Genomic DNA, 71,136 nt, shown 5'->3' on the forward strand with positions numbered 1-71,136 from the left:
TTAGATAGACTAAATTTGTAAATTATGTGATACATCATTAATAAGATATAAACACGTTAATAAATACTTAAGTAATAATCCAATCGTCAACAACCACATCACATGATTTAACAAATTTGGTCTAAAAATTTGATCTCCATAGCATTATCTTAACCAATGAGACGACTTGGGCAACTAATAATAACTAGTTGTCACAAACATAGTTAGAAGCATCTTTAACCAAAAAGTGCTTTAGGCCTCGTTTGGAAGTGTTTAGGTCATCTCCAACCGAAAGGTCTAGAAGGCCAGAAGGCCGAAAATAGTCCGAAAACCGTCTCCAATCGAGGGCTAGGCCAGAGGGCTTGTGGAATCTGAGAGGACTCCACGAAATCTGAAAGGGTTGGAGGGCTGGCTACATTCAGCCAGCCAGCCAACCCCGGGTTGGCCAGAAAAATTATTATTCTTGTCGGTTATAACCGAAGGAATCCTTAAGCTAAAATTCAAATGCAACGGCTAGCTGATGTCAGCTAACCGTTGCATTTGAATTTTTTTTACAGTTTTATTATTATTTTTTATTTACAAATTTTTTCCTATAACTTCTATTTTTCATATTTTTTTTAAATTCTATTTTTTTCTATAACTTTTATTTTACAAAATTTGTTTCATATATTTTTTTTAAATTCCATTTTTTCCTATAACTTCTATTTCACAAAATTTGTTTCATTTTATTTTAAATTCTATTTTTTTTCCTATAACTTATATTTCACAAAATTTGTTTCGTATTTTTTTTAAAATTATATATTTCTTCCTATAACTTTCTAAGCCATTATACAACATTAAATTAAACTAAGTAACATGAAACAACATTAAACAATATGAAACAACATTAAATAACATTAACCAACATACAAATTATACAACATAAAAAAAAACATTTAACAACATGAAACTTAAACAATATTTTTAAAAACTTTTAACAACATAAAACTTAAACACCTACTCCATGCTTCTTTTGGCCCAAAGATGTGCAACAAGATCCTGTTGTAGGTACTTGTTTGTGGTACAAGAACATATCATTCTATAGTGCCTCATGTACTCATTTATAGATATACTACTAGTTCATTAAAATATTAGTATCTTGGGGGGCTGGAGGGCTAGAGGGCTAAAACGAGCCCTCTAACCAGCCCTTGGTTGGAGATGGCCTTATAAAATGACTAAAAACGGTTTTCATGAAATTGATTTTCGATTTCATAAAAAGCACCAGATATGTACTTCTTGTAGAAAACGTTTAAAATACATTTTCATGATTCACTTGAATTTTTATTAAAAATTGTTTAAAAAACATCTTCACTAAAAATGCTTCTAATCATTTTCAAAACACTTTCAAAACGATTCTTCAATGTCACCGTCTCATGTAACCATGACTTCACTACCTAATTAGAAATACAACAACCCAACAATTGGGCATTTTATTTGGGCCAACAATTGGACCCACAGGTTAGAGACAAAAAGGGTGAGGAGAAAAATACGAAAACATAAAAAGAAACTAATTATTTCCCATGACAATTTAAATATAAATGAAATAAACGGATTAAATTAACAAATGGAGCACAACAGGAAAAAAAAAAAAAAAAACCAACAAACAAAATAAGCCTTCATTTAATGAAAATCGTTACATTTAAATCGAATATATATAAACTGATTTGGTTGCTCAAAAACAACCATGATCTCAAACAATAACGTTAATCGAGAGCAAATCCAAGCTAAAAAAAATGTAAGAAGAGCACCTCAAGATCTCGACATTATATCCTCCTCTCGTGCATCGAAAGCAAAATTTAATTCCCACAATTTCGTACAGGAATAATTTGTAATAATGTACATAAAACCTCCTACGAGGGATGGGAACGGGGAAGGTACCGAGCCCCTCGATAAAACCCCGCTCCGAAGAAAAATCGTTCCCAACAGCCACATAACATGCCACCCCAAACTGAGCAAATGAAAAAGAGAAAAATACTGCACTGACATCACGGTCCGTTTGAATCTCTGTCTTTACCATCTATGCAAACTACTCAACCTCATAAACCGGGAGGAAATTTGTTGATTTGACCTTCCTCCAAGACATCTTTGTTGTTCATCTTGTAAGCTATCCGTATGCGCATGACAAGCGATTTCTGAAAAGGATGTGAATTTTCTTAACTATCCACAATATCCACCAAAAGTTGAAGGGGAAAGGGAAACGACAAAGGCGAAGATGTGGATCAAGCTTAAAAGAAATAAAACATTAGCTCTATCCATGCTCCAGCTCCTACGGATGACTGGCTCTATCGGGTATATGCATCTCATAATGCAAGACGAGGAAAAGAAGGGGAATGGACGGAACAAAGTAAAAACAATAATTACTTAACAAGGAAATTTTGTTATCACTGGTAACTCTCAAAGGACGGGAATAATTAAAACGAAATGATATGCTTTCGCTTTTTGACATGCAGCAGTCAAGTTCAGAACATAAACTAAGCATTTATACAGCCGAGATTCATACCTTTCCATGTTGGCTGTTGGTAACTCTCAAAGTTTGTGTGATGGACCCTTTATCACTTGCGGGCAGAGTATTGCCACTTGCTGGTTCCAAGTGCAATTGAAGAAACTGCAGATTGGAAGCACATAGAAAAAATCAGAACAGCAAGTTGAAATTAACAACAAAGAAACTGAATCCACAAGAACATCCAAGTTTTCAACTAAAAATCGTGGGCAAATTTTCAGTGGTCACCATACCATTAGAGGAATACAATAACAAAGCACTATGTAATTTTGTGAGTACGATGTGGGAATCTATACAGGACCACTCGGGCTTCACTCATGACTGAATCTACTAGCGCAAGCAAGTTTTCTCTTTTTTCATTAACCGGATACCAAGGAAAGGTTCAAGTTGTTGAGTTCTGTGAATTCTAGAAGAGACATTCAACTTTGCACCTAAACTACCAGAGAGTGGGGAACCCCATTGGAAAACAGACAAAAAAGAAAGAACAATAAACACTGTACATATAAGTAACCAAAATCACCTTTGGAACAGCTGCCTGAAAAATAAAATCTGTATAGACATTAGTGGACAAATTCGTGAATGTAGCCTCGATCACTGTTGTTTGTGGATTTCCAGGCTGCTTTGAGAAGTTGAAAACCATCTTCAAGTTGCTGCTCTCAAATGCCACTACAGATGGATAAGCTGTGCCATTGTTTTCTGTTTATTTGAAAAAAGAAAAAGAAAAAGATATGACGAAATAAACCCAATGATATCTGCAAAATAATTTCTCAAGGTTTATCAAACTTTACCATGTTTCGGGGTGCTGGCAGCAAAGCCGTCCAACAAATCAATCACAGGGGCAGCTCCCACAGCAGAAGTGGCTTGTGTTGAATTTGAAGATGGAAATGTCAGTCCTAATGGCGAAACAGGTGTTTTGTTTCCTTCACTGGAAGATAACATATCTGGTAGAGATGAGCTGCTTGGCGTAGGCGAACCAATAGACAAGAGATCCAGTAGAACATCGGTGCCATTATTTGGAGAATGATTTACACCTAAGAGAATAAATTTACACGGATTGAGATTTGAGAATAGAGACATAATGCAAACACTTAATTCTTCTTTCGCTTTTGTCTATAGGTATATGTATAATGCAACACCAAAACAATTTGAGACCCCTATATAAATTCTTCCTGATATCACCACAACAAGAAACAGATTCAATTTACGACGAAGAATATTACAGTTAATTATGGGTTGCTGGGAAGCATTATCCTTCATAAGTTTAATTTTCTCTTGCACCATTCATAGAACTAAACCAAAATTTCAGAGACAAGAACGGACCAGAGAGAGGTTTGGTAGAATTAAGTTTCAATGCACTACAATGCCCAAAAATAAAGTAACTAGTTAGGGGATATTATGTCTGATTTAAATAAAGTCTTTACTTATGCTTCAACTGTGTTACATCCTTTTATGTTTTTACCACTTGCTAACATTTTGGCTAAACATAATATAAGATAAACCACGTGTAATGACGATGAATCAGGATAGTGGTTCAGTTAAGTACTTCTGGCCATAAAGTTACATAATAAAGTGACATAATCTTTCCCAGACTAACCAGATTGTTTCGAAGCTGGTGCCAAATCAACACCAAGAAGATCATGAAGCAAATCACCACCAGAGGAGCTAGGGGCTGGCACATCATCCGAACCTAGATCAAGTAGATCCACAAGAGGAGCTGCAGAAGGTTTGGCAACTCCATTTGGTAGATTGATTGAAGCATCAGAAGGAGAAGAAACAGTAGATTGCATTGAACCAGCCTTCTTTCCAATGAAAGTTGCCTCATCCAAAACTGGCATCCGTTCAACCAGTGTAGATCTGCACAAACACGTTGTCAGCTTTCATGTTTAATGAAAATGCTACTGGTGCATGGTGAGAAAATAGTTTTAACATGGATTACTCTGTTCAAACGATAGTTTTAACTTCTTAAACCAGGATACCTAATGTTCTGATGCTTCGCAATAATAGAGTTCAATTCAAGGGATCTTTGCTGCAATTCGAGGACAAGGCTTCCTTTGTATTGAACAACTATATCCTTGATCCTCCTACATAAGTCATTCAGATAACAATCATGCTTTGTGTCATAAGAGAAAACTAAGATTAATACATTTAACGCCATGTCACATTATTTGGGAAAAATTCATAAACAATTGAACAGAATTTTTTTACAAGAAAAAAAAAACATACTCTGAACAAGATGGGAAACGTGAAGATAGCTTCAACAGAGCAATTAAACCCATTGCTTTGGTAGTCAGATCCGAGGTATGGTGCTTAATTGCAACCTCTATAACATCCACAGCGTCAGACTCTGTTACCTGTTAACAAATAAATAAATTTGTCAGGAAACTGTGGAAGAAAACATAAAAGGATGCAAACTAACAAGACACAATTCCCTACCAACTTTTGCTACCAGCTAAAAATTTGAGATTTCAATCAAATATGAAGTGTTTAACTATGCCATCATTTCAAATCAGAAAATGGCTAATGTAGATAGTTTAATCTTCTAGTCTTGAAAAGATCAACAAACACTTTGTAGAAAAGGCATTCATATAATCACAGATCTTGAATCACTGTTTCAACATATTACAACAGTGCAGTCTTTTATTAATTGTATGCTAATGCAAGAAAGATGACCTCAGAAAAGTTTTCAATAAATAAAAGACGGCCTGGCTACTAAGAGCTCATATATTGAGCATACGAGGGCATGCACAGATTCTTTATGCTTTTCATGTTAAAATATATAACAATTGCTAAATGCAGATGCTGCATGAACTTTATACAAATAAAAGATGACCGCAGAAAGGTGAGATGAATGAAACACATGGAGAGGGCGCACTCACTGTCATTGGGTCCTCTATATCGAGCATGCCAACATTGTTAACCAACATGTCACCATATTCTCCAATGCACCAAATTGCTACTCGAACAAGACTTTCCTGTGTAAAATATTATACTTAAAACACCAATGACATGCATCTGGATACTCGAGATAATAGGGATTTTAAAGGGTGGTGTTATCCACACCTCTTTTTACCTCCCACACACCCATGTTAATTTCTATCCTTTGATCCTCTTTAATTCATTTGATCTGACGGCCAAAAGTTGAGAGGTGTGTGTGGAAGGTAAAAAGGGACGTGTGGATAGCACCACCCAATTGAGAATTAATCCTATCAAAGTAAGACAATGATCACCTGTTCAGCTGATAATTGGAATGCTCGGTATAACGCCCTAACTGTATATCCATGGAGATCAGAAGCATTGCTAACCACAACAATAAGCGCGTGCCATACTTCATCTTTTACAAAATTTCCAGCCTACTAAGCACAACATAAAGATCAGTACTTCTTTGAAACAAATTCCCAGTTCAGGATTTTAAAGAAATAAAAGTAGAAATAACCATCAAGTAAATGGAGAAATTCAACGAGTAAACATTAGGTATAACATGCCAAAAACATGTGCAAGATCGAAGACCATCACAAATGCAACTTAATTAACACTGACAACACTTCATTTGGATTTATACCTCAGAGAGAACCTTTAGCATCTGGTCAATGTACCAAATCTTCTCGGGGGAAAACCTAAATCGTGAGAGGTGAATGTACATTAAACAATAATTGCTAAAACAAAAATCCAATGAAATGCTGAACCTTGTCGTTGTAAAATAATCTAACAATATGGGGCAGCATCACAACCCCACCCTTCCCCCCAATAGTCGATGAACTCTTTCGCTAAATTTAAAAAGAAAAAACCCATTCCAAACTTAAACTGCATAAGTTTTTCTTTTATATGAATAAAGTGCATATCTTACTTTGTAACAATGGAGCAAATTTTTGCAGTAAGATCTCCCTTGAATTCTTGATCACTTACTTCCAAATAGTCAATTAGCTCTTTTGTTAGAGGCTTCACATTGCTCGCATTCACAAGCACATAAACAAGCTCAAGGGCCCTTTTCCGAATTGAGGCATCTGAATCCTGAGAGAACATTCAAGTCACAAGATTTTAGTTGTACATTAGCACATGTAATCCTAAAGAAGAGTTCAATAACAAGGCATTTGAGTCAACATTTAATGGAAAAAGAGGCCTTCTTAATTCTCGCAAAACATAAGCAAACAGTATACCTTTACACATTCCAAGATAGTTGCCCGATGCCTCTGCACAGCTTGAGCATCAACTGTAATAGCCTTCATCAGCATATTTAATGCAACATATCTGAAAGGAATAAAAGACCAAAAAATTACAACGAAATAACAAAACAGGAAAACAGCTGAGCAAGAACATAATAAAGTCAAATGATCAGAAAGCTTAAATAATGGTTTGTCCAATTTTATTCCAAACAGTTAGCAATTCAGAGTTAAGTGGACAAACCAAGTTGAGAACCACAATGCACTAAGATGTAATGTCTAAACAACTGCCAAAGTTCGGAAAATTCAACACAAGATATTGACGCTGAATCGCTTACTGTTTGGAATAAAATTTGCATGAGTTAAAGTATCATAAAAGGACCTGATATTGTTGTCACGATTTGATAAGAATCTTCCCAAGATATTGATGGCAAGCACACGTAAGCCACCACTATCTTCAATGCTCATGATAGTTTCAACACATTCATATAGGATTGCATTTCCTGCATTTTTGTTTGACTCAGTTTTTGTCGCCACCTAGGAAAAAATAACAATCAACTTTAGAAAGAAAATAAAAAAAGTAATTCGAATTACGAAACACAAAGGTAATGAAGCTAATAGTTTTGGGAATATTCTCACTGGAGTTTTTTCTTTCGTAGGTAATGTTGAAGTTGAAATAATTTTACAACATTAATAACAAAAGATTAATGGTTGCCGAAACATGGACTAGATATGTGATCGTTTTTCCACAGTTCTCACAGCCCGAACTCAATATTGAAAAAGTAGCTTATGACATGCAAGTTGTGACTTATTTTTTATCTTTCTTTCCTTTCATCCTTTGTTATCATGTACACAAGTGAGGTTGAAAATTTTCTTTTGTAGGTATTGTTGAAGTTGAAATATTTTTACAGCAGTAATAAATAAAGATTAATAGTTTACAATGGCTAATAGCAAAGATAACATGAAATAAACTTGGTCGCAACTTACCTGGGCAAGTATGTCATTCATGCATTCACTAGCATCTGCATCTCCTTGGCCCAACACACGTAAAAGCTTTAGCAATCTAATGTGTAGGAAAGGATCCGTGATCCCAGCAATGTCATACTCAGGGGCATATGGACTATTCACTACATCCTTTAGTGTTTTGACCAATCCCTCGGTACATTTCTGCATTCACAATTAGGAAAAGTTAATAGAAAACAACACAATTCACATTTTCAGTTATTTTTCAAAAGTTCCTTAAAACAACACATTCAAATTAAAATAATACACAACTCCCTATAGGAGCATCCATAACATATAACTGCTACGTGCTAGAGTTCATATGTTCTAGATTAACCAAAGTTAACCACTCAAAATTTCAATCTGCTACAAAAATCATGAAAGTAGAATCAGTACTGTGGCGCAATAAGAACTGGTGAATGGTAAAGCTAAATTATCTTGCTCAAGGAATCAACATGATAAAGATCTTTCTAGTTGTATGCATAGTCTCCCATATGAACACTGTACAATTTACAAGAAGGCATAAAAAACAGACTATTAATTAACATTGCAATAGTAATCCCAATTACAACAATCATATTGCATAAGAACTCCAATTCTGCAAGGAATTTTACATCCTTTTAAGTTGTACAGAAGATCAATTATAGGCCAAAGTCAAATTACCTTTCTGAAATATTCAAGGGCTTCTTCACTGACTTTACAAAGATCTGTACAAAGTTGAACCCCTGTTATTAAAACGCCATGATGCTTTTCTTTAAGTAAGGTGGCAGCAGGATTAATGAAATTTTCCGCCAGCTCAGGGACTTTCCTTATAATCCTTATAGAGCACAATGCTGCCTACATTTGACGGGAGTGTAGTCAGCTCAAACTATAAAAAAAAAAAAAATTAAAAAAATAATTGATACAAGAAACATAAGGAAAGAAACAAAAGATAAAAGCGAAATTATCACACAATTTGAGGGAAAAAAACACGCGTAAATTTTCCCAAACAAGATCCAAATGTCAAATTTCAACACTTTGACTAGTTTTTGTCCTTCAAAAAGAACGAGTAGCCACCAGAAAAAGATGATATGTACAACAAATTTAGAGTTGGCTAATTTGGGATCAAACTTCTGCTGCATAAGAAATTCTAGCTTGCATATATTTATTTAGTACAGCTTCAGACAGTTGCATTTTAGGTGCATAAGAGATGGACTAAAAATTTGTAAAAGCAAATTCCAAAAGCAGACCATCACAACAAAAAAGCTGGCTTGCACAGAAACTCAATGACCAGATAGTTTAAGTGTTTGCAGACCATAAGAACTAATATTAGACATTAACTAAATATGTAGCAGATATCCATAACAGGACATTTAGTTTCCTTCCTGAACAAAACAATATGTAAGAAATTCAGCCATGTGCATAATAAACGGTGCAGAATCTTGGCATCGTTCAAGGAAAGAACCTTGAAGATTAAATCATATGATATAGTTCTTGCATCTAGTAATGAAATAATTTGATAAGGCGACCATGACATGGTTTCCGGTTTACTGCCCATGACCTAAACAATTTTTATACAAGAAATTTTATGAAAAAGGGAACTCAAAGATTGTCATTATCAACACTTTCCAGAATGGTAAAACTAATTTCAAGGGTTAGAATAGTTATGGCCATTCCTTCTCCCTTCCATATTTCCAATCTTGTGAAGTTAACATATGATGCCATACACGAGTTTCAAAAACAACAAAATCTTGGCCTGAATCCATGAAAGTATATTAGTACCTTTTTCCGGATATTTGGATCTCGAAATTGCAGCAACCTTTCCACTTCTGGTGCAAGATCACGAGCCATTTCGGCTGAACAAATATTTCCCAGAGCACAAAGAGCAAGTCCCACAATATATTGGTTTGTGTGATTGAGATCTCTGCATATAAGTTAAGGTTGCTACTAGGAAATACAAATTTACTCTATCTTGTGTGCTTGTGAGAGTACTGTATCTTTGACGACTTATTCATTGATATTAAAGCGGGGGGAAAAGCAGGTCAGAGGGGGAAATGCTTTTTCTAATGAAATAGTCATTTAAGAGTTGGATACTGTTTCAATGAGTTTGTGACCAACATCAGAACTTCTTGTCTTTCATCAAGAAGCAGCATGAGGCCAAGATACCCTATTCTCTTCTCAGGAAAACCAGCAGATGCAATCAACTTCAGGCACTCCATTTGACCAAAATGTGTGGGATAACCCAACATGTGGATAAACATGAGCTTAGCAAGGTTACGATGCCTGTAGTCATGATCATTTTCGTTTATAGCTGCACGGATAGCAGCACATTCTTTTCTTACAACAGCACGTTCCTCTGCCGCAGTTTTGCAAGCACGTATAGCCCGAATCATGTCCCTGCATTTGGACAGTAAGTGCCACATAACATATTACACGTGTTATTAGGTTAACATTTATGCATGTCAATCATCTTGCATTAAGGAAAATATCCTAACAAGGTGATAACTATTTAGTATTTACTGTTTTGGGTACATCATTCATAAACAATATGAAGTTCCTTTAACAAACTTCATGAAAATAGATTAAAAAGTAGAAAAAGAAATTCTACGATTTGGAAACTATATAGGTTGTGAGATCCAGAAAGCAATTCCTTCTACAAGACTTGGATATTTGAAATCACTTCGGGTCTGTTTGGTATCCTATTTGAAATTTTTTATCATTTCTTACGAATATTTCTTGAAAACAATTTTCTTAAGACTCAAAAACTTGATTGGTTTGCGATTTAAAATTTTTAATTCTTACGACTTAAAGTAAACAAAGAGATCTAAAAAGAGGGGTCGCAGGAGAGGTAGAAAGAGGAGAGAGGAGGAAAGAAAGTAAGAGATGATTGAAGAAAAGAGAAAGAAGAGAGAGGATCGGACGAGATAGAGAGGAAGATGAGTGAGAGAAAGAACCGAAAGAATGAAGTGGATTGGAGGAGAGACGAGAAAGGTAAAAAAAAAAAAAAAAAAGAGGAGAGAGAAAGAAGAAAAGAGAGAGAGATTTGGAGTGAGAAGGGGGGGAGGGAGAGAAAAGAAATGAGTGAGTTTAAGTTTAAAAACTCTAAAAACTCACTTTTTATGTTTTTAGAGAATAAACTATATTTTTTAGTTAGTCTTAAGTTCAATTTTTGAAAATAGTTCTACCAAACAAGTTTTTAAGGCCCAAAACTTGAAAATTGTTTTTGAGTTGAAAAAGTTGGATTCAAGCAAAGTACCAAACAGGCCCTTCATTTTCCAGCCAATCCCAGTTTCTAAGAGGAATGAGAGGTAACTTAAACACTTCAACATTGTGCCTTCATGGACCTAAAGGCCATTAATTTCAGCTGACTATTAGTTTTCATTTCTTTCAAGCTTTCTACTGAACTATTCTGAATGAAAATAATATCATAATAGCTAGTTCTTAGTAAAGAGAGATAAGGTGGAATCTGAGATATGTTAGAACTCTGACATCGCAATTTCACTTAGTGTTCAATTTTTTTCTGGAATCTATCAAAGATCACGTTGAAATTTCAACAGCTAATATGTGCCACCTTGCGTAGCTAATACTATTGACATTGCTTTAGGATCGCAAACCTAATTCAGAACAGTAATTAGTTCCCTAGTGGCAGCTGATCACCCTTCAAGCACTTGAACCATCAGAGTGCCATGGAATCCTTCTATCAAGCTACACCATGATTCATGAGTCTCTGATGATGTTAAGAGGTACCACATTGCTAATAATGTATTACTTCCAACATAAAAATAGGGTTCACACTTCTAAGTGGTATTAATGAAAAAATGGTAAAATTCTAGCACTTGATGAGCTCTGAAATTTACAAGATTTTCTCAAAATACAAAAACCATGATGTCCCATGCATCGTTTTACTCATGAGTCATATCTATGTACTAAGGCAGAAAGCCAAAATAGACCACTCCACAAGAAGATCCTACCCCCTTTGACAAGGCCGAACGCCCTTTAATATACTACATCCCAATGGAACTGCAGAGTAGAACTATGCTTCCCTAACATAGAGTTTACACTAATCGAACTTGGACAATCACCTTGTCGACATTTTTGCTCCTTCTAATAAGAATCTTCACAAGTACAAACCCGGCGCTTCTACACCTTCTGAGAAATTCCTAAGAACTAAAGATCAGGTATTCTCCTTCCACAGAGGCAAACACCAGCCTATGATGCCGCAAAAGATTACACACCCAAAGAACAATGCAATTAGCTACGTAGTGCACAATTCCACACATTCCAACATTTACTTGGGTAATTTAAACTAACCACCCCTGATGGAGAAATGAACCCCAACACGCATTTCGCAATAGAAGCAGCTCCCAGCTAGTTGGACCAACCCTACTAAAATTGATAGATCATAGAACCGAATCGTAAGCCAGTAATTTCGGCTCCAATGGACTCCTAACTACACAATTACCCAGCGGCGATGCCGAATCCTCCCGAATCTCGAAAAATAGCATCGAAAACGAACCGAATTTCACAGAATTAAAGAATGAATACATTCGTATTTGAAATTCAAGAAGTGATCTGACAATTGGGAAATAAGTAAGGGTTTGGTGGATTGTTACCTCAGGCGTGTTCCGGACGAGAAGGGATTCATGATTGGGTCCGTGGTTGAAGCTCCGGGAAAGCTCTATCGGATCCGCAAATGGCAGGCAAACCTAGCAGCAGCAGGCGATCAACCAACTGATTCGGACGGCAAATTGGACAGTCCGAATTCGGAATACGGGATCCGAATAAGTTATCTGAGAGATCTGGGGACGAAGTGTAGAGAGAGAGAGAGAGGAAGAGAGATTCGGATCTGAGAGAGAGAGAGAGAGTATTTTGTGACGAGTTTTTCTCTCTTGTTTCAGGGTCTCTTCCTTCCACTTACCATGAAAATGCTCCCTTTTTTTTTTCCTTTTTTTTAACCATGAAAATGCTCCTTTTTTTTTCTTTGTAAAACAGAAAATAAAAAAATTAATAAAAATGTGCACCAAAAAAGAAAAAGAAAAAGAACTTATATTATAAACTGCGCACGTCAATTGTCTGCGAGTAGCGATAGGGTTACGCGCTGTTGTGAGTTGGATGGGTCACCCTCGCCCTTGGCATTCAGTAGATGGACATTTCTCGGTTGCTAATACAATAACAATAATCCCCATTCATTAAGTGAGATCTGCTATATGAATCATATTACGCTCAGTTTTACGTAAAGTCTCTCATTAACTTTAAGCACTTTATATATTTTCTTATACTCTCTTGTCTTCTTAACTTCGTATATGTAAATTTATCTTATACTGTTAGTCTCAAACCCTGATAAAGAGAAGGAAAGAGTGCATTAGGTAGTCAGCAGTTGAGTTCTTCACGTCGACTACTTATAATATGAATCTTAAACAAAAAAGAAGCCAATATTGTAACAATTTGTAAATTTAAAAGGATAGATTTAAAATTTTGAAAACATGGATGAAATTGTTATCAGACACAAAATCACGATGGTGCAAAATGTAATTTACCCCTTTCATTTATATATGCATATATTATAGTTCTTTCTTTTCAATGGATTTGATTGGCGCGATAACTATGGAACTTGGGGTGACGTGGCGCGAATCCGGGCCTAATCATCCGACGGTCTGGATGAGCGGTTGCCCTCTATATGTCCCATTCTACTTCACGGTGAAGTCTTCACCCACCTAGTTCGGCAAAGTTTCCGCTGCCACTTCTGTCACGATCAATGGCGTTACACTGCCAGTCCTCGGCCGCCGCTCTCTTCGTCTTCCTCCTCAGCCTCGCCTCACCTCAAGGTAAAACAGTAATTTCTCAACTAAAAGCTCCGAAATTAAACGAAAGTATTTTTATTTGCGTTTCACTCCCTCAATTTCCATGTGTTTCCGTTTCAGTCTCCGCCGACGTGGTGCTTGAAGACGGGTACACCGTCACGACGGCGATCGACGGCCACAAACTCGGCGTCAACCCGCACTCTGTGCTTGCTCGCCCTGGATCGTCCGATCTTCTCGTCCTCGACTCTTCCGGTAGTGCCGTCTACACCGTACCATTTCCCACGCCCGGATCCCAAGGTAAGTTCGAAACAGTAAAAGTAAAACTGTCGGCTTCCAATTTCCATGTGTTTACGTTTAACGACGAGTCGTAAAGTTTCAGAGAGTGTGATTAAACGGTTATCCGGCAACGGCGACGGATATTCGGATGGGGAGTCGGGTTCGGCCCGGTTCAAGAAGCCCCGGAGCTTCGCCGTGAGTCCGAAAGGAATCGTCTTCGTCGCCGATAAGGGCAATGGCGTCATCCGAAAGATAAGCGCTTCAGGTGACCTGAGAATCTCTCTTTTTTCTAGGGTTTAACTAGCGTGGCATAATCGTGAATACTCACTCAATTCTTTGTTTTTTGCTGCTGCGTGTGTAGGTGTGAGCACGATTGCCGGAGGGTACTCGCAGAAGCCTGGGCGCGAGGACGGCCCTGCTCAAAACGCAACGTTTTCGCCGGATATTGAGCTGGCTTTTGCTGCTGATCAGTGCATGCTGCTGGTCTCTGATCGCGGGAATCAGTTGGTCCGGTTGATTCGTCTCAAGCCGGAGGATTGCTACGGGACTTCTTCGTCCAGTGAGTTTTTTCTTGCTGTTGCAGTAGTTCATTTGGGGATTTGGTTTTATTTTAACAATACAATCATTATGTTATGCAATTTGCAGAGCTTGGTGCCGTTTCGGTCTGGATTTTGGGTATCGGATTGTCGTGTGTTTTTGGAATTGTTGTTGGGATTGTGATTCGGCCTTATATTTTACGCAATGTAAGTGTTTGATTGCTTGTTTGTGGTGATTTGAATTTCAAGATCGTAACTTTTATCGCAATGTGTCTAATGTTGTTAACTGGAACTTGTTAGACAGGACAAGCGGCTCGGCTCCCGCGCGACATCGAAGCGCTGCCGAATCTATCTGGGGAAGCAAGTGTCACAGACACTTTGCTTCGCCTGGAAGCGCTGCCGAATCAATCTGGGGAAGCAATTAGTACAGACACTTTGCTTCGCCGTCAGAAGCGCAACTGCTAGCTCAGCCCCTGTTTCGTCGCTGTTGAGGCGGCTGTATCTGTTGGGCACGTCCCATCTTTCTCTTATGTTTAGGATTAACTACGTAGAGGAGTCCTGGGTTTCACCTAAGGAGTGTGTGTCTTTGCTTGATTCCGATGTTGATAACGGTAGTAGTATTTGTTTTGAGATAACAGAGTCGTCGTCCTCCAAGTATGTGGATCAGCTTAAGGAATTGGTGGGTTTCGATGGAAGCCTGGAGCTGCGTAGCATGAAGGAAGGAGACGGTAATGATGGGAGGAGTGGTGTGTTATCTGGCTCTCATGGAAGAATAGAGGGTATGATGGACAGTAATATTGTGGGATTTGTGGAGGGAGCTAAAGAAACTCTTCTGGTGGATGGGGCTTTGGGCGGTAATTCGGGTTTAGTTAAAAGGAGACGAAGTGAAAAAACTTGAAGAAAGACATGTTTCATGTATATTTAGAGGCTTGTGTATGTTTTGAATCTGTTTTTGTCAGTTATAAGTCTGGCTTATGGCATGTTAGTCATTATGTGCGACCAACCATTTAGGTCCTTTGCTTCTATTTTGAGAAACTCTGTTTGATCTCCATAAATTCTAGGATGCTCTGGAGTATAGGATATTTTCGGTGTTTCTTGGTCCATGGAAAGCCGAGTGTTCTAATTAGAAACACGTTAAAAAATTTATTAAAATCCAAGTGTTTCATAAACATGAAAAGCACCTGGATCTGCTTCCTCCTAAAAAGCATTTCTACGGACTTAAAAGCACTTTCAAGTTTTCTGGCAAACTAGTCGGAAACAATTTTGTTGTTTATCGCATTTATGACCCTTTCAGAAATCACCTCAAACAAGCACTTAGTAAAGCATAAAAGAATATCACATTTATCAGCATAATCAAGTTTGCTAAAGCAATGTGCTACGCTTCTACACCCAAATTTGGATTTCCCTCCCACTCGAACAAAAAATATTAAAAAAGAAAGACAACATTCCTTGAATAAGAAGAGGAATTATATTAGAGGGCAAATATTCGTGAACAGAAGGTCCTCAATATTTGACCAGAGTGAGATACCTCACATTGCAAAAAAACTGAAAACCTTCCACATAAAACTTACAAGGAATATGGTACTGCCTATAACCTAAATTTTAAGGATTTATATTAAGAATATAACAAGGTCAAAACTATGCTTCTCTCTTATGTATATGATCAATAATAGCCATGGGTATAGCCGTTCGGATTGATTCGGGAGCGGAAACTGTGGTGATTGAACATGGGAGCTCCGTAGTCAATAGGCTTTATGACCACAGCTTCACCCTTCCCATCCTGCTCCTGAACTGCACCAAACACAACCTCAGTGGTATTCTCACTACTCTGCTCGTAGAAAGTATTTGGGGTTGATGATTGGTACCGATGATAGTGCTGTTGCGGTTGTTTTTGCTGCTGCTGCTGCTGCTGCTGTTGTTGCTGAAGATTATCCCACCCATTATAGAAAACTCGACTTTGCCGCAACTGATGGATTGTTTCTGCATCCTTGGCCATGAATGGGTAGGTTTTGCGAGGGGTGGAAGTTCGGGTTTCAATGGAAGGTGGCTCATCCTCATCTGGTATCACATAGCTATCTTGCACAGGCCAGGAATTTGGGTGCTTCTGTTGCTGACTTTGGTATTGGTAGTTCAGATGCTTTTTCCTGAAACCTGGAAATATAGCCCCCAGAATTTCCATACCACATGCCCCGGCATTGACCAAAAGATTCCCAAGAGATCCTAAGAAGCCTTCTTCTTGCTTCTCCTGCTCATCTTCAGGAATCAAAGGTGGCCTGACTGATGTCAGAGGCTTCTGGTATGAACTTGGAGGAATGCTTGTCTTCATTGGTTCTTGATCCTTCAAAAATGCAATATAAAAGGTATGAGAGAATGTTTCATGCTATCATACAAGATACTACAAATCTTGATCTTTGATGTTAAATGGCCGAAACCATGCGTGGAAGTTGCAATGTCAGGAAGGTAGCGCACAAAGAGTTTTCTCTCAAGTATCAATACTACTTCACAATTTTAAATCCCTAGTCCGCATACATTCCTACGAGAATGACGGGCGCAAACTACACAGAGCCAACATCTACCCCAGAAGTAGATGTCACTAAAGTAAATAGATGGAAAGACTGAGTACTCACATTTTGGGAAGAGACAATTGTACCAACTCTACGTTGTAGCAATGCTAACATATAACCAAAGAAGCCAGCCCCAATAAGCATTGCAATCCCTGCAATGATGCAAATCAGTACCCATGTATTTCTACATATTTATTATTTGCAACGTTCAAGAGAAAAGATTAGGGTAAAATAAGTTACCAAGGGGGAAACCACTTCCATATTGATAAGCACAGTCATCAAAATGTAGTTGGATCTCCCTGATTGCTCGATTTCCTCTGTCTATGACGAGCAAGGAGCAGCTGCTTCCAATGTAAACCACATCAAAGTCGTCAGAAAACTTTGCATCTTCACTTGGTCCATCCACATGGCTTCCCCCACGGCCCGATTTCCCTCCTGCTATTGTTGTAACCCCTAACAGCGGAAATTTCAATGGCATCAAAATTAAACATCTTCCTCCTAACTTTATTGGAAAACAAATCTTATAATGTTGATGGTGGTGGGTACTAAAATAACAAACTACTGTAACGATTCTTGCGAGAACAAGCATATATGTGTATATTTATACATACAAATATAACTGGGATATACTACACTAGTATCTGTCAGAAGGAAACAATGAAGAAAGAGGAAGCAAATCTGCTTTATAATGATATGCTGAACATAAATAAATAAACCAATTCTTAAACAAATCTAATATAGAAATTACCGGCATTGCTTATCTTCCTGATTGCCATATTCATTGTGTCTGCAACATAAATGTTTCCACTGTCATCAACTGTAAGCCCCCTTGGGTGGTTCATTCTTGCCTCTCTGGTCCTTCCATCTACATGTCCCGGGTTTCCATCAGAGGATCCTGCAACCAGCTTTGGTCTGCTGTCTGCATTGTTCCGATGAAATAGAGTAAACATATTAGAGATATGCAAGCTCTAAACAGTTCAATGTATCAAAACAGGAATACAGGAGCCGATTTTCATGAGGAGAAGCTTGCTTTCAAATGTTTAAATTTAATAATGTTTGTAGCATGGAGTAGACTGAAGACATCAACACAATATAGCATGCTTCCAATAAAGATCAAGGCAATCTCCAGTTTAGGGAATACGATATCAATATAAAAGCAGGACGTTCTGTACTTTTTGGATCCAGAACACATTTTAGTAATATTGCACCCGGGAAGTAAAACCATGAATCAAAGTAAACAGCAAACATAATAAAAGAAAATTGCATTCGAACAATGCGCAAATACTTGTCAATCCAGACCACTGGCTTCAAAGATCCACTCAAGTATACAAAATTCGTAAAATGTGAGTCCCTCAGTAACTCGGCCTGACAGCAGATTGTGCGAAAATACTTCATAGATTGCAAGTTCAATTAAAACAACAAAGCAATTTTTCAAGGCATTGCACAGGACAAAACCAACTTACACAGAGACAGAGAGGAAGAGATCCTATAAAGGTTGCTATTAGCAGAATCCAAAATCAGAAGCTCCCCACTTGGCAAAACCTCCACAGTGTAAGGCTCAATACCAAGCTTGCTTCCATCAAACACCGTCTCCACGTTAAACCCACTCTCAAACTTCATCACCGGACGGCCCGAAACCGCTGCACATGGAAAATTTTCATAAATCCCCAACATTTCAGATTGCAACACAATAAACCCTCTAAAGCTAAAAAAAAAACAATAAAATGTGGGTAGCTTCAGAGATCTAGACCTGTTTTGGTAGTTGCTTTGAGTGACCACACCCGTTTCATGAAAGCAGACGCAGCATTTGAGAAAAACCCACCAACAATCTCTGAAATCATACAAACAAACAAAAAAGAAGCCATTTTTTAATAAAAACAAACCAAAATTCCACAACCAAAAGCAGATCGTACAGAAGCTGAGCAGAGTCACATACATATATATATTTTTTAATAAAAACAAACCAAAATTTCACAACCAAAAGCAGATCGTACAGAAGCTGAGCAGAATCACATATATCTTTATATATATATACGCACACACGTACTATTATTGGTACTGTAACAATCTAATTGTCCACTCGAGTATTTTCTTTTTAAATATAGAAAGTCTGGAGAGCACAATATATAAACAATCATACATAAACTCAGAAGTCGCTTACTAGCTGGGGCAGTAGGGGCAGCGGACGATACGTCGCCAAACAGAACCAAAACGATGAGAGTCGCCGCCAAGAAACTCCGACCCATCACTCCTGTTCTTCCAGTGGAGCCCACAACACCAAAAAGCTGAAACATTCAAGCTGCCAGCATTGTGAGAAACCCTAAATCCTATCCGCGGTTTTTGCAAAATGTGGGCGGTAAGAGGCGAGGGATGCTTTTTCCTCAGATGGTTTCTGGGTTTGGAGCAAAACCCAGTGTGCTCCTCGCGAGTGCAAAATCGCCCGTGTGTGAAAGGATGAAAGAGACGAGGATGAAAAAGGAGAGAGGAAAAAGGCAAAGGGGTAGAGAAACAAAGAAGGAAAGAATTGAAAAAGCAGAGATGCAGTGAGGGTCACTGAATCCGAATCGCTCAATGCCTCAGTGGGGAGAGGGGGGTGGGGACTAAAGAGCGAACGGTCTGAGAGTGTGAAAGAATGTGAGAGTGATTGTGTCATGGAAATATTATTTTACTATTTTTTCATTGAAATACTTTAATTTATTCGACCCTAAGATATAACATGTTACGTTGTCCAGCTGGAGAGATTTAATCGTGATAACTCATCTAAAACGGAAGTGTCAAAAAGTATCTTAAACATGTCATGTGTCGTTACTTTCTCGTATTGTAAGCTTATTTAACTGAAGAATTATAAAGGGAGAGAGAGGGTGATGGTGCGGCGGCAAGGGAGGAGAGAGAAGGTGAATTATCTCACCCGTTGTACCTTTATTTATAATAATCCGAAAGAAAGATTATTGTCTTTCAAGTAATATATCTAAAACAGGAAACTATCTAAAAAATGTTACAGAATTCCAATAAAATTTACACAATAATATTCTTAACTAAATTAACACTGTAACATAAATAGTTTTTTTTTCTTTTTTTCTTTTTATAAATACAACTAATCATGCAACATTTCTTCTCCACCTAAAATCCTCTCCACGTCCCTTTCTTACAAAATAATTTTTTAGTAATCAGATCCGACATGTTATTATCGTTGTTTGTAGTTTACTTGTTATTATTAATGTTTGTTTAGTGTTGTAATTATAATTTAAACATTATTGCTACAAAAAGATGTGACTGCAATTAATATATTGACGGGCTGATGTCACCAACTCTTCTAAGGAAACATAGGCCCATTTCGGGCCCAACAATGTTAGATTGGCAAATGGAAATCTTCACCTACCCAGCCTTGTGCTTGAATCCAACAGTCCTACAACTTTAGGGAGGTCGAGGCAGTGGCGAAGCTACATAGGGGCGAGGAGTGGCGTCCGCCCCTCCCCTCGCCGGAAATCAAGCCTAGGAGCGGTGGTTCCGCCCCTCCGGTCCCGTCGGAAGTGATGAAGTTCTGTGTTTTCTGGGTTCATTGTTGCTGTGCACAGTGGCGGATTTATATAGGGACCTGGGAGGTCCCAGGACCCGTCGATGACCTTGACTCTTTGCTTGAAACTTTCCGGGAACCCCTTGTACTGGAAGAAGAAGGCATGTGCAAGCTGCAACGTCAGCGTCTTCACGAAGAAGACGACTGCACGAAGAAGAAAGGGATGTTCTTTTTTTAACCCTGGCCCAAAACGCTCGTTTTGGCAATTTGTTTTAATTTTTTTTAAAAAATAAAGATTAAAACAATTGCCAAAATGTTGTCGTTAGTCCTTTTTCTGTTTTAACTCCCCAGGCCCCCCAGCACGTCCCCCATAGTCCCATCCTACTTTCAACATCCCGATGCCCCCATTTTTACATGTTCACCTATTCTCCATTTCCCCAAAATTCTCAAAATTCAAGTTTGTTTATTGGTATTCTAATCTAATCTCAATTAAATTATAATATGTATTGATGGAGATTTATATGATTATTAGTATTGATTGGTTTATTAGTTATATAGTATATTCAACTCTAAAACTAAGAATTTAAGATTTTTTTTTCTTTGCATTATACAGTTAATTAATATAAAGATATTATAATGAGCCTCTTATGCGAAATTTTTATGGTATGAAACATTGTCGGTAACTATTGTAATGTATATTGATAAAACCATGAAAGATATTACTATAAAAGGATTTGATCGTTGTCATTTTTTTGAATCTTGCACTCTTTAAGTTCGCCCCTCCCCCTAACAAATCCTGGCTTCGCCACTGGGTCGAGGACTAGGCAGCCCACCAAACGTAGGGTTAAAAATTTGAAGATGGGTAGTTTAAGTGGTTAATAACATTTATTTATGTATTCGAAGTTTGATGTTTCTATGAGAAAAGAAATAATTGTGATGGACTGTCGACCATACTTTGTATTCCGACTCCTAAAAAGTAAAAAGTGAAGGTTGGGTTGGATCTTTCTTAAACGTTGGATGTTACTATTCACATCTCCTATTTTACTTTTTATATACATCCTTATTAATTTTTTGTCTGTCGGGTCAAATAAATTAAACTAATGAAAAGTGATTAAACAATGAAAATGTGTATGAAGATAGCACCGCCCAAAATGTTTCTCTGACCACCTAACTTTCCCGTCATTAATTTTGAAGATTGGACCGGTGATTTGGAAGGCAGATACCTTCATGATACAGGCTGGGTTGTCCTCTTCCTGTCTTTAGAGTTTGTCGCTATTTGAGAACCTAACTTTTCAATTTCGTGTCACAAATATCATCCTCATATTTCACTGTCGACCGCGTCCAATGCGTATTCTATCATATACACGTATGGCAGTTGGTGGCTCCAATTAACCCTCTCTCGTACATTCAATCGGGTCAACAAATTCATAAATTCTTAAGCGTACATTCAACCGGTCCTATACGTACCGTTTGGTACGTGGGACGGGTTGGAACGGAATGGGACGAGGCATTCCGTCCTATGTTTGATGCGCTTAAAACGGATGGAACGCGCTGTTCCACGGAACGAGTTTTGGATGAATTTTCGTTTCACCTCACCCCCTAGAACGACTTGTTCCACATAAGTGGAACACAAAATTATAACATCTCCGTCTCCTTCCTCCTTGTTTCCATCCGAGGCCATCTTTGCTCCCTCTCCGTTCCGTCCCGTCCCATTCTATTCTGTCCCGTCTGCATACCAAACGATACTTACAATGTACAGACTCCATTCGAAAGGGGAGACATTTTGAAATAACTGAAACTGAATTTAACAATTAGCATTGAGGATTATCATTAGGATGGATCGAACCAGAAATTACTATTGCGACCAAAACATTGTATCTATACAAGTTAAATGGTGCCCACAAATGATGAAAAACAGTAAACATCTGGTTACTCTGTTTAACCGGGCACCGATAAATACCATAGTATGTCACCACTCACCATGTACAAAACAAGATTGGTAAAGTCCGTGATCCCGACATATACTCAAAAGTTACCGTCTTCGCATCCGCATCGAACCAATTCCGAGGTTAAAGAGAATCCCAAACTTCCTCCTGAACTTCAAGTATGCAGTGAGTGTTCAAATCAATAGACACTTTCGAAAGAGACCTGGATATGGGGGAGATGTTTCGGCTTTGGGGTCGAAGCAGTTGCAAGGCCTTGAAGTAGCTTCACGACATCACTGACATCATCGAGATAGTACTTGGCCTTGCTTGGCTTTGTTCCGACAGTGCAGGCAAATATCTCGGGTGGTGAAGGCAAAGATGGACTAGAGACCGTGCTTAGTATGCTCTCGAACATGTCCTCGTCAGATCTGTCATCCCCAACGCACATCACAAAATCGGGGGCCTTCCCATCGTTGACCATTCTCGAGAGAATTTTTTCAGCAACCAATCCTTTGCTTACTCCCTGGCATGTAACAAGGCATTGGTGAAACAAATTACACCGGGATTGTGTTTGCGTAAGTGTACGTGTGCATGTGAGGGGAGAGACCATGTGAAAACAGTTTTACCTGTGGCTTAACTTCAACTATATGCTGGCCCCTCTTAACAACTGCTGGTTCGTTCGAAAGAACATTTTCCAGATGATCCAACAATTCCTTGGCTTGACAGGATCCAAAGTCGGGGTCTGCATCTTGGTGATGCCATACCAAAGCGCTTTCTTTACTTTCTATGTTGGAGCCATCTGTTGCCTCTGTATACAATCTCATCACAGGCTCCACAATTTCTTTCCAATCAAGATCGGCACCAACAGGACTGGTCTCCCACTCGGAACTTCTATTCCGCCTACACCAAAGAACAGAGCAAAATTACATAGTTCAGTTTGAAAACCTATCAAAGGGATAGATGAATATTCAGAACATAGCATATTACAAACATACCTTAGAAAGTACCCATGTTCAGCAGCAATTCCAAGTGTCTCACACGAGGCAAACCAATCGCTTAGAGAAGTCCTTCCCCTCCCACTAACAATGAAAACTGTGTTCTTCGGATCCTTGCACAGGGAATTCAGAAGAGCAAGGACTTCTGGGCTTGGAGACTTAATAATGGAAGCTTCAGGAATAACGGTACCATCATAGTCCAGAAATATGGCCCTTCTATTTGTTCTTTTGTATGCTGAAACAATATGGTCTATAGACAACTTTCTAAAGTTCGGAGAAAGGGAAACAACTCTGAACCTCAAGCCCAATCCAATGCCCCAACACCGTTTACTATAATGATCTTGGCATGCTCTATCCAAGTCATGTGCAAAGCTTCGCGCCCAATAAGCCACATCATGAGAACTAACATAACGATAGTGTTTTTCATGACGTAACTGCTGCTCTGATTTAGACATGGTGATCGCCAAGTTCAAGGCATCAGCCACGGCATCAGTGTCCCAAGGGTTAACCCTGATTGCTCCACTTAAAGAAGGTGAGCAGCCAATAAATTCAGACACGACAAGCATGCTTGTCTGAGGAGAATCTGCTGTCATGCCTAAAGCTTTATTCATGGGTGGAGTTCCCTGCCGGCAAACAATATATTTGTAAGGAACTAAGTTCATTCCATCCCTCACAGCATTCACTATACAACATTCTGCTACAGCATAATACGCTGTCTTCTCGTATTGAGGAACATGTCGATCAATCAGAACCACTGGTTCATAATTAGGTGAACCATAAACCTCATTTATCCTTCTGGCAGTTAAGTATGTCTCACTCTTTGCTTCCTGTACATCTTTCCCCGATCCCCTTGCGGGATTTATAATTTGAACAAGGACTATGTTGCCCTGCAATTCTGGATTCTGCTGCAAGAGTTGTTCCAAAGCTATAAATTTTAAGCTGATTCCTTTAAATATATCCATGTCATCAATACCAAGAATCAATTTTTTCCCCTTGTACTGCTCTTGAATCTCTTTAATTTTGGAAGTTGTATCTGGAAGATTCAACACTGATTCAAGCCGACCCATATGAACACCAACAGGCAGAATTTTAATGTACACTGTGCGGCCAAAATAATCAAGCCCAATATGTCCTCGCTTTGATTCATAGTCCAGCCCCATCATTCTACTGCAGCATGAGAGGAAGTGACGTGCATAATCAAATGTATGAAACCCAATGAGATCGCAGTTTAGCAAACCCCTCAAAATTTCATCACGGACCGGCAAAGTTCTATAAATTTCGGATGATGGAAATGGGCTGTGAAGGAAGAATCCTAGCTTTACTCGATAGTACCGCTTCCTCAAAAATGTTGGGAGAACCATCAAGTGATAGTCATGAACCCAGATACAATCGTCCTCGGGATTAATAACTTCCATCACCTTGTCTGCAAATATTTTGTTTGCAGATACATAGGCCTGCCACAGTGAGCGGTCAAATCGATCGCCATGGTCTGGGCACATGGGCAGCATGTAATGAAAAAGAGGCCATAATTGCTGCTTGCAGAACCCCAAATAAAACTTCTTCTGGAGATCACTGGGCAAAAACGTTGGTACACAATTGAACTCCTCCAGCAGTTTCTGTGCAACTTCTTCTTGTTCACTGGTATCAATTTCAGCCTTGAGAGACCCCACATAAACAACCTCATTTTCAGATGAAAACCCATCCTTCAAATGTAACAAAATTGAATCCTCATCCAAACTGAAACACCATTTCTTCGTTTGTGGATCCCTTTTAGCATGTAATGGTAACATATTTGCCACAACAATTTTCCTCTCACGACAGGCAGATGAACTAGCATCTGAATCGTCACCATTGCTATTACCATCCACATCAGATATAATACCAGGAACAGTCATCACCCTTGGAAGAGCCCTTGGAGTATAAGGAATATCCAAAAGGCCTCCAGATGCCAAATCAAAAAGGTTTGTGCAAGATCTTGACGCCATGACTGCTACAATTCCTTCTTACTTGAATCATACAGATTAACACAGTACAAGATGAGATTTTCAACTGTCAGAGTAGTCTACAAACCTACACACAACAACAAAAAAATGAAAGAGTGATCATATCATTGAATAGCTGCCACCAAATAAATCCATTTCCATGCCTACGACAAATAAAGCATTAAAAATACCCATTCCAGTTTTCATTGCTGGTCAACAGAATCAAAGTAATGATGATCCACTGAGCATGCTTTGGCTCACTAATTCTCACATTTTATGTTCGACAGAAGCAAGACAAAAAATTTATTCACTAGTTAACATACTGAATATGAAAGCAGATTAATTTAACAAGCATGGTCAACTTACTTCCATGTTAGAATACCTTTCTCATCCAATGAAAATTGAATCCGATGTTTGCATACACCATTTTCGATTCTATATCTTAAAATAAAAAAGTAGGGACACAAAAGGTAGAACGTAACTAGTAACCATGCATCCATTGCACAAACACCTTTAGTAGATGAATAAGCGAAGGAGAAACGCAACATCTGGCACATTAGCATCCGGGTAGAGTAAAAAAGATATTACGCCGCGAAGATAATTTTCTTCTAATCAACCAACGACAGTTATACGTGCATACGAAAAGTATAATTATACATTTCAAGAATGCTGTTGTACCATTGGACATTAACAACTGTCCTATCCCGAATTCATTCTCCAAGTACTATTTGAATCCGATGCCGAAATTTGACCAACGTTAAACAACACACACTAGCATACAAGAACTAATTTCTTTCTTTGTTCCTTTTCAGGATGGCAGCAATATCCAACCAAGTCAAAATATTCCATATTACAAAAGTAACCCAAAAGAAGATCAATGATCAATCACAAATCACTACAAATTCAACAGATAAAATCCCGGCCCGTCGAATTCGGCGACATTGTCTCCGGCACAGTAAATTACCTTTCTTCTAAATTCCTAAAATTAGTTTTCAGACAAAAAAAAAAAAGAAGCAATGTTTCAAATTCTAATCTTTTTTGTTTTCGAAACGAAAAAATAATAATTTATAAACCAAAAAATTGCACAAACAGTACGTTCTGAAAGCCATACGCTACAATTACAAGTAAACGGAGATCGAAGTGATAAGAAAAAAAAAATTATATATATATATTTAAAAAAAAGGCGTGAGCAATACCTGAATCAAATTAAATTTACATGTGAAATTAAGAGTCCCGTACGAAGCTTCAATCAACAACTTCCTTCCAAAACCTGTAAAAATCATTAAAAAAATACAAAATTTCAATAAACCAAACGGCCGGAAGAAAAATCATTTCGGTTTAAACCTTTGTACCGTCTGTTTGGTTCCGCAGAAAATAAAACAGTTCGGGAAAATAAAAAGCTCGCGAGCAACGGAACAAGGCCGCGAGTAGTGGTGTGAAGACGAGTGAAGAGCGGGAATTCAGGAAACTGAGATCAAGACTCGTAATTGTCATGGTTTTCTCACACAAATTCTCGGGAACCAAACAGACCGCAAGGAAAATTCAAGGAGCCGACTCGCAACGAGAGAGCAGCGGATCAGAGAGGGAAGACGAAAGCTTACCTCTCCGGTGAGGTCCGGCGATCGGAGTCAGTTGGATATCGGAGAACGGCGAAATGGTTATAAGCGTTGGGAGTTGGGAGTTGAGAGAGAGAGAGAGAGAGAGAGAGAGAGGGGCTGCGTTGGGTGTTACAAGCAATAAAGAATGAGAGAACGATCGGAATGTTAAAATATAACCAAAGTAAGAAAGTTTTAGAGAGAGAAGGAGAGAGGATAGAGAGAGGATAAGGGTCCAGTGAGCTTTTTTATTTTATTTTTTTATTTTTACCGCGGTTATATTATTTTAACTATTGGCTTTCGGTTCGGTTTTATTTTGGAAGGTTGATTGTCTGCCCATTTCCATACTCTTCCTATCCCATTCTGTTTTGTGTAGTTACGATTAAATTACGTCAACATTTTATATTCTTATTATTTTTTGTTTTATTATTTTTATAGAAAAATCAATATATAATGTTTACTTAGCTTAACCATAATCACACAAACAGGAGAGGATGGAAAGAGTATGGAAATGGAAGGGCAGACAATCCACCTCCTTTATTTTGGATAGTGTTCAGAATTCCAACTCTTAAAATTACTATAATGCCCTTGGTACGTACTGTTACAGTTTTTTCAGTTTTGATTTTCTTTGGAGCTTTTAATAATTATTTTTTTTGTTTTAAAAATTGAAAATTAAATATTATCTTTTTCAATTTTGAAGCTGTTTAATAACTAGTAGCATATGGGCACACAAAAAGTGTGTGATAAATTTTTTTTTTTTTTTAAATAGAAGGAGAGAGGAATAGAGTGATAGAGAATGTGGGAGTGAGAATTTTTTTTTTAATTAGAGATATATTATGATTACATGTAGGTGAGGCTTTGAAAAAAAAACAGAAAAATTTGGTTGTGTGAAATTATATTTTTGCCCCATATTTCTTATTCAAGTTTTGTTTTAATTAGAGGGTTAAACTGGTAATTTCGTAGGATTTTGATTGACAATGAGTGTTTTATTAATTAGTAGAGATTTTGTGTTTATTCTTAAAAATTCAAATTTTTTAATAATTATTTTTCAATTTTTAATTTTTATTAATTGTTTAGAAAAAGAAAATAAAACTTTTTTTTTAATTTTTTAAGTTTGGCATTTAGTTTTTACTTTTTGATTTTCAGTCTTTTTTTAATTAAAACTAGCATATGGGCACACACAAAGTGTGTGAGAAAGTTTTTTATTTTTGTTTTTGAAATAGAATGTGGGAGTGGGAAGTTTTTTTTTTTTTTAATTAGAGATATGTTAGAATTACATGTAAGTGAGGCTTTGAAAAGAAAAAAGCAAAATTTGGTTGTGTGAAATTACATTTTTGCCCCATATTTCTTATTCGTATTATGTTTTAATTACAGGGTTAAACAGGTAATTTCATAGAATTTTGGTTGATAATGAGTGTTTTATTAATTTTTTAATAATTATTTTCAGTTTTTAATTTTTATTAATAGTTTTAGAGAAGGAAAATAAAACTTTTTTTTTTATTTTTTAAGTTTGCCATTTTGATTTTCAGTCTTTTTTTTAATTAAAACTAGCATATGGGCACATACGAAGTGTGAGATTTTTTTTTTTTTTTTTTTTTTGAAATAGAAGGAGAGAGGAAGAGAGTGATAGAGAATGTGGAAGTGGGAAGTTTTTTTTTTAATTAGAGATATGTTAGGATAGGTGAGCCTTTGGAAAAAAAAAACAGAAAAATTTGGTTGTGTGAAATTACATTTCTACCCCATATTTCGAGTGATATTATTCTCATCCCAATGTCTTATCTTCCCACCCACCTTTTAATGAATTTTTTAATTACAAATTTGTCCATTTACAAAAAGATTGATAAGGACATTAATGATCTTGTTTTGCTTAATTTTAAAAAAAAAAAAGTTGGGCATGGGAGACAATTTGTCTACCTTAAACCCTAACTCATATTTTCATATCCTTTCTTTCAGAGAAATTAAAAAAATAGCAATGGACTTAGAAGATGACTTTTTCATTAAACAGGTAGAAGATGACGATTCTACGGAAGATGTAGAAGATTATGTTTCCATTGAAATGGTAGAAGAATAATTTGTGTGTAGGTCATTTGAATTTGTCCATCGTATTTTTAAATTTGTTGTTGTCGGCTTTTTTTGAATTTGGATACCTATGCCGTTTCCATTTGAATTTGCAGACCTTAGTGGTTTTCATTTACATATTATTTGTTATATTTTTTAAGAGACAATTTTATAATTTCATATGTATGTATATATTAAAGGTTATTTTGGGAATAATAGTAGGTGGGGAAATAGCTTTTTAATTTTTTAACTTTTTAAGATGGGCGTGATTATAACGTGGATAGGAAAATAAGACAATAGAGTGGGTCTAGTAGCTACCAGATTTTAGTTTAAATTAAAAAAAAATTAAAATTAAAAACAAAATAGTTATCAAACGAGCCTCTTAATTTATTTTCCTAATATGCTACCAGATATTCAATAGGATTTCTTGTAAATAAAGCAACCCTTATATTAAATAGAAAATACATTAAGTCGGTTGGATAGCCAAAAAAATTTCACTTTATAAGAAGCGTTTTATGGATATGTTTATCTGTACACAATTTTTTTTTCCTAATACGGTGCGCATCTGTCTTTATATATTTTTTCTGGAAAGTTTTCTTTGATGTTGTGGATAAGGATAACACTTTTTCAATTTTTTTTTCATTTCAACAAACCACCAAACATTTAAAACCTCAACATCCTCCGTACCTTTGTTTTGCTTTCGTTATGGGATCCCCATCTGGTTGAATATGAGAGTGGAACCACTCAACTCAACCCTATCCTGTTGAACCAAATAAGGAAAATAGATAATTACAAGCTAATCCTAATATCATTGACAATAATTAATTTCTTATCTTGGCATAATTGGATTATTGTTAGTTTCGTGATGATCGGGTAATTGGAAGATAACCCATGTGATAAAAAAAATTAGGATTTAAGTCGTTGTGGTGAAGTCTGTTAGGATTTATGCCAAAATTTTGAAATTTCCGTCAACTCTCCATTAATTATTAGCACGAGAGCCACACATATTAGACTAGTTAGCATATGGGGCTACATGTGAGGCTAACTTTATCTTTTTAATCTCACATATGAGCCTTCAATTAACGGAGAGTTGACGAAATTTTCAATTTTTAGCCTAAATCTTAACAAACTTCACCACAAGGGCTTAAATCCTTTTTTTTTTACCATATGGGTTATCTTCCAACTACCCTATCACTACAGGGACTAATAATCCTATTAAGCCTTTTTATATTTTACATACTAGTATATGGGCGCACACAAAGTGTGTGTGAAATTTTTTTTGTTTTTTTGTTTTTGAAGTAGAAGGAGAGAGGAAGAGACTCATAGAGAATGTGGGAGCGGGGAGAGGCTTTATTTTTTATTTTTAGTTTTTTAAGTTTTTTTATTAAATATATGTTAGAACTACATGTAGGAAAGAAAAAAAAAAGCAAAATTTTTGTTGTGTGAAATTAAATTTCTGCCCATATTTCTTATTCATGTTCAATTTTAATTAAAGAGTTAAACTGGTAATTTAATAGGATTTTGGTTGACAATGAGTTTTTTATTAATATGTAGTTTAGATGTTATCAGAGTTCAAATCTTTTGCGGCCAAAACGATGTGTGATTCTTTGTGACCTATTTATTTGAGTGACACGTATCCTTTTAACTTAACTTATCATTAGTTTTTAATCTGTTTATTGAGAAGATAAGTTGAATCCTTAACATTGTTAAATGGAGTTTAACTGAATGGTTAGGTATCAACAAATGAGATAAGTCCCTGAGAGTCTTGGTGCATAAGATCATTTTGCACATTTTGTCAAATTTTGCACCACGTTTAATTGTTAATAAATAAATGTTGGATAACTCTTATAAATATTTTACGACCAACTATTAAATATTTTATGACTAACTACACCTCATAAACAATTATTCAACTTAACTCGAAACTCAATTTAACAAGTCATATTTTGCTACAAAGTACTTTGTAACTTGAGTGTTTAAAAGCATTACCTCTGTACATGAGATCTTAAGTTCAATTATATACATATAAAAAACATGTCTTATTTGTTCGAGCCGTCATGCGACGAAGAATACACAACTATTAAAGCAACGACTTAAGTAAAAACAAAAGAAAAGTTGAAAAAAAAATGTGGAACAAATCAAGGAAATGACGTGATCAAAAGTTTTTAATTTTGTCAAAATAGTGATTTGAAAGTCCATGTCACCAAAATTAAGCACTAACACAAGCCAAGCCCATAACTCCAATGAATCAAACCCTAAGACCATCTCCAATAGTGGGCTAAAACCTAAAATTTCCCTTCCCTCCCAAAATCCACTCCAATCCATGATCTAAAATAAACCTAAAACCTAAATATGGGTCAAATTCTGGCCCAATTTTAGGCCACAAAGCAAAACGGGGCCCACCAACTGAGACTGAAACCAAGGATGTGAAGCCCACTTCCCAAATCCAACTCGCCTACGCGCTGCACGCACTAGGCTTTGCTAAAAGGGTGACAACCCCACGTGAGGGTGTTCCCCTGGTTGTCAAAGTAATAAGTAGCCCAACGGCTATATTTTATCATCCAAGGGTCTTCATTAAATGGGTCGTTGGTTAATCCAATGGTCCAGGTTCAAATTATTAATTTTTTTAGTTTTATATTTATATATTTATTGAATCCAACGGCTTAGATCGAATATAATCAAATCTAACGGTAAAAAAAAGATCTAACGGTCCAAATTTAAATCCAACCGCTAAAATAATTTAAAAAAAAATTATTTAAATTAAAATTCAACCAAAAACTCTATAAACACCTATGTATTTGTTCAAACATCCACACAAAACTCACTTTTCTCCTACAATTCTTCCAATTTTTTTTTCTACCATTTATTCTCATTTCCAAAATTTTCAAGATGGCAAAAGAACATGTTTGAGGTCGTAATTAGACTTTTGACGAAGATATTGCTTTATGTTTGGCATGGATTTCTATTAGCGAAGATGGTGCCGTCGGCACGAATCAAAATAGAAAGGTTTTGTGGGGTAAAATCGTTGATAAGTTCAATGAAAACTTTAACACCGGTCGAAGGGAAGTTGGTGGTGTTTATGATCGGTGGAAGATTATCAACAAAGCGTGCACTTTGTGAAAGGGAAACTTGAGAAAGTCACGGTTAACATGCCTAATGGAAGGGGCGCCTCATAAATTGTGAGTTTCTTTGTTGATATTTTAGTTGTCATGTACATAATAGTATTTCGCAACTAATTGTTTTTATGTATTTGTTGCATAGGGAGACAAAGCAATGGCAATTTACAAGACAAGAACTACACCAAAAAATCAAGCTTGCATCGTGCTTGGAACATCCTTAAGGATTGTCTGAGGTGGGGAACCGATGCAAACCAACAATGTGGAAGATTATTTCATAGTGAAGCACCACCCCTAAATGATGTCAATGAAGGTGTGAATTTTGCCGACAATAAGGGTGTCGAACAAATGACCCCAACTTCTTCTTTTGCAAAGCCCTCGGGTAGAGATAAGCAAAAGGAAGCAAAGAAAAAAGGGAAGTCCCAAGATCCGATACGTTCACAATTTGCTAGCGAGATGACGATTGAACGAAAACCATTTTTCAGCAAGAAGAATCGGCCCAAATGCGTTTGGCCATGAAGGAAGAAGGGGATAGGGAGTAAGAAAGGTTCGAAGTTAATTTGAAGATGGATGACCTCGACAAATACACTCCAGAGAGGAAGAAATACTTACGTGGTAAGCAAAATGACATTTTACGAATGAATGCCATAAAAAGTATATTTCAAGATGATGATTCATCTCAAGACTATCACCCAAGTCCATCACCAAGTCAAGATGGTGGATATCATTACTAAGTTTATGTAGTTTATGAGTTTTCGATTGTATTAAGTTTATGTGGTTTATTAATTGTCATTTGTATTAAGTTTATGTGATTTATTAAATGTCATTTGTATTAAGTTTATGTGGTTTATCATGATTTTCATGTATTAATTTAGCAATTTTTCAAAATTTATCGGAATTTAAATATTTTTAGGTTAAAATATTCATATAATTAATTTAGGATAGTCTACATAATTTTTTTTTAAAAGTTAATTTAAAAAAAAATAGGCTTAATTTATTCTTTAATAATCTCGGGGTAAAATTTTAGGCCAGAATGGTTAGAGCAGAAAAGCTATTTTTGGGCTAAAACCTAAATTTTATGGGTTAAATATTTTTAGGTTTTAGGTCATCATTGGAGATGGTCTAAGAAAACACATATACCTAATATAATAAGGAAAACTAATGAAAAGGGCTTGAAAACTTTGAGTTTTAATGATAAGGAAAAACTTTGGTTTTTCGTTAAAGTGAACAGTACCGGGTGCTTTTCGTTAAAATTCCCAATATAATAAGCACTATCGTTGCCACTTGAAACCGCGCCGCTATTAGACTTATCACATCTAGTTCATAACTATAAAGATTAAATCTTGTCACTTGTTGGTTTGTTGGTTGCCCATTTTCAAATTCAAGGCAACCTAAATTTAACCAAAGATACAATATTTGGTGAGTGTAGCCGCGTAGGTGAGGCAATTCCGTCACCAAACCATGGAACTGGATCCTCTCCTGAGCTCAAGATGGGGATCTTCCCGATAAGCTCATCTAGATTGTTAAAATTTGATCAAACAGTTACAAACAAGGAGCTCCTCTAAAAGTTATAATAATTGCAGCCGTTAGATCAAGTTTGAACGATTAGGATGGGCTGCTCATGAGAATTCTCATCCTGAACTCATGAGAGGATCCAGTTCCAGCATGATTAACCTAAACACCTTTTGGTTAAGCATTTCCACAAATTTTATTAATTAATATTATCCTCCAATACTGTAATTTAATATTTCCCTAACCACGTACTAATTTTTTATACTGCTTGTTTAGATTTAATCGTGTACAAAGTGTCCTTGGAGCATTTCTAATGGAGATGCCAAAAGATAGATGTTAAATGTTAATTTGATAGTTGATGTGACAATGTCAAATTTTTCTTTTTTTTCAACCGATAAGTTTTTTTGTTATAAATGATATATGTTGACCCATTTTAAAAAGAATCAATTAAAATAAAATTTTAAGATCTATAATTTGTGCATTAATAAGATCCAAACAATAAAATATTTAAAAATTATTTGACATTATATTTTTTCATATTCAAATTTGACATGTGAAAACTCATATGTTAAACCACATGCGATTGGCATATCGTTTGGAGTTTGTTATTGCCTTCAAATTTGATTAAATGACTTGACATCTCTTTTAAAAATGTTAATAACTTGTTTATTAAATTGAACTCGGCTTTCATTAAGACACTGAATTAGTAATTAAATTAACACAATAACCCACGACTTTTTATTTTTTATTTTTTATCTTTATGTGGACACCAGTAGTGACTGGGTTGCGATAATCCGCGCATGAAAAGGCTTTTTGCAATGTTTAGTTAACCTTGAGAGGTTCATGTACTTCCCCCTAACAAGAAGAAATAAATATGATTTCAAATCAACGAGAGATCTTCTCGAATGCCGAAATACGTCGTGGTACGTTATATGTCATTATTTAAGTTGAGATTTAAAAAAAAAATAATGTTATTCTACTTGTAAAACGACATATAGTGTATCTGCTTGTGTTTCAGAGCATGTCAAAAAATCTCTCCAAATTAAAAAAATTAACTAACATGTTCAAGATAAAATAAGATTATCTACAATTGAGATGTCAAATTATTAACAAGTAAACTAAATTTTCTGCAAATATCAACCCGAAAAACAGATCGAAATATGAGGTCTCAATGATCAAATCATGCAAAATTGAAAAAAAAAAAACTAATTAAAATTACAACATATTAAACTAATTAAGATTATAAACTCAATGTCTCCTTATTATGCTCATTTAATGATCAAAATATGGTTACTCACCATTTTGAACTTAATATTAATCGGCTGGCAAAAGATTAAAACACTGAAAACATATTCATTTATTCTTCATTATAAATATTAAATTCAAGAGAGACACCAAAAGAACATTTTTTTTTATAAATATTTTTATAGAAAATATACGTTAAAAAGTGGACCGAAATGAGCTGTGCGTTAATAAATGACAGCTGGGTCGGTTCGCGGCTTCGCGTTGCGGTTCCCCATAAGAATTCGAAAACTCTGAAACGTCGTATTGTTATTTTTAATTTTGATTAACTTTATGCTTTTTGCGTGCGTGACCTGGTGTACACCACACCACTTTCATGGCTGGCATTTCGCTTGAGGATAAGGTTAAAATGGGACACATGACCCACGCTTTTACCAAATTACCATTACCCTTTTCACTTTTAACGGGATTAGGTATTATTTTTAAGAAAAACTAATAAGAATGATTTTAAAATTTTGAGTTTTAATCAAAAAGATAAAAAGGTGTTGTAAGTAAATAGTATTATGAGTGACTTTTTAGAGTAAAAATGTTTTATTCGTTAAAAGTGAATAGTAAAACTCCCTTATTTTTAAGGAAACTTTAACGAAAAGCTCCCGGTACTGTTCACTTTAACGAAAAACTATATTTTTACACTAAAAAGTCAATCCTGGTACTATTCACTTTACCCTCTATTTTGTTCTTATCGTTAAAACTCAAAGTTTTCAAACCATTTTCATTAGTTTTCCTTATTTTTAAGCCTAATCGAATAAACAATGATCGTGGTGCTAAAGTAATCGAAACATAAGCCTGGCGATAAAAAAATAATTAGAACTTAAACCCTCGTGGTGTTACTATGTTAATAAATTTAATCCAAAAGTAATTTACCGTTAAATGTCCATTAAATACAGGATAAAAATGTAATTTGACCCGTACACCATCCTCTTCCTTTTCTGTAATTTCACTTTCTTCTATTTCGAGATGATGTATTTTGCATCTTGCACATCAGTAATCACATGGATTTCTTCAATTGGACCAGCACATGGACCCTTTTATCGGAGTGGCCAAGCTCCGTCTTCACTAATCAAAACCCAGCTCTTCATTTCTCAACAGAAAACTCAAAATCAAACCCTCATTCAAATCCCAGCTACCTAGTTCACCAAGAATCACAATTTCAAACTCCAAAACGCTGCTGGTCTTCGTGTCCGGCGACAGCGAGTTGATCCATGTCGTCCACGACATATTTCTGGGTGTGGGATTGAGGCTGCTATGCACGGTAATGGAGTGTGGCAACATCATATATAGAAGCAGTAGTCCCCAAATCCGATGGCTTGACACTCACAGCCTCCGTGCTGTTCTGATTCTGGACGCCCTGTCGTATTTCTGGGCCACCCTCGATGTGACTCCATGGCTCTTTAACTTGTTTGTGGTTGCTTTTATTGAGAGGCTCTTCATACTCGCTTACAAAAAGGTGAAAACTTTGGTTGATTTTTGTTTAAATTATGGGTTTTGATTGAAATTCTAAAGTGGGTTTTGTGTTGATAGTTGTGGGTTTGCAGGATATTTTGTGACACACCCCGATCCTAGAATCAAGGCGTGCTGGCCGTCACGTGAGTGTGACGTAACTAAAAGTGCGACGCGGAAGCAAAAGATAAGAGAAATATGAATAAACAAAAACCAAATACTAGCAATAATAACCAAGTAACGTGCTAGAGTAAGTTTAAGTGTGAAACACACAAATTCAGAGCATAAGAACTAGGTGCAGTCAAGTAGGACCATAACTAAAATACAACACCCGCATATGAGTCATACATTTATGTAGTCTGTCAGTACGCCGTGGGAATCCTCGTGGGCCACCAACGCTGCTAACTAGAACCTAGAGGGGCGCAAAACAAAATTGAGTGGATCAGTAAAACCAAAGCTTTTCGAAAACATTTCATCAAAAACAATTTTAACCCCTTGCTGTAAAACCTGTATACTTTCCCAGAAAATAACATAATAGTAAATAATTCCTCATATATCTCAAATCATCAATCTTTATCAATTCCAGAAAATATGTCATGCCATAAGTGTCAATAACAGATTAAGAATGCATCAATATAACAGGTGATATAATGAATCAACCGGAGACCCTGCAGTTGGTCATGTACGGTTAATTCCATAGCTCAATATCCAAGCCAACTGGAGTCACCACGGTGACCTGTACGGCACTACTCTACACATAAGTCGGAACTACCTGAAGTAGTCTGTACAATAAGGATGGTGTAATAATACGCTCTAGTGCTTCTCTTATCAATCATATGTGCACATAATCTAAGGTCACCTACCAGTCGGAACCACCTCTAGTGATCTGTACGACTAGCATGTCGGAACCCTCTCATGGTCTGTACGACATGCACCTACTTGAATCCAAGGTGAGCGTGCGGTGCGGTGAATACTATAAGCACTAACACCAGGGTGCAGGTTATGAGCTCTCAACATAATTCACATCATCAACGATTCACATAAATAACATAAAACTCACCTGATACTCACATTGTGTCCACAACACCAATTCATATATATATATGCATCAATTACTAATTCATATAATTCATAATATGCATGCATGGCATTTGAAAACATACTTTCATTTAAATTCAATTTATGGGAAAATCAATAGTATATAGGTAATAACAGAAAATAACTGCCCACTCACTGATAAGTCGAAGGGCGTCACCCGACCTTATGAGAAGTTTTTCTTACTAGTTTCCAAGTCAGGCCTGTTTTGGTTGCTCGTCAGTTCCAAAAAACAAAACCGTGAGGGAATGGTAAGCCCAAAACGGACAATATTATGCTACGGTGGTGGAGCGGGCCGGGGAAGTGGTCCGCCCCGGGCCGGGATGTGGCATTTTGTTTTGGGGAAGAAGGTGCTGATAATGCAAGTACAGCATCCCGAAATGGAATACTGAAAATGCAAATTACAAACATAGCAGAGGGACGAGGAAGAAGAAGGTGTACACATGTTAAAGTACATTTTTATCCTTGCATTTAACCGACATTTAACAGAAAAATCACTTTTGGACTAAATTTGCTAACGAACTACAGCACGAGGGTTTAAATCTAATATATATATATATATATATATATTTTTTTTTTATCATGAAAGTTATCTTCCGGTTACCTTATCACCATGATGACTATTTATCCGATTATGCCTTATTTTTAGGGAATTTTAACGAAAAACTTATGGTACTATTCACTTTAACGAAAAACCACATTTTTACACTAAATAGTCAATCTTGGTACTATTCACTTTACCCTTTATTTTGTCATTATCGTTGAAACTCAAAGTTTTCAAGCCTTTTTCATTAGTCTTCCTTTATTTTTATTGATGATTTTTTTCATTTTAAGTAAGCATTATGATACTGGAGAATTTGCATGCAATGAGATACCTTAAATGAGTGGGTTCGATTCCAATAGACGGCAAATTATTTTTAGTTTTGCATGTGGTTCAATATCCTAGTAGATAGGGTATTGAGTTTTTATCCATACGTTCCGGGTTTGAAACTCACTCTCTTTTAAATTATCTAAGTCTCGAACTCTCTCATCTCCTTTTATAAAAGTAAAAAAATTTAGGAAAAAAAGATACCAGTAAATGACCATATAATAAGTCAATCATGAATTATTGTGTAAGATATACTGCCAATATATGAATTATTATCTCTCTAATGTAAGTTAGTTTTAAAGAAAACTAATGAAAATAACTTGAAAACTTTAAGTTTTAACGATAAGGACAAAATAAAGGGTCAAGTGAATAGTACTAGGATTGACTTTTTAGTGTAAAAATGTGGTTTTTCGTTAAAGTGAACAGTACCGAGAGTTTTTTGTTAAAATTCTATTAGTTTTATGTGCTATAAACACCAATAATTATATTTTAATGCTCCTTTTAGAACATAGAAAAGGAGTTTCATACGCATATATTTTTGTATAAGCAATCATATGGTATCGTTGAATAATATGAGCACAATTGTAGAAACTTGTTTAAAATGATTTTTATGGTGTTAGATTACTTTGATTTTAGTAACATTTTTTGTCTCTTTGTACTCAAATTCAAGTCTCTTTTCTCATAAGTTAAGATAGTTTATACTGTAGTTGTCTTCAAAATACGAAAATTTTTACCTAAAAAACGCGTGAATTGAATGGTATAAAAACATAAATAATGATTGGAAAGGATCCTTTCCGGACCCAATCCCACCGGATCCTCCTTCTTCTTCATTTTTCTTCTGCTTCCTCATCTCCTTCAATTCTTCTTCTTCAATTCTGAGTCTTCTTCTTCACTTTTTTTGTTTGTTTATGGGAAACTTTAGAACGGCGATTCGTCAACGACTATTACGGTGTTGTCGACAATTAGCTCCGCGTAGGCCACGAAGCTGACTTCGGGCAGATGGCGACTCAGGGGAAGCACGACGCCGACTCCAAGGAAGCCATGATGCCGACTCGGCCCTTAAGAAGATGGATCCGGAGGATCCGGTGGAATTGGGTCCGGAGAGGATCCTTTCCCGATAATGACACCCAATCTTAATTGGATCACATCATCATATTCTAGGAGTCTTAAAAGGTTACCAAATACTTCCCTTTCAAGGTAATTTTGGAAAAGATAATGTCCTAGTTATAATCTCGGACGTGCTTCACACAATTGTAACTATTTCAGGTCAATTCACCCCCCCCCCCCCCAAAAAAAAAAAGAAAAAACAATGGCATGCACGTAATTATACTCAAGACGAGGTGTTGTCTTTTAATGGCCTAGCCTCAAGGTAGATAAAATCAAGCAGACAGGGATGTTCTCCAACTGTTCCCCCACTTACCATTTTCCTCGTCCCAGTACGGACCCCATCGACACGTGGAGCACTCAAAACTGTCCCCAGCGAGGGGCCACCACGACGACCTAACCCGGACGGGACCCACCGCCATCCTCCCACCACCACCGTCCCGTGTCAGTCTTCCACGTCGCCCAACTCCCGAAACCGACAGGGAGCGCGCTCGAGACACGCGTCCGTCACGTGAGATCTAAGTCAAACAAGTGGAGCTTTCTGTGGGCTCGGGTTTTTCTAAACGCAGTGAGATTTTAAAAGAGGGTGCAATTTTTTAAGATAATGTAAGTGAAATTGTTATTGATATTCTATAAATTTTATTAGTAAGCAATTTTTTTAAGATAATGTAAGTAAAATTGTTATTGATATTCTATAAATTTTATTTTGTATTCTAAATTTTCTATTATTAGTAAGAAATTTACATTTATAAAGATTGTAGAATGAGATTTTTAGAGTGCTAATAACAGTTCATAATATTAGCCCATTGTATTAGTGTATGTTCATTACACGAATTTTAAAAATAAATTTATTTAACAATGACAAATAGAGTGATGCGCGTGAGTTTCAACTCTTGTGGAGTCCAGAGCACCCCATCTTCTATAATGTTTCAAATGTGTCTTTCACGCTATCGAACTCCAAAAAACATTAAACAAAAGTAGTGTTATCCACACACTCTTTGTTAATTTCTGTTATTTAATTTATTAAATTTGACGGTTAAAAATTGATAGATGTTCGTAAATGAGTTTGTGGATAGCATCACACTAAATCAATAACTGAATTTTCCGTTTTCTTGAATACTTTTATTTATGCTGGCATCTGCCTACACAATGTGTGTATAAACATTTTTAGTTTTGTTTTTAAGTAGGGAGGGAGGGAGAGAGAGGGTGGGGTGGGAAGAATTTTTTTTTATTTATTTTTTAATATTAGATATATGTTAAAATCACTTGTATGAGAAGTTTTAGATATTTAAAAATATATATATATATATATATATTATCTATTTTTATGGTGTTGGATAGTGCAACATTTTTATTTAATGAAAATAATAAATTGGGGTAGTTAAGCGTGAGAGAGGATTCTCGCCAAATTGTCTTTGTGAGGATCCGGGGATTCTCCAATCACATTCGTTTATCGTACATCGTATGGTTATAAATCATTGTAATATTTTTTTTATCTAAAATTGAATATAAATAGTACATGACGAAAATTGACTGCACAATATACGATGAACGGATGTAATTGAAGGATTCCTGGAATCCTCACAAAGAGGATCCGATGAGAATCGTATCTCATTAAGAGTGAGCTATGAGTTGTGTGATTGGTTTATCGACAAAATTTTTCTATTTTTTATTATTTAATGTGTGAAAGTAGTTTATGCGTATTTGAAATGTGGTAGTAATAAGATTTATCCCAACTAAGCGATTAACCCTGTGATGGAAGTTTATTGAATAAATACAATTATTGGACAACGTAAATAGTAAAAAGGTTAGAAAAATCTATCCCAATTTTTTAAGAAAGTACGATATTCATTAATACGAAAAACACGTACAAAGAGAAAATAAAGTGCTTATAGGTTTTTCGATAAAAAATCTTGTCAGAAATTTTAGCCAATCTAAAGGAAAAATATTGTTCTGCACTAATAGCTATCCTCACCATAACGTAAAGATTACATTTGATTATCTTTTAACAAAGCATCTAAAATCAAATATGGGAGAAATTCAACCCACCTATTTTCACTTGAAACACCCAAGCCAACACGAGCTAGCCTATGAGCTACATTGTTTGCTTCCCGACGCACGAAGTTCAACGATGTTCCATCCATGCTTTGTATAGCTTCTTTGATGTCGTTAATTACATGTCCCAAGAAGGAACAATCATTCTCTGAACGACTCATTGCTATAATCACAACACTCGTGCCTCCCTCCAAAACCAAAGTTGAATTAGTATTTTGTAACTCCATTAGGAACTAAAACTGCGTTTTATTTAAAGACACGTTGTTGATAAAACATTACGGGACGTAAAACAAAGCATACAAAAACCAGCCCAACTAAAAAGCAAAATACATAAACTTCCAGAAGAAAACAGCAAACTTAAGATGGAAGTTAAGGGGATCCACAATGTTGAATGACATTATGAACAAACAAGTTAAAAAAGTTGGCGCACATTCCGTTGGAAAAGTATATGTAAATAAACTTTTTGCGATATTCACAAGTATCGATACGAACTAGCTACTAGTATAGTTTTTCGTGAGTATGAAATCAACATCAGAGAAAAAAGAGATCTTACTTATTTTCAGTTGATTTCTGGCGGAATCCTAGAGCATACCTAATGTCTGCAAATCAATGTAAGAAAAAAGTGTTATTTAGCCTTCAAATGACAAAATTCGATTTCTCATAGGACATAAATAGCCCATGGCTCCCCAAGGGGCTGGTTTGGTATTGCTGTGATTTGAAAAAAAACTGATTCTGTTGTGATGTTAGAATAAGCAGCAGAGTGTTTGGTAAACATTTTTTGTAAAAGTGTTTTTGAATAAAAAGCAGTATGATAGTGTTTGGTAAACTTTTTTTTCTAAAACAGCTGTGACTGTGTGAAATGACCAAAAAAGATATAATACTAGATGTGCTATTAATTTAATTTTCTTACCAAATAAAGGTGAATTACTATATATACTTTATTTTTAAAAGAAAAATATTTATAAACTTTATCTTAAACATATAATCTAGCGTTTAACAATAAATCATAATCCAACATTCAACATATAATTCAGCATTTAAAATAGGGAACTTTAACGAAAAGCACCCGGTACTGTTCACTTTAACGAAAAACCACATTTTTACACTAAAAAGTCAATCCTGGTACTATTCACTTTACCCTTTATTTTGTCCTTATCATTAAAACTCAAAGTTTTCAAGCCCTTTTCATTAGTTTTCCTTTTAAAATATCTATTTACTATACAACTATTACTCTTTATGTTTTCTTTTATTATGGAATCAGAATTTTTTATTCCCTTTGCCCTTGTCATCTCTCAAATCCCCTTCCCCTTGCGATCCACATTCGCCTTCCCATTAGACTTTTCATCGTCTTTTTCGTAATCTTCCTCATCGTCTTCGTCTTCGAGGTCAGCATTGGCTTCAAACTTTCAGGTTTTCTCTTCGTTAGTGGAGGAGTTTTGTTGAAATTTTATGAGGTTTGAATTTTAGTTTCGGCAGCCAACGGACTGTTATGGGGAACTTCAAGCTCTAGGTTTTGTTGGGGCAGTCAGGCTAGTCACCGCAGCTGAGATCGGGTTTGCACTTCCAGCCGTGGTCTTCCATGTCGTTGAAGAAGTCCATCGTCGCCGGCTGCATCACTCCGAAACCTAGATTACCCAGAAATCCAAATCTTCCAATTCTACCTTCCAATTATTCAATTCAATATTCCAATTACCCAAAAATAAAGGTTGAAAAAGGAAATTTACCTTTTTATTGAAGAAGAGTGCTCGAACCAAATGAGAGGGAGAGATCGAGCTTGAACGGAGAGAGAAAGCTAGAGAAAGGGAGCTCGAACCAGAAAGTGAGGGTAGGTTTGAGAATTTGGAAGTTTCATTAATAAAATCAATGTAGCTTCGTGTTTTCACAAGAAGCTGATTTCTGAAGCTGCATTTTGCAGCTTCCCACTTTTAGCTTTTTTTTCATCTAAAACTTTGAAAAAAAGCTGGTTTGGGGGTGTTTACCAAACACCAAAAACTATCCTAGTTTTTTTCATACCAAATTTTTTTTTTAAATCACCTCAACCCCAAACCATACCATAAATAGCCCGTGGCTCCCCAAGGGTCCAGTTTAGGCTGTTTAGCCCGAGATCTTACCTAAGGTTCTTGAACGGTCAACTTAGGAAGAAATGTGATGAAAACTAGCCTAGTAACGCAGTTTAGCCCTTGACCTCGTACACCATTAGAAATTGGTAACTTTCATGAATAATGGCATTGAGAGGCCAACCAAAGCCTCTAGCCTCTAGCCCTTGCCCTTTTCCACTAGATTTTGCTCTTAACTTCATTCAGTTCGTTTGTTATATTAGAGTGGGTTGTTTCACGTGTAATACCTAATGACCACACGTCTTCTCCATGTCACAGAATATGTATTATCCGCCTGTTTAGCTTGAAAATTTGCCACACGAGAGAGCACGTGTTAAGAGTATGAATCTTACACCGGAGAAATAAGAAAACTTGCATAATTAAATGTTGAACCTCTTAATATAAGATATATTTAATTTTATTGATTTTTCGATATGAGATTCTTGTACTCTTCGACAACTTTTGTTTAACTCTCCAAAGAGCAACCTCTACTGGAGCACAGGCCCACCTACAACTTCAAATGTTGTGGGTTTCCATTTTCCAATGGGCCTAAGCGAAAAGAGTTTCCAAGTGCTTCAAGACTACCCATTAAAAGTGCAATACGAACAGGCCTGCTTATAAATGGCCCATAAATTGGCCCAACGTATTCATAACAAGGCATTCCTCTAAATATTTTCCTTCGGCGATCTTTATAGTTTATAGACAAGATGGAAGAGATTCTCGTGTGTCAACAATTGTATACAAGTACCGTGTTTTTTTCCGATTATGTGACTGGTCATGTGATAAGAGATTTAGATACAGTTGTGTACAACAGATCTATTAGAATGTCGCTCATCCTTCTGCACTCAAGTTCGAACCCCATTTTACTGGTTCAAGATATATTAGAATGTCGCTCGAACAAAGACAAACAAGAGAGATTATAGTGTAAGAAATTTGGGTATCTATTTAATCTGAGACCAAAAAAAAAAAAACCGGTTCATCCTCTCACATCACAAAACCAAAATGGAGGATGACGAACAAGACCCTGCACCAAGAAAATGACTCAGTTTCTGGATATCTTTTGCATCTACTGTCAGCTGTAGCTACTGCACAACGTTAAAAGATGTCGAATTTACACTATAAATTCATCGTATGATCCGAATCATACATGGTAGATCATCCCTACCTCCAGCGTAGACGCGTGCGGTACACTGAACGCGTAGCTGGATGTCCTGCTATTCCTTCTCAAGAATTCATATCCGTAGTCGATCGCAAACCTTCTCATCAAACTGGATCCTTTCTTTGCTTTCATGTATGTGTTTCCAAGTATGTAAGCTATTCCGGCTTCCCGAGCTTCCGTTAGCTCCCGCAGTTCCTCCCTTACGCCCGTGTTGATCTTTGGACTCTCCGGGACAATGAATCTTACCTTCTTCCTTCGTTGGGCAACCGGCGGCGATCTTTCTTCTCTCTGCACTGATGGGCTCATTTCTACGTTTGGACTGTCCTCGCTCATCTGAATTCCATCGGCATGAGTGGAACGTGTGCCAACTACCGTCATTTTATCATCTTCCTTCCCTGCATCTTCAATTGAAAGATTGGATTCGGTGCTTCCTGAGCGTATGAACTCTGCTATGCTACACATAAGATCGTTCTCAAATTCCATGTCATCTTTGTGGATGTCGCGATATCCATATCTCACAATGCACCTGTAGAGCCGGTACTCTTTAGGGCCAATTTGGCCCACCAGAAACCGTTCCTCAGGTCTAACATGGGGGACTGGGACGGATTTGATACAGAGGAAAATTAGGACCTGGTGGAAGGCCGGAAGGTTGGTGACAAAGTGGGAGAAGATGGCCGGAATTCCAGATACAAGATCAGTGTGTATGAGGCCAATCCCACGGACACGTACAAAGCCAAGGCTGGGACCAAGGCTAAGCAGCCAGTTAATGGAGACCTTGTTTTGGACTTCAAAATCGTACTTTTTGATCGTGCCGTAATGCCAAACATACATGACCAAGAAAAAACAGAAAGCAAGAGCAACGGGAAACCAGGCTCCTTCAGGAAACTTTACAAGAGAAGCCGAGAAGTAAAGAGCTTCAATTGTGCCGAAAAAGGCCACAAAGCCAATTGCAACAAAGACACTCTGCTGCCAGCATAGGACGATAACTAGGGACATTAAGCACGTGGTGACCAGCATCACCGAGATAACTGCAAAACCTGTTCGAAATAAATCTCTAGTTTAATTAACTGTCACACGAAAGCATCAACACATAAGCGATAACTAAATGTTAAAATCCAGCCGATGCATGCAGAAGCATTAGGGTTTTAGGGTTTACTAATTTCTAAAATGAAATATCGAACATGAATGGGTTTACAAATTTGTGAACAATGTCATACCTGAAGCATTACCCATGCGCTTTGTGTCTCTGAAACCAATAGTAACAGCCAAACACAACACCATCAAGATCCAATTGATTTCCGGGATATAAATTTGACCATGAATTTTGGATGATGTATGGACTATTTTGACTCTTGGGAAGCAATCCAGAGCAGAACATTGCTTGATGATTGAGAAAGTTCCAGTGATGATGGCCTGGCTTCCTACTACGGCAGCAAGTACAGCTATTACCAGGACGGGCCATCTCAATTTTTCTGAGGAGGGCGGGGTTGCTAGATTAGCCAAGAAGTTGCATATCTTTGAAACCTAGAAACTTCTTGCTAAACAAATCAAGCTATCTACCTGGTACAGATGGATAAAATCCAATCTGAGAATTTTTCCCAACATTGTGGTGTGAAGATATATAGGCAGCCTGTCCCATATATGCTAGAACCAAAGCTGGATAAACCAAAGAGGTGAACGCAATCTGCAAAAACGTGAATATTTATCAGGCAAAGCAATTGTGTTGAGAATCGTACCCGACTAAAGTTTTACTACTGAAGTGCCGAATCAAATTTATACAATCATTATCAATACTACCATATGAACGCTTTCCGGATACTATAACAAGCCATGCAAAAATAATATAATCAAACTGAATTGCAGTTTGTGATTTCTAAAATATATACCTGAATTGACAATTGTGAAAAGTGTCCAAGATCAGCAAACATGGCTTCTGAACCTGAAAAGTTGAGTTGTGTATTAGAGAAACAAGCAAAACCATTTTTGCTTGTGACGATGTAAGTCAATCCTATACATGCATACTTACCTGTTATACACAACAAAATTCCGCCGAGGGACATCCAGCCCCCTTTCTGAGTTTTCCTTAAAAATTTGTACATATAGTATGGAGAAAGTGCTTTGTACACACTCGGATTGAAGTGAAGTATATTATAAACACCGATCGCACCGATGCATAGAAGCCATGTCAGAACTATAGGAGCAAACAAGAACCCGACCCTGTGAGTTCCATAATGTTGAAGTGCAAACAGGCCTATCAAAATGAGGCATGCAATTGGAACTTCTACAACTGCAAAAAGATTATCACAATTTCAGGAGGAAGTATAAAGGCAAAAAGCATTGATAGAGTAAAATCAAATTGTCCACTCAATTACACGACGAGATCTATGAAGGGTGGACAATTTAAGAAAAAAACCTTATCAAGTTAAAGACCAACAAGAGGACAACACATTTCTTCTGAAAAATAATATTCCAACACCTGTAATCCAAAAATTTCGCAGATATTTTAGTTGACCAAGAAGGCAAGAACAATGATGATTTGTTAACCTATACGAGTACTACTTGGATCTTTGAAAATTTACTGTACTGGAAGTGCCAATAACACAACATCCAAGTCTAAAGGTGCCACTTCAGACTTGAGAAGCATCTGCAATGACTTAAGGAGAATAGCATTACAGGCAATCGAGGGATGACAACTAGAAAATTCCATACAACTAAAGTACGGATATGATCACGATTAGCTTGAAATACAAGGAAATTATGATTGGTAAAGATGAGATACACTGCAGAGTTCCGGAAAGAGGAAAATAGTTGGTGTATTAAGGTGCAAAACTCGGTTATTCGATTTAACTCTTAGGAAATCCGAGTTGGAACAAACTGGACCGATTTATATACCTTCAATTCCAGACGTTCAAAGGAAAAGTATACTAGTAAAAGATCTCTACTTATATCCAAGCTCTTAACAACTGCTAAAGCTCGAAAGCTGAATGGGAAAAAAAGTTAAGCATCTTACATTTATGATGCTTTTCGGACATGGAAAACTCCAGCCCTGAAACCGCAGAAAATACTGCACCAATTTAAAGCAAAATTCAAGTTAGTCTCTGAAAACACAAAAAATTCCAACTTTCCAATTGACAAAACAAAAAAACCCAAAAGCACAAAATTAAAGGGAAATTGGCTAAAATGGTCAGAAATCAAATTCTAACTGTAGAATTGATCAAAATTAAATATCCACGATTGACGATATTGCGATCAGATACCGATGACACACTGTAAAGCTGATCATTTTAGCAATTTGGATTTGAAAAAACGATCATTTTGGCCAATTTTCCAAATTAAAATCCAAAATTACCAGAAAGAGCTGGTGTGAGAACACCGTCACCAATCACCATGCAAGTTCCAATCAAAGCAAGAACAAGCAAAAATCTTTGCAGCACCCTGTGCCTCTCCAACGTCGACTTCAACCTCGCCCTGAAGCTCGACTGCAGCGCCGTGTCGGCGCGTTCCTTCTTGTAATCGGAGAGCTCCTCGTCGGCGGACTGGCAGTTGGGCAGCGAGCTGAGTCGGGCGTGTCGACACAGCAGCGAGTACAAGGCGAATGTTCCTCCCTCGCCATTGTCGTCGGCTTTGAGCACAATAAACACGTATTTGAGAAGGGGGACGAGAGTGAGGGTCCAGAAGACGAAGGACAAGACGCCGAAGATTTCTTCGTTGGTCTCTGACTGCTCGATATCTTCAGCAAATGTGCTTTTGTAAACGTACAGAGGCGAAGTGCTTAAATCGCCATAGACGACGCCGAGGCTCTGGTAAGCCAGAGTCAGAATTGTCCTCCATGACGCTTTCTGCAACACCAAAAAATAAAGCAATTTGATCACAAAACTCAATTGGGTTTCCTTCAATGTAAAGAAAGACAACAATTTGATCACAAAATTCAATTGGGTTTTACCGTTTTACTCAATGTGAAAATACACAAAAATACTGTACCTTTATATGGTTCTGATAAACCCCAGTTTCCAGATCCATGGCGGGTCGCTTCAGTGATCGAGTAGGACCAGTTTTGCTTCAGATTGGAGAGAGAAAACGAAACCCATTTAGCAAAAACAGCCTCCCGGAGTTTATATGCAGAGAAAAGTCACATTCTTTTGGTGTTCATTAAATTGCTAAAAGATGAAATTGATTGTTTAATTTGATTCCGAATCGCGGAAAAAGAAACCTACAGAAACAGAAGAAAAACTCTGCAAAAACAAGCAGTTTCTGCAGAAAACGCCTCCCCAGAAAGGGGTTTGGAAAACACAGAGTAAAAAAAAAGCAGCGTTAGAGGAACACGAAAATTGGTTTGTAATTAACGAGGGCGAGAGAGAAAGATTGTCTCCGTAGATTTAATAAGAGTTGAAATATAATAAAAAGTAGAGAGGGAAATGTAGACAGCAGGTGAACAACCAGAAAATGGAGAACAAAGACGGTGGTGCCTTCCTTTTATTCACTAGTCAGTTCTGTTAAAAAAATTAGAGTATTTGGCTTTAAGCTTATATCAGAGAGAGAGAGAGAGAGAGAGAGAGAGAGGGAGGGAGCTGACTTGTTTCTGGGAATTGGAGACTCTCCGAGGCAACCCCTCGGATTCTCCTGACCGGTGTTAATTAACCGTTGGATTTTTATCCAATAGCTACGAATAAAGAATCTCTCAAATTATAATAATCGGAAACGTTGAATAAAATTTCAACGGCCCACTAATCTCGGAGAGGATCCAATTCCTTGTTTTTGTATTATTTGTTGGTGAAGTTGGTGGATTTCTGCGTTTTCTTTGGGGAAGTAATTTATAGACCGCTTGGTGGCTGTTGAGACGGAGAGAGTGTCGAAGTGGCAGTTTCTTCCGATTTCCAGCGGAAAAGTTAGGAGTTGTGATGGGGTTTTTTCCAAATCCAATGCTTTTTTTCTCTAAATTTCTGGTGGTTTGACTCAGAAATGGCACTGTTGAAAGATATATAACTGACACTTCTCAGTCATCGGCAGCTCAATAACGCATTAAAATTAATTTCGCAAAGTAATTATGTACGCCATAAAAATCAGATCTTGCGATTAAGTGTTCCAATCTGATCTTCTGTAAAGGAAAATCATAGCAACTATCACATATGGATATTTTCTTATTTTACTTTTCCAGCTCTCTTTTTTACTTTGTTGCATTGTTGCATGACGATTTTTTCGATCAAATTTTAAAGATTATTTATGCAAAAATTAATTAAATCTGAAAATATTTAATTATTTAACTGCTATTAATTATATAGATGAATCATATTTTTCACTAAAAAACTGATATTATGAAAACATTAATCGAATAGTTAAAATTTATAATATATTGTTTTTTTTTTTGCATAGTTAATCTTTAAATCGTGACAAAGTTTTTACACGGTTCTTATTACCTAATAAATTGCATGTTAAAAAAGAGTTGCGTAAATGAAACGAGAAAGTTTGTGTGAGAATATCCCCGTTTCATAAATTAGACTTAGCAATGACTGTTATTGATTAAGGTAAATAATCAAGATAATATGTTCGCTTCTTTGCAATCAAATTTGAATTTCCTTTCTTATAATAACGGATGAGAATGGATAAGAAATTCGTTTTTGTAAAAATGGAACTAAGCGAACCAAATCTTTTGGAAGCTTTATTATAAAACAGAAAAAAAAAAAAAGGAAGAACACATTATTATTGTGATCTTTGTGTGAATGCCAAGTACACAAGTCACTTACTTTACGGAATACAATTTGTCTGCTTCTTTTGGCAGCCACCGAATATGAATTTTGACTGTCTTGATATTTTTAGTTGAAAAGTTTTTTAATTGGCTCATAATTTTGGGATTTTATCATCTCTCTAGATCTCTCACGATTTCAAATCTCGTACGCAATTTTTGTGGTGGGTTCAGAAAGTTGAAGCTCAATAATATGGGGTAGGGTCTCTTCCTTCTAATATTTTTTTAATCATTTTTATTTGAACGATAACAATTAACTCACGTAATATTTTATCTTTACTTTCTTATAAAGAGAGGCAAAAAGAAAAGTAAGAGAGAAAAGAAGGGAAAATATAGGATTTGGAGGAGAGAAGATGAGAGATCTTTCAGAGTATTCGGAACACAACATATACGTCATATGTTATTATACAATGGAATGACACTTGAAAATTTTTATTTTTACGTGTATAATGGCATGTTCTACGTTCTGGGCATATTAAAAAAATCTATCAGAAAGAGAAAGAACGTTACTCCATAATAAATTGATAAATAATGGAAAAAGCAGGGAGCTTTTGAGCCTTTGGTGTGTGATTATTTGAAAAAAGCCAACAAATTTGAAGTAGGATTTTGACTAAAACTCAAGACGTACGTGTAGTGTTTGATAGGCTATCACTAATAAGCAAAGGCAAAGTGTGTTAATAAGGAACATTCCTAATTTCCTACCACTCGGAATCTTACACGGAATAATTCTGCCTCCATTTGGGAAGGTCCTTTAGTTGTCTTTCCCTCCCACCACAAAAATTAAAGTTGAAATCGATGATTGAGAGAAACAGTTATGCTACTAGCTCGATTGACTAATTTGTAGATAACTACCAAATTAAAAGGGGTTGCTATCACTGCAAGTTTGCAACAACTTTGTTGGAACTTTATTGGCTTATTTGCCTAAGTGGTTTTTAGAGTAAATTGTAGCAATGGTCCCTCAACTTTAATTAAATTAGAGCAATGGTTTCTCAACTAAAAATTTATTACCATTGGTCCATCAACTTGTCAAAATATGTAGCTATAGTCATTTTTATCAATTTCGTCAAAATTTTGTCAAAATAAGTTATGTTGGAATAACCATTTATATAATTAGGGTCTCTCAACTCATCAAAGTGTGTAATTATGGTCATTTTCGTCAACTACGTCAAAATTTTTGTCAAAACGAGTTATGTTGGAATGACCGTTGCTACAATTAGGTTAAAGTTAAGAGGTCATTTCTCTAGTTTAATTAAAGTTGAGAGACCAATGGTAATGGATTTTTAGTTGAGGGACCATAGCTGCACGTTTTGACGAGTTGAGGGACTAATGGTAACGGACTTTTAGTTGAGGGATCATTGCTTCAATTGAGTTAAGTTAAGGGACCATAACTACAGTTTCTCTGGTTTTTAAGGGTTGTTGATGCACAAAACCGGAGGTCTTGGAACAACGTAAATCCGACCGTGAATTTGCAAGAAATGTAAATGACACAAGATGTATCGTGGTTCATCCCAAGGTTTGGCCTACGTCCACACTGATTGTATATTTATCTGAGAGGTGAGGGAGAGAACCTCTGTAATGAGAAGAGGTGTGATAGGGGTGGGAAGGCTCCAGAAATGGCCTTTCCTAATTGTGAGGGTGATGGGTCCTTTTATAGAACAAGGACTCCTCACTTTTTACATATTTACCCCTTCCTTTATTACATAATTACATTTAAGTCCCCGAGTATTTATACGAGGTCTAAATATGAGGCCCTAAATATGGTATAAATAGTAGTCCCCCAAGTCTTCAGTCAAGAGAGTTTTTTGGCTGGAGAATTGACATTCAATCCATGTGTGGGCCGAAGTAACTAGATGTTATCTTGAACTGATGTTCGATATGAGGCGGTACTTAATTTGAAATGATGCTCAACTAGAAGTAGCACATGCTGCGAGGCTGCGAGGCTCGTGGCTTATGTTTGCCTTGGTTGGCTCGGCTTGTGGCGTTGAAGGTGAGAGAGTCCCTTTATAGAATAAGGGCTCGCTCCTCAATACATGAATGATGGGCTAGAGTTGATGCTATCTAATGATGGCGAGAGAGTCAATTTTATAGAATAAGGGCTCGTTCCTCAATACATAATTGATGGGCTACAGTTGATGCTCGCGGCGAGGCGGTTGCTCAGTAGGCGGCGATGTTCTCTAATGGTGGTGAGGGAGTCCCTTTATAGAATAAGGGCTCGCTCCTCAATACATAAGTGATGGGTTATGAGTGATGCTCGCGGCGAGGCGGTTGCTCAGCTGACGGCGTTGCTCTCTAATGATGGTGAATGAGTCCCTTTTATAAAATAAGGATAAGGGCTCGCTCCTCAGTACATGGACAATGGGTGCTCTCTAATGAAAGTGAGAGAGTCCATTTTATAGAATAAGGGCTCATTCCTCAATACATAAGTAATGGGCTAAGTCCCCCGAGTATTTTTCATGAGGCCCAGTTGAGGCTTAATATATGGTACATAATGTAGTCTCCCAAGTCTTCGGTCAATATAGTCTGTTGGCTAGAGACTTCAAATTGAATCCATGTATGGGCAGAAGTGGCGGTTGTTCGGAGGCGGTATTTCTATACTCTGCACTGAAGCTTTGTAAGTGAAGCTTTGAAGCTGGAGCTCTGTAAATGAGGCTTTTGAAGCTAGAGCTTTTGTAAATGAAGCTTTTGAAGCTGTAGCTCTGTAAATGAAGCTTTCAAAGCTAGAGCTTTTGTAAATGAAGCTTTTGTAAATGAAGCTTTTGAAGCTGTAGCTATGTAAATGAAGCTTTTGAAGCTAGAGCTTTTGTAAATGGAGCTTTTGTAAATGAAGCTTTTGAAGCTGATTGACATGAGTGATGCTCATGGATGTTAACATGAGTGATGCTTATGAATGTTGATATGAGTGATGCTCATGAATGTTTATGTATGATTGATATGAGTAATGCTCATGAATGTTTATGTATGATTGACATGAGTAATGCTCATGTATAATATGAAGTACTAGACGTACTTTTGATCACCTGGTTGGTGGCATGAAGGGAGTACGGGTTGTACATTTCATCACCTGGTTGGTGGTAATAGCGGCGGGTTACCGAATAATTGTGTAGTACTGTACGTACTTTTGATCACCTGGTTGGTAGTAATAGCGGCGGGTTGCCGAATAATTATGGAGTACTGGGCGTACTTTTGATTACCTGGTTAGAGCTATTTTGGACTTATGGGCCTTCGCCCTCTACACAACATTCTAGCCCATTTATTTTGGGTTTTGCCGTTTTTGTTTTTTGTTTTTTTATTACCCTCTGATGGGGTTTATACATATTACCCTCTGATGGGGTTTATACATATGTTTCTGAAAGATAAGGAAAATAAATTACATCATTCAAAAATAAGGAAAGTAAATCACATCATTCTGGTGGGGTGTTTATTCCTTGCTTTTGAAGTGTGGGTGTTTATTCCTTATTTTTGCTTTTCTCTTTTTCACTGCACCTTTCTTTTGCTTTTGTGTTCTCTCTGCAACTTTGAAGCTTGACTCGCTTGAACCGACGAATAGGGGTGACAACTTGCACCTCCCTCTTTTGCTTTTGTCGTTCTCTTTTCACTTTCTCATAAAATAATTTCACATGCTTTATCCTTTTGCTTTCTCACCTCCATGAAACCGCTTGCACAGCTTTCTCCTTTTGCTTTCTTTAATTTTTTTTTTGTTAACCACTTTCTGCTTTTGCTTTTGTTCCCATGTGCTCTTGTAAAGCAAAAATTCCCTTTTTTGAATGTGGGTTTAACATCCTGATTAACAAGTTGGTGGGGCTGGACGATGGGGTCTGTGAGGGACTTGGCGCGGGAACTGAAGAGCAACTTCAGGGAAACCTTTCTGCTTTTCTTCAGTAAGGATAACTTGAAAACATACATTTTCTTCAGTAAGGATAACTTCAACGTGCTTTGACAATGGCACAATTCTTCCCATCTCGATCCAAGCAATGTATGGTGTTTCCTTACCCTTTTGGAATAGGCAAAAAGCAAGTGTCTCTGGTTTCGGGTTGCTGGATGTCAACACCTCGTTGCCGACGGTGATGAGGATAATGTTGTTTGCTGGGTAAAATAGGGACACGTCGACGTCAACTCAGCTCTTGGCAAAATTCAAGTCGGATGCGAGACCTGGGATGTCGTCGTTCGTCGTTCCGATGATGATTTCAACGTCGGTGTTCGTCAGGGCTTTGATTATGGCCGGGTCGGAACCGTAAAGTAGAACCTTTTGTATTGAGGTAGACTGGAGTAGCTTTGTGGTGGATGACGGTGGCGGTTGGCGGCGAGGCTGTGGGTGCAGCTCCTGGAGCCTAGGCCATGCATGATATGGCCAAAAGACTCAAAACCATCAAAACTTGGAAAACTGCAACCTTTGGATGATGGAGGAGGCGTTCTTGACCTGCGAAAGCAAGTGAGACTGAAGCACAGCCCAGCTGTCCATCTCATCATGTTCGGGGCGGGTTGTAGAAAAACCCTAGCTTTGGTGATGATACCGAACTGACCGAGTCCGCCAAGTGCGTTGGAAAACAGCTCCAAGTTTTCCTTTTCGGAGCAGTTATGAATATCTCCCTTCCCCGTAATGGCTTCTAACTCCGTAACGTTCGGTGTTTGTGGACCGTAACGTAAAGTCCGACCGCTGACGCCTGCGTGGGATAACGTCTCGTCCATCGTCAAGTTCAATTAATCAATCCACGATCGCGGATCTGCAGCTTGAATCATCTTCTGAAGTTTCTTGGAGATAACGTAACTGTGCAACCTGAGGGACATCTTCGGCAATGTTGAGACCTTCAACGATGGTTTGCGGCTTCAAAGACACAGCCTTGCCCACCACAAACGAAGACCAACACTTGCCTTTCAGCCTCAAACCATTAATCTTGGTTATACTAGTGGACATTAGGCCGGTAGTCGTGGTGGGGCTTCTGTCGAGCAGGAACTGGCAAGTGTGCCAGTCGGTGGTGCGGTAGAGACGGTACTCTCCGAAGGCGTTTTGAAGCCGTTACTGGCATTTACTACGCCGAGCCTCGATGAGTCTTTGGACAAGTTCAGCAGAGGCACATGCACCCCACAAAACTGCTACTATCAATCCGTACCGTCAGCGTTGGCGTACTATGGTGAGGAAAGAAGCCAGCCGTTCGAGCCAGCAGAGCTCCATCTGAAGTCGAATCTCGCGGCGGGAGAGAGAGGAAGAGGGAGGGGAATAAGGAGCTGCATAAGTGTTGCGATGGATCAGCGGCTGAGAGATACGGTATCGTTTGATTCGGAGGAGTCGGTGTGGCCTGCAAACTGATTTGTGCATCAGGAGAAGAACGGCTAGGCCCTTGACCAAGATGTGTTTCCTATACAGGTGGCTATACTCAGAAGGCAAATGGAATTCTGTATCGGCAAATGGGCTTTCTCTCAGCTTTTTGGAATTCTCACTCACCACCACACCTTCGAGTGGCTTAGATCTGTGGGTTTGGAGAGGCGAGCAGAAGAAAAAGGCGTCGTCTTTGGAGATTTTGCTGGTGTTGCTGCTTGAAACGGCATCACCTTGAGCAGAAGAAATGGTCGAACCAAATGGGTGTGCAGAGTAGAGTAATGAAGTGTGCAAAGTTTGTGTTTTTGTGTGGGTTTTACAAATTCACGATGGAGGTGAAAAAATAAAAGAGAACCGACATAGTTTTTTGGGGCAATTCCCACAGACGGCGCCAAATGTTGATGCACAAAACCAGAGGTCTTGGAACAATGTAAATTCGACCATGAATTTGCAAGAAATGTAAATGACACAAGATGTATCGTGGTTCACCCCAAGGTTTGGGCTACATCCAAACTGATTGTATATTTATCTGAGAGGTGAGGGAGAGAACCTCTGTAATGAGAGGAGGTGTGAGAGGGGTGAGAAGGCTCCAGAAATGGCATCTCCTAATTGTGAGGGTGAGGGGTCATTTTATAGAATAAAGATTCCTCACCTATTACATATTTGCCCATTCCTTTATTACATAATTACATTTAAGTTCCCCGAGTATTTATACGAGGTCTAAATATGAGGCCCTAAATATGGTATAAATAAGGGTAACTCTAAGCTTTTAACGTGGAAAGAAATTTAGACGATCTGGTGACGTGACATGGACAATTGTTGTTCACTGATCTCTTGCCAAGTATTTGAACAAAATAATAATTACTCCCTAGAAACATGTTGCTTTAGAACCAATTTTAACGTCACTACGTTCTATATTTCATTAATTTTACCTATTCATGATAATAGTTTTTCATCATATTAATTTGTAAGCAATGAACTTATATATCCAGAAGGCAACTTAGGGTCAACTTTTTTTGAAGGTGATTAATATTCGTTTATGATGGAAACAAAATCGTATACATAAGAATAGGGTGCACAAGTAAATGCTGTGTTAAAATCTTGTCGGAACTTTCAATCCGAGAATAAGACGGATTACCATGCAAACAAGAGAGAAAACTTCAAATTAAGTAGGATGAGGGGGGATTTAGAGAGTGGAGTTATCCATGCAAGTAACTTAATTAATTAAACATTAGTTAGCTTAAGGAGTGTGGTTTCCTTTGTCTGTACTCTTTTTCTAGACAATTCTATGGTTGTTGACAAGAATCAATGTGTTCTATGTCAGTTGGCAAGCTCTTAATCAGGCACACACGATGGAAGCGTCTAGAAACCAAATTAGCCCAGGATAGGAAATAATGATACACTTTGTCGAAGTAGGACTACAACGAGGGATTAATAGTGTAATTAACGATAAACTACAATAATCCAGAGGATTCCTTTGATATATTTAAAGGTGACAAATGAACTTGTGGAGTTATTAATGGGCATTTGTTAAGATTCATTTAATTTAATTTTACCTTACACTATTATCATCATTATCAATCTGGTCTTTATATCTCCGAATGTACAACTAGCTAGCCTTTTCATACAAAATTTAATCCTTAACAAAGCAAGAGGTTTGCTGGTACGTGCATATGAACACGATTATATACTGTTGATAAACGAAAATGTATTTGCATTTTATACGACACGTAGTCGTTTACAGGCGTACATCACCGGTGAATTGTCAAAAGCATTTTCTTAAAAAGATAGTTTTTTTTTTCTTCTTCTAAAATAAGTGAACAAATAGGGTTCTTCTTTTGCTTTTTGGCCTTTTTGGCCTTTTTGAAGGATGGTTGGTAGATGAGTTGCTTTCTTGTAGTGAAGTTGGTAATTTCCACACTCTTCTTTTAGATTTTTTTGCAGACTTTTGTCCCTTTAAATTTTATTTAAAGTGTTAAATTCAATGGTCTCTTTTTGGAAAAGTTATATTCAATGGTTGAAAAAAGAAAGAAATGCAAAATCTAAAAAGAAGAGTGCAAAATCACACTCATTTTTCAGAGCATGCAACACTGCAGCTTGGTTTACCTAATTTTTTGTTTTTAGATGTTATCCACACATTTTTATTAAATTTTTTTTTATACATTGTTTCAATTTTGGTTATTAGATTAAATGAGTCGAAAAAAATCAAACGACAGAAAGTCACATGAGTGTGTAGGAACTAAAAAAGAGTATGAATGGCACCACTTTGTAAAGAAAAGAGAGAAATTTTCAGGGGTAATGCTACATTTACCATTAAGTTGTATTATCATTTGTACAAATAGATGGTAAGAGTAGTATTTTTGAATTTTCGAAGGGAAAGGGATCCCCTTCACCAAATCCATCAAATTCATAAATTCGGACCTTTAAAATTTGATCCAACAGTTAAAGATAAGGACTCTATTTAAAAGTTATAATAATTTTAACCGTTAGATCAAATTTCAAGGTTCCGAATTGATAGATTTGATGAAATACAGAGGATCCCTTTCCTTTTCGAAAGGCCAGTCGGATGCATAAACTAGACACGTGTCGTGCTTTTACCACCTCAACAAATACTTGCCCCACATGCATGGTTGGAATTTGAGAATGCATGCATGGCTCACGTTTTTTTATCATTTGTGTGAGGGAGGTAAGTATGAACATTTGGAAGCGTTGATAGGTCGTTTGTCTTCGGTTGAGTAAATGCGACATCATGTCGTATGGATCTTCTTCGAATAAATTTTCTACTGTTGTTGTTGGTGCAATTCTACAAAATATGATGAGGCAAGCCACAAAGGTGGAAAGTTTAATTTGAAACTTGAACGTGAAAAATCATTTGATGTACTCGTACAATAATATTGTTCAAGCACGACATCATTTGTGATTTTTCCTCGTTGACTAGGATTCAGAATTGTTGCCAAAATGACCGACTTGAATGGAGGGAGCTTTAACGAAATATTTCTTATACTATTTATTTTTAACGAAAATGATATTTTTATTTTAAAAAGTCACTTCTGATACTATTTACTCACAACATATTTTTGTTATTTTAATTAAAACTTAAAGTTTTCAAACAATTTTCATTAATTTTTCTTTGAATGAATGATGTTCCAATTTGCACATACGTATGCCATAGACAAAATAATTGTTGGGTTTATTGATTTCCTCTAATTATAACAACTAAAAAAAATTTCACATATATTTATTTGTGTATTGTATTTGACCCTATAAACAGTTAAAACAAACTAAATTACAACCTCCTCTGTCTACTTCTTCTATTTATCATCTTTGTTTTCCTTCCCTCTTCTTGTGTGCAACTTTGTTGTGCATACTATGTGCTCGATGAAATATCTGAGTTGACAAGTCTTGACAATCTTTACTCCACAATATTTTACATCCACTCTATACAAGTCTCTACAAATAATAGTATTTATCGACATATGTTGGCATAAGTTTTTGACATATGTTAGCAGGAATGGGTAGGTGGATACTAGTGCTTGATGAAATAGACAAATGAAATTTTTTTATTGATATTATAACCCTATTATTTGAAAATCTTAAGTCAACCAATGATAAATATGCGTAAATTCTTGAGCTATAAATCCTTTAACATTTAGCTACTGAAAACTCATTTTTATATGCAAGTTACAGTATTTTATTTATTATCATACTAGGTGGTTATCCAAATCATGGTCTAAAATATCCATAATATCCTGATATTTTCATCGAAATTTCCGTGTTTTTTTACTACCGATATTTTTTTGGACTACCGATATTTCCGATATCAACGATATTTTAGACCTTGCTAAGTCACTCATGTATCTTACCATGCAATGTATAAAGTGTAAAATATTGTACTAATTCATTATATATAAATGATTATGGTGTGTTTAAACTTCTTTAATTAATTACTACATATTTTCTACACTCACAATGTTTGACAGCTCGCTATATAATCAACTTAAATCAGTTATATCTATCATGCAATGCATTTCCTTCCATTTTTTGTGATAAACTAATATATAATTGACTAAATAAACATCCTGCAAAGTTTCAATAAAAAATTCCAAGTTTTTCTTACAATTTCCGTGGTTTTTATTCAATTTTTATCGATATCGATAATATCTCGATATTTCTATCGATATTTCCGTGTTTTTGGACTACCGATATTTGCGATATCATCGATATTTTATACCTTGACCCAAATTACTTTAGTAGATGACAATCAATAACAGTACTATTATATATCAAGGAATTTTGAAGTTAGGATTTTTAATTTGCATGGGAGGAACCCAAGGTATTAAATGGGAGAGAGAGATTAACAAAAAATAAGAGTCGGTATCAAAACCAGAATTCAAGCTATATATGCAGCAAATATGCATGAATCAAATTAATTAAATTAGTAAAATTCAGCCTGGGTGATTAGGTAGCTTGATTTAACCTTCACCATAGCATGCGTATAATAAATTAAGTAACCTAATTCTGTATAATCTCAACCATATTAGGTTAGGAAGCACCGGATCTGACTAATTAATAAATTAGTAGTAGTTAACTAGTTCGAGCTCTAATAAACCCTAGGGTTTGTAGATGTTTGTGGTCCATGGATGGCGATGGATCCAGTAGCCTGTTGGTTCTCAAATAAACTAAAAGGATTAGTCATTATTTAATAGCGAACTTTAACGAAAAGCTCATGGTACTGTTTACTTTAATGAAAAATCATATTTTTATATTAAAAAATCAATCCTGATACTATTCACTTAACCCTTTATTTTGTTCTTATCATTCAAACTCAAAATTTTCAAGTCATTTTCATTAGTTTTCCTTATTTAATATCATTTAATTATATTATCCCTAAGCATTCCAAACTGATCCAACCCCCATGATCTTTAGAATGATGCTCGCCTTGTTTGTTACGCTAACGCAATTATTAAACCCACACTAGGTACGTTCCCAAATAGTTATGTCTTCACCGTTAGAGATACTATATATCTTAGAGTTCCACGATATAGACTTTAGTTGCAAAATCTTTGAATTATTCCAAGACTCACCCCACCTTACTACAGTACACGTGAGAGACATGGTTGAGAGCTCTTATTGAGATTGTCCGAAGTACTATTAGTTTTTCATCCATGGTTGAGTCTTAATGACGATCCATGAATACTATGATGTATGTATCAACCAAACCAAAACATGGTACATCAACGAAGTCAACACCAAGCATATTGCCTCTACATAACATCATTAGAGCGTTAGGAGATTGAAGTCAAACAAACTGAACCCAAACAACTTTGCCGATCTTTTTATGAAGTCATTGTCAAAGTCTACCTTCTATAAGCTTGTCCAAAAAATTTGTATGCGTAACTATCTTATTTGCAATGCTTTGCTTGTATCTCATTTGAAAATTTTATTAAACTCATGAGTTTGATATGTAACCAGCGTCACATTAGTTTGTGCAGCCAATAATTCTTTACAATTTTCAAGGATTTCAGTTCAGAAAAATAGTTTTCAGGAATTTCTGATGAAAATTAAACCAACAAGAAAACAATTTTAAGTATCTAACGTTTCTCAAGTGTGCTTTCGTAACGTTTTAGGACATGCTCTCCAATCTAATTGACTGGGAACGAGTCCAATACTGGTCCCCAATCTAATTGATGATGTAAAGTGCAAACCCGACTTGTTGATGCACAAAATCAGCGAAGACTTTGGTACAACAGAAAGTGTCAGGTTTTGTGACCTTCGCTTGGTTGCTTCGGTCACTAGTGAGGATAAGTACGTAAATAAATAGAGACAGAGAAGCAAACACAGGATGTACGTGGTTCACCCAGATTGGCTACGTCCACGGAGTAGAGGAGTTCTTATTAGTAGTGAAGGGCTTACACAAGTACAAAGGATCAAGCTCTCAATTTAGTGAGTTCTTGTGAATGATTTAACACAAAATGGCATTAGGCAATATTGTGGGGGAATGACCCCTATTTATAGAAAAACTTGTAGCTTTGTCACATTGACATGTGTCATGTTATGATTGGTTCTTGATGTCGACACGTGCTGCGCTCTGATTGGCTTCTAATCTTGACACGTGTCGAGTAGTGATTGGTCTCCTGGTCGGAGGGGAACTCTTCTGGGTCCTTGACAGTATAGCGTTGGCCGGTGCTCGGTAGTTTCGAGATTGGTCAAGTATGGTACAAACAGTGCTCCCCTAAGTTCCCGAGTGAGGGAAACTCCTCGGTTGGGAACTTGCAAGATCCAATCCCTTGAGTAATCACGAAACTTCTAAGTACCGAAGTGTGGTCTGATCTTCATCTGCCCTTCTCTGGAAGTACCTTTCCTCCATCCGGGAATGGTGTATTTAGCTGATGTTGACGCACAAGGTAATGTATCAATTTCACTTGAAGCTTAGTTGTAGTTTCGGGCTTAGTCAAGTGTGATACAAACCCTATAGTAGGAGTCCCCCAAGTCGCCGAGCTAGGAGATCTGCCGAAAGAGGTGACAGACAAGGTAAGCAGTCAAACTTCCAAGTAAGCAACCCAGGATCAGAGGTTTGACTTCGGCTTCCGGTTGATTGTTCTCATTCTCCTTGTCTCTCATTCAACTGCCAGGATAAGGAGAAGCAAATGGATAAGAGATGATATGAGATACTCTTGTTCTTTGTGTGGCTTATTTGCTGAGGTATTATCGGGGGGAAATAAAGCTGAGTATTTCGAGAGGTTATGTTGAGGGTGCCTTTTCGAATGCGAGAAAGGGTTGAGCATTTTTGCAGGTTTGCCTGTCCGTTGAGGAGGGAGGTCAATGTATATAGGGATTTCCCAATAACAAGTAGTAATGCTATTCCTTTACCCTTCTTGGTCACAGCAATGTAGTGGGAGCTGCCAGCTTCACGTGTTTTAATTTTGTCAGAGCACTTTGAAAAAGTGGTATGTGGTATCTGGAAAGCTGATGTTACGTGTGAAGATTACAGACAAGCTTTATCTAAGGAAATCTGGCTCTCGAAGTTCTGAGAGTTGTGCCTCTTCGGTTTTCGAACAAGCAATCCCGTCGAGGATCTGACTCTCGAGATTCGGAAAGCGGTGCTACTCCGGTTTTTGAGAAAGTAATTATGTTGGGAGTCTTTTCTCGAATGTGAGTAAAGGTTGGACGTTCTTGCCAACCTGTCTTGCCGCAAAACACGGAGGTCGACACACATAGGGACTTTCCAGTTGTCAAGCAGTGGTGCTGTTCCTTTACCCTTATGGGTAATAGTAGGGTAGCTGGAACTTCGAAATTCTCGTGCCTAAACTTTGTCAGAGATCTTTGACAAAGTTATATGTGGTACCCGAGGAGTTGATGGTGCATATGGAGAGCGGTGATTGAACAGTAAGATTCACGTGCTTTCTACTTCACCAGAAATCTTCGACAGATTGCCCGTAATTTCCGCAAAGCTGAGTGTGCATGTGACAGGTGCTAACGAGGCTGAAAAAGTAGGTGCTTCTTCGATTTCTGAGATCGGCCCTCGTGGTCTCTGAGCAGCCCAGCTTTTGAGAAAGCAAACGCCTCTTCGATTTCTGAAGCTCCGTCGAGTGCAGATTTTTATAGAGGCTGGCATTAAGTTCCACAGCACACTTGAATCTCTACCAGTAGAAGCTCATTTCTTGCACTTCTAAGATCTTGATTTGTCTGACCTCTTCCTTCTTCAACACATTTGAAAATGTCTGGACCCTCCGACCGTCGTTTTGACTTGAACCTTGGAGAAGAGACAGCCACGCCTTCTCCAGACAACATATGGCGCCCATCCTTCATATCCCCTACTGGTCCTCTTACCGTTGGGGATTCTGTGATGAAGAATGATATGACCGCTGCAGTGGTGGCCAGGAACCTTCTCACTCCCAAAGATAACAGACTACTTTCCAAACGGTCTGATGAGTTGGCTGTTAAGGACTCTCTGGCTCTTAGTGTTCAGTGTGCAGATTCTGTGTCTAATATGGCCCAACGCCTATTTGCTAGAACCCGCCAAGTTGAATAATTGGCTGCTGAAGTGATGAGTCTCAAACAGGAGATTAGAGGGCTCAAGCATGAGAATAAGCAGTTGCACCGGCTCGCCCATGACTATGCTACAAACATGAAGAGGAAGCTTGACCAGATGAAGGAATCTGATGGTAAGGTTTTACTTGATCATCAGCGGTTTGTGGGTTTGTTCCAAAGGCATTTATTGCCTTCGTCCTCTGGGGCTGTACCTGGTAATGAAGCTTCAAATGATGAACCTCCAATGCCTCCTCCTTCTGGGGTTTTGTCAAGTACTGAGGCTCCGGATAACCACCCTCCGGTGCTTTCTCTTTCTGGGGCTCTACCGACTGCTGAGACTTCCCCTAAGCAACCTTTGTGAAGGCTCCCTTTTGTTTGTTTATTTTGACTCATGTATATGTACATATTTGTGGCTTATCGAAAATATTAATAAATAAGCTTTGCTTCATTTCAACATATTGTGTTAAATACACCAAAGCCTTCTTCATAAAGTTCTTTGAATTTTTGCTTTTGTTGAAACCTGTATTGTTGAAGCTTTGTGAGTGAAGCATGTAGTTTGAGGTAGTGTTCCCTTAATTTCCCGAGTGAGGAAAACTTCTCGGTTGGAGACTTGAAAAATCCAAGTCACTGAGTAGTCACGAACTTTTGAGTACCAAGGCGTAGTAGCATATGGTGGGAGTCCCCCAAGTCTCTAGTCGAGGGAGTTGACGAATGAGGTGTCTTGCTAATAGTCCATGTCGTAAGTACCAAAACTTCATTCGATACCTCTTCAAAATAGTGAAAGTTTCAGATAGGTTGGTGATGTGTTGGTCAGCATGTTTGCTTTTGACTAACATATCATCAACGTAAACTTCCATGCTCTTCCCAATCTGCTCGGCGAACATTGAGTTGACTAGTCTCTGATAAGTCGCTCCTGCATTCTTTAGGCCGAAAGGCATAACTTTATAGCAGTATAGTCCTCTGTCGGTAGTGAAGGCTGTGTGTTCTTGATCCGAAGGGTTCATGAGGATTTGGTTGTATCCTGAGTAAGCATCCATGAAGCTCAGGAGTTCACACCCGGCCGTAGAGTCTATAAGTCTGTCAATAAGAGGAAGAGGGAAGCTATCTTTCGGACACCCTTTGTTTAGGTCGGTGTAGTCAACACACATTCTCCACAAGACCTTTTGAAGCAAAAGACTTTCTTTGGTCGGATTTTTCTTAACAAGGACCACATTTGCTACCCATGTCGGGTAATTGACTTCGCGGACAAAGCCTATGCCTTTGAGTTTTTCAACTTCTGCTTTCATTGCCTCGTATCGTTCAGCGTCATAAGATCTTCGCTTCTGTCTCACCGGCTTGATCTTGGGGTCAATACTCAAACGATGACAGATGACATCGGGAGAGATGCCTGGCATGTCCTCGTATGACCAGGCGAAGACTTCAGTGTTCTCTTTCAAAAAAGATATCAATGCTAACCGAAGGGGTGGTGACAATGTGGTGCCAATCTTCACCATGCGATCTGGATAATCTCTTGAGATAGGTACCTTATCCAACTCTTCAGCAGGTTGGGCTTGCTGGGTGAAAGAGTCATCTCGAGGATCATCGGGTTGATTGTTGCTATCAGGAAGATCCAAGTTCGCTTCATCTAGGCTGGTCTTTGTGACTTGGTCATGTACAGACAGGGTTTCCTTGGGTCCGGGCAAGTGTTGTTGCTTAACTGAAGTGTTGTAACATGATCGTGCACTAAGCTGATCTCCTCTGATGTAGCCGTTGCCATGGGGGGTTGGAAATTTCATCAACAGCATATGCGTGGATACCATAGCCTTGAGATCATTGATGCCTGTGCGCCCAAAGATGACATTGTATGCCGTTGGGCAGTCAACCACTAGGAAGTTAGTGGTAATGGTAGCCGTGTAAGGGCCTGTACCAATAGTAAAGGGTAAATGTATGCTCCCTAAGGGTTGCACGATATCACCGGAGAAGCTTATCAGAGGAGAAATCGAGCGATCGAGCAAGTGTTCAGCTACACTGAGTGCCCTGAAAGCTTCGGCAAACATGATATTGACCGAAGCCCCTGTGTCTACGAGGATTCGTCGAACATCAAAGTTGGCTATGTGAGCCTCCACGATCAATGGGTCGTTATGAGGGTAGATGATGCCTCTTTCTTCCTTAGGGTAGAAACATATCGGATCCCAGTTAGGTTTTTGATACTTCCCTCCCCTGATGTCTTCCACGTGAAACACTTGGTGACCAGGCCTCAGACTTCGTTCACTGTTTTTCATGGCCCTATTGGAAGATTCAGATATGGGTGTGCCGCCGCTTATGGAATATATGACATTCACCTGGCGTTGGTTACGGTTATCCCTTTGAGGGTGAAGAAGGAATTGATCAATTTTTCCTTCTCGTGCCAAAGCTTCAATACGATCACGGAGGATGATACATTTCTCGCTATCATGGCCGTTATGCTCATGGTAGCAACAAAACGTGCCCGCGTTATTCGAGGGCGTGTAATCTGGGTGCCTCGGCTTTGGCTTTGGTATCAGGTGAGCTATGCTGGGGTAAATGGCCGCGCATGTGGCATTCAAGGGCGTGTATGTCTCATACCTTGGGGTAGGGGGTATCTTGACGCGGGTTTGACCCACTGCATTGACTGCCTGGGGGCGAGCGTTATTGTGGCGATACCCTTGGTTATCGGGATAGTGTCCCTTACTCTTTTTACTGAAAGGAGAGTGGTGAGGATGGAAATCCTTCCTCTTGCCTTGAAATTGATATGTCTGTTGATTCGGTGAAGCATTATGCAAGGCATGGGGAGGTGCCACTGCTGTTTGGGAAGTCGAGGTCTTCTCATTTAGGTGAGTCTGGCTTCCACCTCCCACTTGTTGATAAAGGATGGTTGTAGGGGGTTTCTCCTGATATGTCTTTGCCTCGGCGGAGGCATGGTTATAAGCCTGCGCCATCACCTCAGAGTAAGTCTTCCAAGTATTGGCATTGATCATGTATTTAAAGAAACAATCACGTAGGCCTGCCGTGAAGGCTTTGAGGGCAGTCTTGTCGTCTGCCTCGGCACACCGGGAGTATTCATGGCTGAAGCGGCCAGCATACATACGTAATGACTCGTCTGGCTTCTGGCGGATAATGTACAGGTCATCTGCAGAGTGCAAGCGATCGGTTTGGAAAATGTGTTGGGAAACAAATAGTTTCCTCAATTCCTCAAATGAGTCTACCGTCTCAGGTGTAAGACGACAATACCAATTTAGAGCTCCACCAGAGAGGGTGGAGGGGAAGAGAAGACATCGCTCTTCGTCGGTGTGCATCCGGTATGCCATGGTGGACTCAAAGAGGTTAAGGTGCTCAATCGGGTCCTCTTTTCCAGTATAAAGTTGCAAGCCAAGCTTTTGCTTTGTCTTTGCTTGAAGGGGGGTGTTGAGGATCCTCCTTGTAAGAGGGCCAGGCCTGGGTTGGTTCCAGTTAGGTATTTCAGCCTGACGTTCAGCCTTCAACTTGTTTACTTCCTCAAGAAGTTGTAGGACAAGGGGGTCCTGAGCGGAGTTATGTGTCACTGGAGCTTTCTTTCGTAAATCTCCATCTCCTCTTGGAATTAGGAAGGTTTGATCAAGGGCATGTGATTTTTCCCTGGACTCGCTGTACTGGCTTCCAGGGTATGTCTGTCGGAACACCTCTGAGTCCCCTGTACCCTCATGTCTCTCTGGGACTTGTTGCCCCTTCCCCAAATTGGTGGCCGGCTTGGGCCGTGGCAGGGGACCGAGTCTCTCAGAAATCCTTGGGTCATTAATCTTTGAGCTTATATGGATGGAATTCTCTCGACGTTGCTTCAGAAAATCCCGACAATCGCGAAAGACGGCTTTCGATCCTTCTGCCCCTTCAGCAAAGATGTGTCTCCCTCCACTTCTCATGGTTCGGGTCGAAGCAACTGGGTTAAGAGAAGCCTCATGTTGATTATCAAGTCGAGGGGTAATCTGTTCCCTATCAGGGATATCTATGTCGAATGCATGTGACCCTCCATGTTGGAGGGCACCCAGTTGATGGTTGACTTCCACGGGGGCAACAAGCTCGCGTGTCTGAGCTTGCCTAGCTTCGTGGAGTGTCTCGAAGAGCTTCTCATATTGCTCCTGGAGGACCTCATTCCTCATTGCTATCTTGTTGTTCTGAGCTTCCAACTCATCGACTTTAGCTTGAAGAAGAACTCGTTTTCCTTCCTTCTTTCGTTGTTTCGCACTATGTGCAAGGGGGGTGTCATTCTGTGTGCTGTGGCTTCCTTCGCTTCCCATGCTGGAGAGGGATGCCTGGTCAAAAGAAAGTGTACGAATGATAGAAACCAGCTTGACACAGCTGAAGAGAGTAGGAATAAGTGTCGTTTCCCACAGACGGCGCCAAATGTTGATGCACAAAATCAGCGAAGACTTTGGTACAACAGAAAGTGTCAGGTTTTGTGACCTTCGCTTGGTTGCTTCGGTCACTAGTGAGGATAAGTACGTAAATAAATAGAGACAGAGAAGCAAACACAGGATGTACGTGGTTCACCCAGATTGGCTACGTCCACGGAGTAGAGGAGTTCTTATTAGTAGTGAAGGGCTTACACAAGTACAAAGGATCAAGCTCTCAATTTAGTGAGTTCTTGTGAATGATTTAACACAAAATGGCATTAGGCAATATTGTGGGGGAATGACCCCTATTTATAGAAAAACTTGTAGCTTTGTCACATTGACATGTGTCATGTTATGATTGGTTCTTGATGTCGACACGTGCTGCGCTCTGATTGTCTTCTAATCTTGACACGTGTCGAGTAGTGATTGGTCTCCTGGTCGGAGGGGAACTCTTCTGGGTCCTTGACAGTATAGCGTTGGCCGGTGCTCGGTAGTTTCGAGATTGGTCAAGTATGGTACAAACACGACTCATCTTCGTCTATTGTCCATCTACGACATGCTCTCCACTTTCATTCTTTTTTAAGTACGCGTAAACTCCACTAAAGACGGTTCATTTAAGATGCTTTTAGAATAACTGAAAGCATTAAAAACAACATTTGATAGAGCAAATTGATATGATTGTGATTTTAAAATACTTTTTACAATTAGAAATGAGATTGTTTTTAGAAGAACTAAAAGTGTTTTCTAATATTAAAAAATGCTTCTAACTGGTTTGGCAGAAAAATCTATCAGTATAGGTCTTAGAAGCATTTACGAGAGAAGCACATGGATGCTACTTTATGAAGCACTTTAATAAACCTTGAAGCAATCCCAAACAAGTAGTCTTATGCCGAGTGTTTCTTTGAGAAGTAGCTTTTCTAAAGCGTTTTTAACCAAAGTTCTTACGAATATAAATGAATGTTTGCGATAAGAAACCTCAAGCAAGCCCTTGCATTGAGTAGGCCTTGTTAAAATCCATTTTTGATGTCGGCCTTCTTATTAAATCCCTACTGTATGAGAAGAATCATAAAGTAGCATCCATGTGTTTCTCTTGTAAATGCTACATTAAAATCCTTATTAAAATCCATTTTTGACGTCCGCCTTCTTATCAAAGATGAGTAAAAACTCATACTCAAAATTCTTCAAAATTGTTCGTTGTCAATTAATAGAACTTTGTGTTTATAATTAGAACCGTTTATATTATAAATAATCCTATAAAGATCGTATTTACAAAAAATTGATTAAAACTAAGGTCGTTTAGTCATCATATTGTTTAAAAACAAATGAACGATATTGGTAAAAGCATTACAAATCGTTTATGTATTTGCTACAATAGATTGACTAAATGACCTTAATTTTAATTTATTTTTTGCAAATATGATCTTTACAGTGTGATTTATAATGTGAACGGTTCTAATCATAAAAACAAAACTCTGTGATTAAAACATTAAGAGTTTTGAGTAGGAGTTTCTACTCATCTTTTGAGTAGCCAAATATGATACGTGAGAGAACGTGGCTATGATATATTTATCCACAAATATATTATTTATTTTTTATACTAAAGGTCGATACTTTTCCACCAAGAAAATGAAGTTGCCACTTTTGCCTAAAGGCCGACAAGAAAAATTGACCCAACAGTGGTCTTCTTGTACGGCAAGAACTACTTTGGTTGGTGTTTTAAAAAAGGAACTAAAACCAAGAGAAGGAAACACAAAGAGACCGACAGAAGAAAAAAAAATCACTTTCACCTGGCATGTTAAGGTGGCGGTATCGCAAACAAATCACATGAAACCATATATGGTGTGGTGAGTCGATTTGAGATAGCGTCACCTGAGTGTCGTAGTTAATGTTTATGATGTAATAATTCTGTTACAGTGTCTCGCATAGAGGTTGCAACATGCAGCAGAGTAATCTGAATAAAATGAGATAAATTCTGCAAGTAAAGATAAATAAATCAGACCATGTAAGTCATTCCCACTCGCATGATGTTCATGTGAGGCACACTCATATTTGCAGGACTTGCTCTGCAGTTCCTCCTCAAGAATGCATAGAAGTAGTTTATGACTAACTTCTTGAAGAAAAACGATTTCTTCTTTGCCCTCACATCTCCGTGCGCTAGCAAATACGTAAATCCTGAGTCCATTGCTTCTCGAAGTGCAGAGAGCTCATACTCCAGACTCGGGTCTTCATCCGATGACATCACACTGGACGGCAATGTTGCAGCGGCAGCAGTTTCTTCTGAGGTTGATCTTCCTCCTACCCCTTGTGATCTTCCATTGCGCATCAATGGAATCCTGAGTTCCTCAATCTCATTGCCTCCTGGGACTCCCGAATCCCTTGAGCTGGAAGAATCGTTGTCAAAGTCTGAGTCATTTAAATTGCTCTCCAAGGCAATCTCTTGAGCTTCCATCCTCAGAAACTTCTCCAGGCTTTCAACAAGAAGTTGTTCAAATGAATGGTGATCTTCCTTCCGGATATCTTTGTAACCGTATCGGGCTACACAGCGGAACATATGGTAGTCTTTCGGGCAAACTCTTCGAAACAGAAACCTTTGTTCCTGAGGAACCACTGGGACAGGGACATACTTAATGCAGACGAAAACTATAGTGGAGTGGATAGCTGGAAGGCTAAGAAGGAATTGCACAAAAATGGATGGGATGCCTTGGACAAGCTCACTATACAGCAATCCAATTCCCGGGACTCTCACAGTCCCTAGTGTGGAGCCAAGATCGGTCATGGAGTCCATGGATAACTTCTCCCTGACCTCGCTTCGGTACTTCAACACACTCCCATAGTTCCAAGTGTACATCACACAGAGGAAGCAAGAGGCGAAGGCAAGAGGCAGCCAGCCACCCTCTTTGGTTTTTGATAAAACCGCACACAAGTAGATAAACTCTATTGATCCAAATACGAGCGGGAAACACAAAGCCAGAAACAAGTTGGTCTGCCAAATGAGAAGCATTACAAGTGTCACCAAGGTTGTGCTCACCATCATGACA

At 37.8% G+C, this 71,136-nt stretch overlaps 5 protein-coding genes and 1 pseudogene across 8 annotated transcripts in view; 1 reads left to right on the forward strand and 5 right to left on the reverse strand.

Moving 5' to 3' along the window:
• Positions 1-1,637: 1,637 nt before the first annotated feature.
• Positions 1,638-12,612, reverse strand: LOC126607794 (AP-1 complex subunit gamma-2-like). The gene is made up of 18 exons (XM_050275516.1): positions 12,270-12,612; positions 9,751-10,053; positions 9,439-9,580; positions 8,341-8,514; positions 7,663-7,842; positions 7,058-7,212; positions 6,673-6,763; positions 6,363-6,526; positions 6,078-6,132; positions 5,746-5,868; positions 5,395-5,490; positions 4,742-4,869; positions 4,495-4,599; positions 4,113-4,372; positions 3,307-3,549; positions 3,039-3,214; positions 2,519-2,623; positions 1,638-2,150 (listed from the first exon to the last, which is right to left on the reverse strand). The coding sequence occupies exons 1-18, from the start codon at positions 12,299-12,301 to the stop codon at positions 2,055-2,057; spliced, it is 2,628 nt and encodes an 875-aa protein (XP_050131473.1). The 5' UTR covers positions 12,302-12,612; the 3' UTR covers positions 1,638-2,054.
• Positions 12,613-13,316: 704 nt separating this feature from the next.
• LOC126607541 (uncharacterized) lies at positions 13,317-15,351 on the forward strand. Of its 2 annotated transcripts, none has more exons than XM_050275168.1 (6): positions 13,317-13,481; positions 13,578-13,754; positions 13,831-13,998; positions 14,095-14,292; positions 14,379-14,476; positions 14,574-15,351. In XM_050275168.1, the coding sequence occupies exons 1-6, from the start codon at positions 13,412-13,414 to the stop codon at positions 15,165-15,167; spliced, it is 1,305 nt and encodes a 434-aa protein (XP_050131125.1). In that variant the 5' UTR covers positions 13,317-13,411; the 3' UTR covers positions 15,168-15,351. The 2 variants fall into 2 exon arrangements, with proteins under 2 accessions (XP_050131125.1, XP_050131126.1); XM_050275169.1 differs by having other exon boundaries at positions 13,837-13,998.
• A 367-nt stretch (positions 15,352-15,718) lies between these two features.
• LOC126607540 (uncharacterized) lies at positions 15,719-19,473 on the reverse strand. Of its 2 annotated transcripts, XM_050275167.1 has the most exons (8): positions 18,995-19,473; positions 18,584-18,664; positions 18,297-18,473; positions 17,582-17,752; positions 17,074-17,286; positions 16,897-16,985; positions 16,135-16,607; positions 15,804-16,060 (listed from the first exon to the last, which is right to left on the reverse strand). In XM_050275167.1, exons 1-8 carry the CDS (start codon positions 19,125-19,127, stop codon positions 16,036-16,038), a joined length of 1,362 nt encoding a protein of 453 aa, XP_050131124.1. In that variant the 5' UTR covers positions 19,128-19,473; the 3' UTR covers positions 15,804-16,035. The 2 variants fall into 2 exon arrangements, with proteins under 2 accessions (XP_050131123.1, XP_050131124.1); XM_050275166.1 differs by having other exon boundaries at positions 15,719-16,607.
• A 2,704-nt stretch (positions 19,474-22,177) lies between these two features.
• Positions 22,178-27,017, reverse strand: LOC126607665 (probable alpha,alpha-trehalose-phosphate synthase [UDP-forming] 9). The gene is made up of 5 exons (XM_050275345.1): positions 26,851-27,017; positions 26,446-26,519; positions 23,268-25,337; positions 22,899-23,172; positions 22,178-22,795 (listed from the first exon to the last, which is right to left on the reverse strand). The coding sequence occupies exons 3-5, from the start codon at positions 25,250-25,252 to the stop codon at positions 22,472-22,474; spliced, it is 2,583 nt and encodes an 860-aa protein (XP_050131302.1). The 5' UTR covers positions 25,253-25,337; positions 26,446-26,519; positions 26,851-27,017; the 3' UTR covers positions 22,178-22,471.
• A 17,390-nt stretch (positions 27,018-44,407) lies between these two features.
• On the reverse strand, positions 44,408-49,574 carry LOC126607313 (potassium transporter 6-like; annotated as a pseudogene).
• Positions 49,575-69,862: 20,288 nt separating this feature from the next.
• LOC126607312 (putative potassium transporter 12) overlaps positions 69,863-71,136 on the reverse strand; it is a 4,705-nt gene continuing 3,431 nt past the window's right edge. For both annotated transcript variants that reach the window (XM_050274861.1, XM_050274862.1), the window contains one exon: positions 69,863-71,136. This exon is cut by the window's right edge and continues 16 nt beyond it. In XM_050274861.1, the coding sequence (XP_050130818.1) occupies positions 70,092-71,136 (1,045 nt within the window). In that variant the 3' untranslated portion in view covers positions 69,863-70,091.

This window comes from Malus sylvestris, chromosome 16 (genome assembly GCF_916048215.2).
Source record: "Malus sylvestris chromosome 16, drMalSylv7.2, whole genome shotgun sequence".
NCBI lineage: Eukaryota > Viridiplantae > Streptophyta > Magnoliopsida > Rosales > Rosaceae > Malus > Malus sylvestris.

Coding starts and splice junctions, on each gene's coding strand:
- LOC126607794 (XM_050275516.1), bottom strand. CDS start 12,301: ATGAATCCCTTCTCGTCCGGAACACGCCTGAG. Junction 8,515..9,438: donor ATCCAAATATCCGGAAAAAG/GTACTAATATAC, acceptor CGTCAAATGTAG/GCAGCATTGTGCTCTATAAG. Junction 5,491..5,745: donor TCCAATTATCAGCTGAACAG/GTGATCATTGTC, acceptor TATTTTACACAG/GAAAGTCTTGTTCGAGTAGC.
- LOC126607541 (XM_050275168.1), top strand. CDS start 13,412: ATGGCGTTACACTGCCAGTCCTCGGCCGCCGCTCTCTTCGTCTTCCTC. Junction 13,482..13,577: donor CAGCCTCGCCTCACCTCAAG/GTAAAACAGTAA, acceptor TTTCCGTTTCAG/TCTCCGCCGACGTGGTGCTT. Junction 14,477..14,573: donor GGCCTTATATTTTACGCAAT/GTAAGTGTTTGA, acceptor CTTGTTAGACAG/GACAAGCGGCTCGGCTCCCG.
- LOC126607540 (XM_050275166.1), bottom strand. CDS start 19,127: ATGTTTCAGCTTTTTGGTGTTGTGGGCTCCACTGGAAGAACAGGAGTG. Junction 18,474..18,583: donor CAAAGCAACTACCAAAACAG/GTCTAGATCTCT, acceptor TTCCATGTGCAG/CGGTTTCGGGCCGTCCGGTG. Junction 17,753..18,296: donor CTCTTCCTCTCTGTCTCTGT/GTAAGTTGGTTT, acceptor GGAACAATGCAG/ACAGCAGACCAAAGCTGGTT.
- LOC126607665 (XM_050275345.1), bottom strand. CDS start 25,252: ATGGCGTCAAGATCTTGCACAAACCTTTTTGATTTGGCATCTGGAGGC. Junction 23,173..23,267: donor GAACATGGGTACTTTCTAAG/GTATGTTTGTAA, acceptor TCTTTGGTGTAG/GCGGAATAGAAGTTCCGAGT. Junction 22,796..22,898: donor TAGTTGAAGTTAAGCCACAG/GTAAAACTGTTT, acceptor GTTACATGCCAG/GGAGTAAGCAAAGGATTGGT.